This window comes from Rhinoderma darwinii, chromosome 2 (assembly GCF_050947455.1).
Source record: "Rhinoderma darwinii isolate aRhiDar2 chromosome 2, aRhiDar2.hap1, whole genome shotgun sequence".
Classification (NCBI taxonomy): Eukaryota; Metazoa; Chordata; class Amphibia; order Anura; family Rhinodermatidae; genus Rhinoderma; species Rhinoderma darwinii.
Window position 1 is genome coordinate 76,637,160 of NC_134688.1, and position 72,089 is coordinate 76,709,248.

Genomic DNA, 72,089 nt, shown 5'->3' on the forward strand with positions numbered 1-72,089 from the left:
GGTGGGGGGTGTTAGAGGCACTCCTACACTGGTGGGAGGTGTTAGAGGTGCTCCTACACTGGTGGGAGGTGGTAGAGGCGCTCCTACACTGGTGGGAGGTGTTAGAGGCGCTCTGTAGTGACCGGGGGGTAGGGAAACTGACAAGTGAGCCCTAATCTACCCGCCACTCTGTCCCTGCCTACTTGCAACGACCCGCACTAGGCGACGGGGTACAACTGGGCGGCGGTCCCTGCACTCAGTAAGTGCACGACAAACACGACAAACATACAAGGGAATACAAGCAAGGGAAAGGGGCAGTTGCCCACGGCCACACCGTGAGCAACCAGAGTGGTGAACGAGCCGAGTCAAGCCAGGAGAGTGCGAGGTACCAAACGAAGAGCAGAAGAGTAGTCAGTAAGCCAGGGTCTGTATGGAGCAGGAACAAAATAGAAGGAGCTGTAGCTGGGCCAGGAAACCACACGAAAAAGAATAACAAGGAAGGAGGAACAGGAAATGCAGGTATAAATAGACAGAGGGCGGGAGCTAGCTGAGTCTGGCCAGGCTACGATAGGCTCTCCCACTCCTAAGCCTGCCAGCCTGAGTGGTGGAAGCTGGAGTCACTCAGGGATGTAGATTCAGGTGCTGACTGATTAATTAAGGGAGTTAACCCCGAAGCTGTGTCTGGCAGATCCTTTACAGTACCCCCCCCTTTTATGAGGGGCCACCGGACCCTTTCTAAGTGGACCTGGCTTACTGGGGAAACACAGGTGGAACCTCCTGACCAATACCCCAGCGTGAACATCCCGGGCGGGTACCCAAGTCCTCTCCTCGGGCCCGTAACCTCTCCAATGGACCAGGTACTGGAGGGAGCCTTGGACCATCTTGCTGTCCACAATCCTGGCCACCTCGAATTCCACCCCCTCAGGGGTGAGGACGGGAACAGGAGGTTTCCTCGAGGGAGCCAAGGACGGGGAGCAGCGTTTAAGGAGGGAGGCATGAAACACGTCGTGTATACGAAAAGACGGGGGTAACTCCAGCCGGAAGGAGACAGGATTGAGGACCTCAATGACCTTATATGGCCCAATAAACCGGGGAGCAAACTTCTTGGACGGAACCTTGAGACGCAAGTTCCTAGACGACAACCACACCAGATCCCCGACCATAAACAGGGGGTTAGCAGAACGTTTTCTATCAGCCTGAGTTTTTTGTACGCTCTGGGACGCCTCTAGGTTCTTCTGAACCTGGGCCCAGACTGTGCACAGTTCCCGATGAACGACCTCTACCTCGGGATTGTTGGAACTACCAGGTGAAACGGAGGAGAACCGTGGATTAAACCCAAAATTACAGAAAAAGGGGGAGACCCCTGACGAGTTACTGACCCGGTTATTAAGGGAAAATTCGGCGAGGGGAATGAATGAGACCCAATCATATTGACAGTCAGAGACAAAACACCTTAAGTATTGTTCTAGAGATTGATTAGTCCTCTCCGTTTGACCATTGGTTTCAGGATGGAAGGCAGAGGAGAAGGACAGATTAATACCCAACTTCATACAGAAGGCTCTCCAAAACAATGAAACAAATTGTACCCCTCTGTCAGAAACAATATTGACAGGGACCCCATGGAGACGCAGGATGTGTTTGACAAACAAGGTAGCCAACGTCTTGGCATTGGGTAGTTTCTTGAGGGGCACAAAGTGGCACATCTTACTGAAGCGGTCTACCACCACCCACACCACCGACTTGCCTTGGGATGGAGGCAAATCGGTGATAAAATCCATGGAGATATGTGTCCAAGGTCTCTGGGGAATGGGCAACGAATGCAGTAAGCCCGCTGGTCGGGACCTGGGAGTCTTGGATCTAGCACAAACCTCACAAGCGGCGACGTAGGCCTTAACGTCTTTAGGCAACCCAGGCCACCAATAATTTCTGGTAATGAGGTGTTTGGTACCCAGGATGCCTGGATGACCAGATAGTGCGGAGTCATGATTTTCCCTAAGTACCCTTAGCCGGAATTGCAGGGGAACAAACAGCTTGTTCTCAGGAAGGTTCCCGGGAGCTGAACCTTGATCAGCAGCAATTTCAGAGACTAAATCAGAATCGATCGAGGAAATGATTATACCTGGAGGCAAAATACAAGCAGGATCTTCCTCCGAAGGAGGGCTGGCCATGAAGCTACGCGACAGTGCATCAGCCTTAATATTTTTAGACCCAGCCCTATAGGTAACCAAAAAATTGAATCTGGTAAAAAATAACGCCCATCGAGCTTGTCTCGGGTTTAGCCTCCGGGCAGATTCTAGGAAAACCAGATTCTTGTGGTCGGTAAGGACCGTTACCTGGTGTCTAGCCCCCTCCAGGAAGTGGCGCCACTCTTCAAATGCCCATTTAATGGCTAAGAGTTTGCGGTTGCCAATATCATAGTTACTCTCAGTTGGCGAAAACTTCCTGGAGAAGTAGGCACAGGGGCGGAGATCGGTGAGGGACCTGGTACCCTGGGACAAGACAGCCCCCACTCCCACCTCAGATGCGTCAACTTCCACGATAAATGGCTCCTTTTGGTTGGGCTGAACCAGCACCGGGGCCGAGATAAAGCACTTCTTAAGGACCTCAAAAGCCTGGACAGCCTCAGGAGGCCAGTGGAGGAGATCAGCACCTTTGCGAGTGAGGTCCGTAAGAGGCTTAGCGATGACCGAGAAGTTAGCAATAAATCTCCTGTAGCGAACCCCAAAAAACACTAACGCCTTCAGGGAGGCAGGTTGGACCCATTCCGCCACAGCCTGAACCTTGGCGGGGTCCATGCAGAATTCATGAGGAGTGAGGATTTGACCCAAAAATGGTATCTCCTGTACCCCAAACACACATTTTTCGGTTTTGGCAAACAGTTTGTTTTCCCGAAGGACCTGGAGCACCTTCCTGACATGCTCAATGTGGGAGGACCAGTCCTTGGAAAACACCAGTATGTCATCAAGGTACACTACAAGAAATATCCCCAGGTAATTTCTCAAAATCTCATTTATGAAATTCTGGAAGACCGCAGGGGCATTACACAACCCAAAGGGCATGACGAGGTATTCGAAATGGCCTTCGGGTGTGTTAAACGCAGTCTTCCACTCATCCCCCTCTTTGATGCGAATAAGGTTATACGCCCCCCGTAGATCGAATTTAGAGAACCATTGGGCCCCCTGAACCTGATTAAAGAGATCAGGAATCAAAGGAAGGGGATACTGGTTCCTTACCGTGACCTTATTCAGGCTACGGTAGTCAATGCATGGCCTAAGACCACCATCCTTCTTCCCCACGAAGAAGAAGCCAGCACCTACCGGAGAAGAAGAGGGACGAATGTAACCCTTGGCCAGGGATTCCTGGATATACTCTCTCATGGCTTCACGTTCGGGACAAGAAAGATTAAATATCCTACCCTTAGGAAGCTTAGCTCCTGGTACCAATTCGATAGCGCAATCGTATTCTCTATGAGGAGGTAACACTTCGGAGGCCTCCCTAGAGAAAACATCAGCGAAGTCCTGAACAAACTCGGGTAGCGTATTCGCCTCCTCAGGGGGAGAAATAGAATTAACAGAAAAACATGACGTACAACATTCATTACCCCATTTGGTTAGCTCCCCAGTATTCCAGTCAAACGTGGGATTATGCAACTGCAACCAGGGAAGGCCTAGAACCAAATCGTACGATAATCCCTGCATCAAAAGTACAGAGCATTGTTCCAAATGCATGGAGCCAACAAGGAGTTCAAAAACAGGGGTATGCTGTGTAAAATAACCATTAGCAAGAGGAGTGGAGTCGATACCCACTACCGGGACAAGTTTAGGCAAATCAATCAGAGGCATAGCAAGAGACATAGCAAATTCCACAGACATAATATTAGTAGAGGACCCTGAATCCACGAAGGCACTGCAGGTAGCAGACCTACCACCAAAAGAGACCTGAAAGGGAAGCAAGATCTTAGTACGTTTCCTATTTACTGGAAATACCTGTGCGCCCAAGTGACCTCCCCGATGATCACTTAGGCGCGGAAGTTCTCTGGCTGCATTCTTACGCTTAGGACAGTTGTTCACTTGATGCTTGTCATCCCCACAGTAGAAGCAGAGACCATTCTTCCTGCGGAATTCTCTACGTTGTTGGGGGGACACGGAGGCCCCGAGTTGCATAGGTATCTCTGAGTCTTTCCTGGAGGAACGAAGCAACGGAACTTCGGGAGGCATCATGGGGGAGTCAGAGGAGAAAACACATAAACGTTCATGTTGTCGTTCCCTGAGACGTCGGTCAAGTCGTACCGCTAAAGCCATAGCCTGGTCTAGGGAGTCAGAAGAGGGATAGCTAACTAGCAGGTCTTTCAGGGCATTCGACAGACCCAACCTAAACTGGCACCTTAAGGCAGGGTCATTCCACCGAGAAGCTACGCACCACTTCCTAAAGTCAGAGCAATACTCCTCAACAGGTCTCTTACCCTGACGTAAGGTCACCAGCTGACTCTCGGCAAAGGCAGTCCTGTCAGTCTCGTCATAAATAAGTCCGAGAGCGGAAAAGAAACAATCAACGGAGGAAAGTTCAGGGGCGTCAGGAGCCAAGGAGAAGGCCCACTCTTGGGGCCCTTCCTGGAGCCGGGACATAATTATACCCACCCGCTGGCTCTCAGAACCTGAGGAATGAGGCTTTAAACGAAAGTAAAGCCTACAACTCTCCCGAAAGGAGAGAAAAGCCCTGAGAACCGGTCGGGCAACTTGAGGTGGGGTTCAAGAGGTGCGGTGAGGGGAACTACCAAGGTAGCATCAGGCTGGTTGACCCCCTGAGCCAGGGCCTGGACCTGCAGGGAGAGACCCTGCATTTGCTGAGCCAGGGTCTCACGGGGGTCCATAGTGGTGTCAGGGACCAGGGTAGACTAGGTATGGGCTTGTTATTATGTAGTGACCGGGGGGTAGGGAAACGGACAAGTGAGCCCTAATCTACCCGCCACTCTGTCCCTGCCTACTTGCAACGACCCGCCCTAGGCGACGGGGTACAACTGGGCGGCGGTCCCTGCACTCAGTAAGTGCACGACAAACACGACAAACATACAAGGGAATACAAGCAAGGGAAAGGGGCAGTTGCCCACGGCCACACCGTGAGCAACCAGAGTGATGAACGAGCCGAGTCAAGCCAGGAGAGTGCGAGGTACCAAACGAAGAGCAGAAGAGTAGTCAGTAAGCCAGGGTCTGTATGGAGCAGGAACAAAATAGAAGGAGCTGTAGCTGGGCCAGGAAACCACACGAAAAAGAATAACAAGCAAGGAGGAACAGGAAATGCAGGTATAAATAGACAGAGGGCGGGAGCTAGCTGAGTCTGGCCAGGCTACGATAGGCTCTCCCACTCCTAAGCCTGCCAGCCTGAGTGGTGGAAGCTGGAGTCAGTCTCAGGGATGTAGATTCAGGTGCTGACTGATTAATTAAGGGAGTTAACCCCGAAGCTGTGTCTGGTAGATCCTTTACACGCTCCTACACTGGTGGGAGGTGGTAGAGGTGCTCCTACACTGGTGGGGGTGTTAGAGGCGCTCCTACACTGGTGGGAGGTGTTAGAGGCGCTCCTACACTGGTGGGAGGTGGTAGAGGCGCTCCTACACTGGTGGGAGAGGTGTTAGAGGTGCTCCTACACTTGTGGGAGGTGTTAGAGGTGCCCCTACACTGGTGGGAGGTGGTAGAAGCGCTCCTACACTGGTGGGAGAGGTGTTAGAGGTGCTCCTACACTGGTGGGAGGTGGTAGAGGCGCTCCTACACTGGTGGGAGGTGGTAGAGGCGCTCCTACACTGGTGGGAGAGGTGTTAGAGGTGCTCCTACACTTGTGGGAGGTGTTAGAGGTGCCCCTACACTGGTGGGAGGTGGTAGAAGCGCTCCTACACTGGTGGGAGAGGTGTTAGAGGCGCTCCTACACTGGTGGGAGGTGGTAGAGGCGCTCCTACACTGGTGGGAGGTGGTAGAGGCGCTCCTACACTGGTGGGAGAGGTGTTAGAGGTGCCCCTACACTGGTGGGAGGTGGTAGAGGCGCTCCTACACTGGTGGGAGGTGGTAGAGGCGCTCCTACACTGGTGGGAGAGGTGTTAGAGGCGCTCCTACACTGGTGGGAGGTGGTAGAGGCGCTCCTACACTGGTGGGAGAGGTGGTAGAGGCGCTCCTAAACTGGTGGGAGGTGGTAGAGGTGCTCCTACACTGGTGGGAGGTGGTAGAGGTGCTCCTACACTGGTGGGTGACAGAGGAACTGGCGTTCTTGTCCCGCTTGTCTCCATAGGCAGGTTGGACAGCGGTGCGTTTGCATATGACACTGTTCGCCGCAGAATGGGAAGACATGGAGACAAAGTCAAACCTGTATCCCTAGTTCTTCTTCTAAAAGAATAAAGTAAAAAAAAATTCTTGGTAGAAGTACCTGCCTCCTACAACTAAATAGATCAGTGTCTGTGGGCAGGGTATAGCCCATAGGAGGAGTCACTTTTTTTATTTCATAGTGTCAAGCCTCCTATTGGCAACAGCATATATCCACAGTCTGTGTCCCCCAATGTAGTGAACAAGAAATGAGTATTACTCATAGTGAAGTGGAAGCTTTTATCTTTTTGAGAGTGACATTAATAATAATTATTTTTTTTTTAGCTTACGGCAAATAACCAAAATAAACTTCTAAAATATTAGGCTTTGTTCACATTTGCATCTTGGTTTCCGTTGATTTCAGAAGCCATGACGCTTTGCCAGATCTGTCATATATGGGATCCAAATTGCACCCGATGGACCTCATTGTCTTATCATGGGGTCCATTGCACTGGCTTATGCTCCATAAAAAGAAATGGAGTTTTCGTTGTAATGTAATTGACTACAGTGTAAGCAGCAGCGAATGCTGTGTCTCACCGGTCACCTGCTAGTCACACACAACCGCCTCTACCATAAACACTGGGGTTACCCAAATGGGCGGGTCAAAGCCTACATCTTGAAAAGGGGCGTGTCTTTAACGCCTACTAAACTCTGGAGGTTCTTTAGTACCACGTGATAAATAACGTCACAAAGGAACGCCGCTTGAACCCATAACTAGTATTGGGGTTTTTTTTTTGTTCCTAAAAAACTTTATTAAACGTTTACAGTAAACATGACTCAGCCAATAAACCTACAACAGTGTAAGAAAATAATAGATTATAGTAAAGCTTTATTATAAATATAGGATCGGCCATGTGTATCGTCCGGTGCGGACCACCGTGAACACGGCTAACCACGACCTGAGGCACAAAGAATGTGTCCAGCAATTGGCTGTTGTCAGTCTCACTGAGCTCTGCTTCCTTCCTAGTGACTGTCCCGCCACTCACCCTTCTTCTCAGGCAAGGCCACGCCTTTCGCCTTCCCCCAGAGTGACGTCTGCGCCCCACCCCCCCCCCCATTCCCTCCTCCTCGAAGCGAGTGCGCGCAGGGCGGGGGAGTGCGGCTGGCGCGGTCGTTGTGGTGTCGCAGCCGGTAACGGAAAGAAACTGAAAGAGCCGCGATGGCGGAGAGCGCCGGCCTGGAGAACCACCGGATCAAAAGCTTCAAGAACAAGGGCAGAGATGTAGAGGTCAGTGTGGCGAGCCGCCGTCTTGCCCCTTTCATAACGGGGCCCCTGTGATAGCGCTGCCAGTCTCCAACATGGTGGCCTCCGGGATCCGAATGCTCTTAACGGGGATCGCAGTGATCTGCCGGTGATACGAGTCTTGTTCTTAGGCAGAGGCTGGATGTAATGATTGTATCAGGAAGGAATGTCGTCAGCCGGACCATAGTCGGGTGTGAGGACGGTGATCGTGGCTCGGGCAGGGATGAGAGCGGCGTACAGGCGGAGATCGATGTCTAGGACCAGGTGTTAGTGCAGGATGGAGCGGAGTTAGCGGCGGCAGGCCGGGATAAAGTGGCTGCTCGGAGGGATTAGTCCTGTGCTGCTGCTCGGATGGATTATAGGGCGCAGGAGGTGACCTGCGGTTTACTGAGGTGCTGGCCGGGTGTATTGCCGCGGGCGGTGTTCCGCTCCTGGGTACTACCTGTGCGGTCCCGGCCTCTATGAGGTGGAAGCCGGCTGCTGATGGCGTGCTACATAAGATCGGTGTCATGGTGACAAGAGCGGCGGGGCAGCAGGGTGACTGTGTGTGTGTGCACGCATCGTTCTATGTACGTGTGACCGGCTCCGTGCACCGTCTATGGGGGGGGTGATGTGCCGGGAGCCTCCACGCAGCGATCACTGCTCTGCATTGCAGGCCCCTCACACCATAGAGGCTGAAGGTGGATTTCCGGAAGTGCCCATGAATCCATCTTCCCTTAGATGGCAGCACTGTGGGGAATGCAGCCCCTCCACCTGATCCTGGCCGCCCCTGTCACACGGGCCCCTGCTGGAAAGGTGACACGGCTCAGACTGGAGGACTCCCGGAGCTGTCAGTGTGTAGTGCGGGCACAGGTGCTCCCTCTATACAGCCATGTAACGTCTCCTGTCTTATGCCGAGAGCGGATTTATTGTATATACACTATACTTTCAAGAACTCTGCTTGATGTCAATGAGTAGCAAGATTCTTGTTTACATCCAGTGTAGACCAACCACAGTGTGCTCTCAGAGGAGAAATCTTTTATCTCTAAATAGTTCCGGTTTTTTCAGCCTCTGGATGTAAACAATCTTCCCATTCACGGATGACAAGCAGAGGTCTTGAAAATGGGGTGGAATTGAAAAATAGTATTTATAAAGTTTTGTAAACACCTTTCACTGAATAAGTGTTTGTACGTTGATGGCACCTGCAAAGCCTTACAACTTAAAGAGGCTCTGTCACCACATTATAAGTGCCCTGTCTCCTATATAATGAGACCGGCGCTGTAATGTAGGTGACAGTAATGCTTTTTATTTAGAAAAACGATCTATTTTAAACTACTTTATTAGTGATTTTTAGCTTTATGCTAATGAGTTTCTTAATGCCCAAGTGGGCGTTGTACAGAGGAATGTATGACGCTGACCAATCAGCATCATACACTTCTCTCCATTCATTTACACAGCAGCATCACGTTCTTACTAGAACACGATGTGCAGCCACATACACAGACATTAACGTTAATCAAGTGTCCTGATAATGAATGTACATTACCTCCAGCCTGGACATCATGTGTACTCAGAATCCTGACACGTCTGAATCTTTTCTGTGAGATCCCCGCAAGCCACGCGTAATCTCGTGAGATTACGAGGTAAACGAGATTTCGTTTCCCTTGCTAGAAATCTCACAGAAAACATTCAGAAGTGTCAGGATTCTGAATACACATCACGTCCTGGCTGGAGGTCGTGTGTATTCATTATCCGGACACTTGATTAACGTTAATGTCTGTGTATGTGGCTGCACATCGTGTTCTAGTAAGAACGTGATACTGCTGTGTAAATGAATGGAGAGGAGTGCATGATGCTGATTGGTCAGTGTCATATACTCCTCTGTACAACGCCCACTTGGTCGAAAGTAAAAACACGCCCACTTGGTCATTAAGAAACTCATTAGCATAAAGCTAAAAATCGTTAATAAAACGTTCTATTTTAAACCACTTAAATAAAAAGCGTCACTGTGACCTACATTATAGCGCCATCTCCTTATATACGAGATGCGGCACTTATAATGTGGTGACAGAGTCTCTTTAACCATGAGACATTCTCGAGGAGGACCTATAAATGTCATGTGCCAGTGTGAGATGTAGAGCCATGGTATGTGTTGGCAAGCTGTCACAGGAGGCAAAATCACTTTAGTTGTGGTGGTTGTTGATTCTCGTTGTCCTGAAATTGATTTACTGGGCACCCATAACCTGCCTGTACTATCTGTTATTTAATGGGCAGTGCGAGGGGCTTAGATGCTTCAGTGAGGGCACCTGCCAATAACGGGCATGGGGCAGGAGCAATCCAGACCACCTTTCATTGACTTTGTTCGATTTGTGTCTCTGTGTAAAAGTTGAGGTTAACTGCCACATATGCCAGCCTTCCAGTAGCATTATGTCGCAGACGCTGTGCCAACCAATGCAGTAGACAGGGATTTCAGCTGCCAAGAATTCTCCCGGTTTATTCAAGTCTAAACTGAAAGTACAGCTTTTGCGGCAGTTTGTGATCTATTGTTCTCTGTTATCAACTATTTGGGATTGGGGACAGGCTGCCTGTAGTTTTCGTCAGACAGTGCAGAAAAATTCCTACCCTCATGATCACTACTTAGTCTCATGTCCCTTATTCCATTAGGAGCCACGATCACCGATCCAATCAAAAACGCTGGACAAAATAGCGAAGCGTGCTGCGCTATTTTGTCCAGTAAATCAACGGATACCATGACGGAAATCCAGACGGAACCCATTAAAGTCAATGGGCTCTGTTGTGTGCCGGTAGTGTCCAGCATGCAACGGGTTCAATGCTTCCGGTATTTTTGTTGCTCTGCTCTTATGATGGAGCAGAGCAATGGAAATATCGAGCGCAGATGTGAACGAGGCCTAACCTTCAAAAAAACGTTTACATACGTATGTGAATGTTCTTATCCGGTCGCTGTATAAGGCTCTCTTCACACTAACGGTCATGAGGATATAATGGGTCTGCTGTGTAAACGGTGACTGATAAGCGGCCTGTGCAGCGATCGCCGATCAACGAGACATCGTCGTTTGCTCCAGTCACATGGAGCTATGGATGGGGACGAGCGGACGTTACTCAGATCGCTCGTCCTCATCCATTATTATCATGTCGACAGTGCGTCTCTCTGTTTACACAGGGAGATGTGCTGCCGACAATGATAATCTTTCACTTTTTTAAAACGATACGACCAGCAGATGATCGAGTGTTTGCTCGTTCATCTGCTGATCGTTCCCCTGTTTACACAGGGCAATTATCGTCAACGAGCGTTATATGAACGCTCGTCTGCCTGACCATCGTCCAGTGTAAAAACCCCTTAATGGACCCCATTGACTCTTCTGATGCGTCCATTGAGGTTTTCTTTATTTGCATACTGCGCTATTTTTGCTGTCAAGTGACGGCACTGTAGGCGAAAATGTGAAAAGAACCTAAGGCTGGGTTCACACTGAGTTTTTTGCAGGCAGAAAATTCAGTTTGGAATTTTGAGGCAGATTTTGCTCTGCCTGCACGCCGATTTTCGCTGCGTTTTTGGCCCGCGGCCATTGAGCGCCGCATGGGCAAAAAAGCCACATAATACGCTTTCTCTGCCTCCCATTGATGTCAATGGGAGGTCCGAGACTTAAGCGACCGAAGATAGGGCATGTCTCTTCTATTTTCCGCTCGCAAGAAAAAACCGCCTCCACCTCCCTTTGAACTCAATGGGAGGCATTGTCGGACGTTTTTTGACGCGGTTTTCGCGTCAAAAAGTGTAATCTCTGTGTGAACTGGCCCTAAGGGTCTGTGTACGCACTTGTCTGTTCATTTCTATCTGTTTGTTTCTATTTCTTTTTGACTATTTTATCAAGTAATTAAAATGGAAATCTGATAGATGGATCGTAATAGCTCTGTCATATCCATCCCACCCATCCCCATATTAGGTAAATGGTTTTTTTGGTGCCTGCCTAAAGACCCCTCGATCTCAGAATGGGAAAAAACCAAGCTCTAACCCGGAATTAATAACTAAGAAATTTCTTCGTTAACATTTTTTTTTTTAATTTGTGTAAAGCGACTCTGTAGCTACTCTTTAATAGAATTTGTTACCATGCCTATGGGTAATGCCATATCTGCTATTTAGTTTTTCTAGTAGCCGCTTATCTACCTTTTAGCTCTGCTGCCTAAAAGGGATTGTCCAGTCGCTAAAATTGATGGCCTATCCTCGGGATAGGCATCAATATCTGATTGGTCGGGGTTCGACTGCCGGGGCCCCTGCAGATCAGCTGTTTTGAAGGGGCAGCAGATGGTACGAGCGCTGCTTCCCCTTCATTCTGGTCACTGCTGGTATTGTGAATCGCCGGTGCAGCAGTAGTGGCTGTATATAAATCACATCATTTATGCCTATAAAACCATCGTTGCCGGCAGCACATCCCCCTGTGTGAACGGGATGTGCTGCCAATAATAATAAAAACTGATGGGGACCGAACTCTTATTAAATGTATAGGGACAAATGATTAACGGTGTAGCATTGGCCCGTGTAGAGTGCTCTGTTAATGAACGCTCATCCACCTTTTTATATTGTCGATTGGCGCTCATTATGGACAGAAATCTGACCCTGTAAACCCAATTTTAGGCCGCATAAATAATGGCGTGGAAGCAGCCTAGAAATCTGCATATGTTACATGTGGATTTCGATGCTGGTTTAGCCGTTGATTTCACCCATTGCTGTGGATGAAATCTGAGGCAGAAATCCACAACTGATAGGCTAATCTGCGGATTTTATAATCTGGAAATCTGCTGCAGATTTTATATGCTGTAAGTAAATTGGGTTACTTAAAACCCCCATTCCCTTGTATCGTACTGCACTTTGTTGCGGAATATTGATGATAATATTGATTGAAATTCCTCAACAAATAGGAAATTTGTGAACCCTGCATTGGATAAACCATCATTGTCTCATATTAGATGGAGGTAGTCTGACCTCCACCTGCTACGTCATCTCAGGCTGCCGCTCTGTCTGCTTTACACTGCAGCACTGCTTGTTCGTTTTGGTTGATTTTGTTTTATAAACGCAAGCTCGCCAGGAAGGCACGTTGAGATGGTTAGACTAGATAAGCGTGAGAAAAGATCATCATTGCACATAGACAGAAACACGTTCATTTGATGTAACCTCATTTATTATGGGAGTAGGTAACCTTCCCCAAATAACAATAGTAATGTGAGCTTAACGCACTTATGCATTGATGTTTGCATCCAATGCATGGAATAAAACTGCCCAAAGCGCACCATGATATTGTCTGGAAGCATGATACAGCATCCAATGGTACGTGCCACAATCCGTGAGCGGAAATCCTCCACATGGCTCTGTATAAAATCACAGCCACACGGAATTACAGTATGGGCACATAGCAGAATATTATGGCGGGGACCGTGGGCCATACAGCGATCGCTATGAAGTCTACCATAACCAGGCACACTTGAATGGGCTGAGCGTGCACGTTTTATTTAAATGGGGAGAGGGGAATACGCTGCTGCCAGACACCCCTTTCTTTTGTGAGGCCCACGTACAAATTAGATTGTTTCAGCTGACATTTATCAAATGTGTGTTGCCATCTAAGGTGTGCCAGACCCGATGATTATCGTCGTCAGCCACGTGGGGCAGTTTTATAAGTTGGTACCAGAGGAGTAAGTGACCGCGTGATATGCCGCAATCCTCCCTACAGCCTATTAATCTTACGGCGTGTGGTGTTTGTTCCTATGTGTTACTTTTTGTGTCGTTTTTTCGTTGTTGCTGTATTATTGAACTAACAGGAAGTGCTTCCTTTATGAACGTCAGTTCTTTATACTATTTGTCTAGTGTCAGACGCTTCACGCATGTGATTATTTATCTTCTTGAAGGCAGGCTTGAGGAGCACCGCTTACAGCATTGAGGCGGCTATTACTATTGGGATACAGATAAATAGTTTCGCTGTTTCATTACCCAATATTCGCTTCTTTTCCCAGAATCTCTGGATTATGGTTTGTTGCCGTTGTGGTGAGCGCTATATTAATTGTATTGAGTTTTGAGTTGTGGTATATTCACACGCTCTAGACTTTCTGTGAGATCGTTTTGACTGGATTTTATCGGTTAAAGTGGAGTTTGTTAATGAACTCCACTTTATTTATGCCAATATGATGCACAAAAGTGTGTTAGAGCCAAGTCTCGGATATTTTTGTAGGCCTTGACCAGTTTTTAAAAAAGTTCTTTCATGGTCACACAACATTGAAGGTAGTTACTAATGCAATGCTTGTCTCAATATAGCATGCGGATAACGCTTTCTAATACCCATGTAAACAGTGCGGCCTAGGGTGTTGTAATCCGCTGTTGGCATTAGTCATTGAGACAATAAATGGATTAGGAATTGGCTTCTATGGATATTGTGTTTGTGGCAAAATGTCTTTAAAAATAAACTGGCCAAACTATTTTAGCCATGCCCCCTGTTAGGCTTCGTTCACATCTGCGCCAGGGTCCCGTTCCATCTAAGCTTTTCGTCGGAACGGGACCCTGACTGACACGAATGGAAACCAAAGGCTTCCGTTTCCATCACCATTGATTTTAATGGTGACTGATCCCGTGCCAATGGTTTCCGTTTGTCTCCGTTGTGCAAGGGTTCCGTCGTTTTGACGGAATAAATAGCGTAATCGACCACAGTATTGATTCAGTCATAATGACGGAACCCTTGCACAACGGAGACAAACGCCCGGCTCCCTGCAGTGTGTTCTGTCTGGGATTAGCGGCCAAAATATGTTCCGTCCATTACGGACGTAATGTGCTCGTGTGAACCCAGCCTAAGTATGAGCGGACCACCTGCATTTTTATTTTACTACAGTGGCCAAATGTCAGTTAAGGTCCCATCCACACGATTGTAGATTTCGTCCGTAATTACGGACCCATTAATTTTTATGGCCGACGGACACCTTCCCGTACATTTACGTGCAATCTGAATAGGGTTTGTGAATAGATTTTTACATGTTGCCGAATAAAACCCATTCAGGTGGGTGGAAGGGATTTTCATTCAGAGAAATTTCTGCTCCAAATCTGTGTTGTGTGAACACAGGCTTACTGGTTATGCTTCAGCAGCTCTCAACCCCACCGCTAAGTATGAACAGAACCTAACTCAGTTTGAGATCTAGTTTGACCATGGTTATCAAACCTCAATTAGGCTTTATTCAGACGAACGGGAAATACGCGCGTGCAACGCACGTGATTTTCACGCGCGTTGCACGGACTTATATTAGTCTATGGGGCCGTGCAGACATGTGCGTGAGTTTTGCGCTGCGTTGGTCCGTTGCAAAAAACTCACGACATGTCCGTTGATTCAGCGTTTTCAACGCATCACGCACCCATTGAAGTCAATGGGTGCGTGAAAACCACGCTTGCCGCACGGAAGCACTTCCGTGCGAACTGCGTGATTCGCGCAACAGCTGTCAAAAGGATGAATGTAAACAGAAAAGCACCACGTGCTTTTCTGTTTCCAAACATCCAAACGGAGTGTCTTTGAGAAGAGCGAACCCGGACAACCGAACCGAACTTCACCGGGTTCGGCCGAACTAGTTTTGGCCGAACCCGGCAAAAAAATATCAGGTACGCGACGTCAGGAGATAGTCACTGTCCAGGGTGCTGAAAGAGTTAGTGTCGATCAGTTAGCTCTTTCAGCACCTTGGACAGTAACGGGTGTTGGCTAGCCTCATCTCTATGATGGCGGCTGCGCGAAAATCACGCAGCCGCGCATCATACACGGATGACACACGGAGCTGGCAAGTGATTTTTGCGTCCGCAAAAACGCCACGTTCGTGTGAATCCAGCCTTATGCACAGACAGCCTCCTTGCTGCAAGCTCACTCATAGGCCATGTTCACACAGAGCGGATACGCTGCATAAAAGTACACAGCATATCTGCCTTGGAACCCGTAGGGAAAAACTGCACCAAATTGTGGTGCGGATTGTCCGCGGTGTTTACACAACGTGTGAACATACCCATAGACTTGTTCTTACCAGCATGTGTTTGTGTCCTGTGGATATGTATTCATACTGCGTTAGTCATGGAGCATTTTAAGCAGCTGAAGTCTTTTCAGCAGGTATGTGCTTTGAATGAATACTCACAATAACATTCAGGTTTTAGTATCCATTCCTTTCCTTGTAAAGTATTGTAGCACTAATATGAGGTGGCCCGTACGATTCTAATATTCTGGATCCTTCCAGGGGATCTGTTACCACGGTCTTATTTTTACATTATTCTTTGCTCTTTAGGACCTCTAGGCTTCTTAGGTTTGATAGACAAACAACCTGCAGTTCCCCATAACACCATTAGAGGAGATGTTTTGTGAAAACAACTACTTTTTAAAAGCCCTAATAGGCATATGGACACTATCGAGGGCCTCGGAGGCAGAATGGAGATCCACTATGTTAGAGAACTGCCTCAGCCATTCATTTAGATGTCTGCCGTCTTATACTTTGCGGCTTCCCCCAGAAATAATAGCTGATTATGGGGGGATTAGAGAAACCGTACCCTGCTTCTGCTTAAAAAAGTGGTATTGCTTCTGGTCCTACTTCTCTATCCCCTGGAGATTATCTTCTGACCAGATATTTACCCTGCTGCAGTCGAAGCATGGGAAATATACAACGACATGGTGACCATTCAGATGAATTTACATCCATGTTCTGTATAGACTGGCTGTGTCCACCAGAACGGCTCTCCATTTACATGGGAAGTCCTGATCGGGGGTCCCCCCTCTGACATCCACGTGCCTTTAATAGGTCATATGGACAGGGGTTGTCTTCATTATACCCACTCTTCTGGAATATAAAGGGCTGGTTACTGACTAAATATTAGGCTGAGTTCACACAGAGTTTTTTGCAGGAGGAAAATTCCTCCTTCAAAAACTGCTCCAGTAGGTTTTTGCACAGTGGTTCGACAAAAACTCGTCAAAACACTCGTCGAGGTTTTTTTTTCCTCTTTCTGACTCATTGAAATGGGGTTTTGGAGGCGGAAACCGCCTCAAGATGGGTCATGTTGCTTCTTTTTACCACGACGAGTTTTTTTTACTCGTGGTAAAAAAACTCGTCTGCCTCCCATTGAAATCAATGGGAGGCATTTTCGGGCGGTTTTTGAGGAGTTTTTTGGCGCGGTTTCTGCCCCAAAAAACTCGTCAAAAAACTCGGTGTGAACAGGGATAGAGGTCCCTACTTTCAAATATGAAAGGTGTTATTACGCCACACTGAGGGCAGTATTACAGTGACATGTGCGCTGATTTCGGCGGTCTGTCACTTATCTGCTTATGTGAAGCTGTTTCTGAGGAACTTACCTAAGGAGTCCTGAGTATTATAACCTGCTAGCTCCGCCCACTCTCCTAGCTATTACTGTGTATAGGGAGACATCTGTCAATCTGTGGGGAGTGGGCGGTTCTAGCGGCTGCTCATGAATACACCGATCTCATCTCTGCCGCCACTGCCCGGGCTCTTCTGGTAAGTTCTTAGAAACTGCTTAATTTATCCCCTTAATGACCAGCCTATTTTAAACCTTAATGACCAAGCCATTTTTTACGTTTTTCCATCATCTCATTCCAAGAGCTATAACTTTTTTTATTTTTGCGTCAACATAGCTGTATAAGGTCTTGTTTTTTGCGGGACAAGTTGTATCTTTTAATAGCACCATTTTGGGGTACATATAACTTATTGATTAACTTTTATTAACTTTTTTTGGGGGGGCAATAGAAAAAAAGCAGAAATTTCGCCACTCTTTTTTGCTTCCTAAATCTACGCCGTTTACCGTGTGGTATAAATAACACAATAACTTTACTCAGCGGGTTGTTACGATTGCAACGATACCAGATTTGTATAGATTTTTTGTTTTACTACTTTTACACAGTAAAATTATTTGTTTTTGTGTCTCCATATTTGAAGGGGCGTAACTTCTTTTTTTTTTTTTTATTCCGCCAATGCAGCTGTATGAGGGCTTTTTTTTCCCGGGATGACTTGTAGTTTTTATTGGTACCATCGGCTGCCATAGGAGACACAGACACTCGGTGATCTTATCGCCGGGTGTAGGTGGGAGAGAGAGGGAGCTCCCTCCCTCTCCAAAACAACTCAGATGCGGCGGTGAAATAAGCGTGTCCGTCACTACATTATGCTGCCCTCATTGAGCGCAGCATAATGTAGTGACCGGTTCTCTTTAAAAGCAAAAAGGGTCTGTTACTGATATTACTGAGTCGCATGGCTCTTACCAGTGATGTCGTGCTGACCCTAGTGCCAGTAAAGTTGCTTTTACACAGTCTGATTCCTGGCCAGAAAACGAGTGCCGATCAACGCTGCAGCATGATGATGGGTGATTATCTCCTTTCACAAGGAGCAACGATTGGATGGACAAACTATAGTTTATACATTTGTCCCCATGCGTGTCGGCGGTCCCTTTTTACACAGCATAAAAGATTGATCAAGGCGGCATATGAGCGTTTGCTTGTTCAATGTCTGATCATTGCCCTGTTTACACAGGCTAATGATTGGGAACAAGTGTTTTTGTATGTACGATAATTGGACAGTGTAAAATAGCCTTAATACGTTCAGGTTGGGTTCATACGTCGCAGCCAAATTTTTGGCAAAAAACTAATTTTTACTGCGATGTGAAAACCCAGTCTCATAGTTTTTAGTAATTCTATTATAACCTTGGTTTTATGCATTTCAATAAATTAAACATTTGAAACACTGATTTTCCACTGCTGTCTTTTTTTTTTTTTTTTTCGACTTAGAGGTGCGCATTTAACCCATCAGTGATAGGACATATTATTTTATAGTAGAGGAGTTTACTCAACTTCCACCACTTGACTTTACTGACACGAGCATATTTCAGATTTACATAGACCATTAACTAATGTCCTGGATTACAATGCTTTCCTTGAAGAAGAAAATCTCATTTGCCCAGTGATCTAAGAGTTTCCATTTGCTAATGTGAATCAAGTCGATATGCTTTGTGAAGATTAATTTGACACCAATTTATAAAAAATTGTACACGAAGGTCAGGGCAGAGTCAACATGACTGCGCTCTGTCATCACATGAGTCACTGTGGTTATGATGATGGACATTATTTTTAGTGTTCGAACTCATTAGACCATTGAGAGATCCATGTGAAGACGCCTAAACTCTTATTGGACCTGGAGTAATCTGTCCTTTTTCACAAACGTACCACCGGTAAATACAAAACGCCATTTCAAAGGATGGCACCACCAAGATGGTTTCTTATGGCTTTGTAGAAGCGAGAGAAGTCGTACTACACAGAAAAGCATTATAAGATATTCTAAATTTCTAAGCTAAGCACCCCCTACTCAAATTATATCAAAGTATCCCCAAGGCTATGATCATACATGCTTGAATATAGTGTGACTACCCCATAGAGGCATAGCACCTACTTTGAGGGTACAGCTACCACAGGCTGAGCCCAGGTTCTATACAACACAAGCTCTGCCCCAAATCTGCCCTGTTAGAGAATGACGCACATGTATAAGACCATATCCTGATAAATGTCTCAGTCGAAAGAAATCTCTGCTGTTTGGTGATGATCAATGACAGTGATATACCTCATTGATAAATGTGCCGTTCTGTCTCATTAATGAGTTAAAGAGGCTCTGTCACCAGATTTTGCAGCCCCTATCTGCTATTGCAGCAGATCGGCGCTGCAATGTAGATTACAGTAACGTTTTTATTTTTAAAAAACGGGCATTTTTGGCCAAGTTATGACTATTTTTGTATTTATGCAAATGAGGCTCGCAAAAGTCCAACTGGGCGTGTTGAAAAGTAAAAGTACAACTGGGCGTGTATTATGTGCGTACATCGGGGCGTTTTTTCTTCTTTTACTAGCTGGGCGTTCTGACGAGAAGTATCATCCACTTCTCTTCAGAACGCCCAGCTTCTGGCAGTGCAGACACACAGCGTGTTCTCGAGAGATCACGCTGTGACGTCACTCACTTCCTGCCCCAGGTCCTGCATCGTGTCGGACGAGCGAGGCCACATCGGCACCAGAGGCTACAGATGATTCTGCAGCAGCATCGGCGTTTGCAGGTAAGTCGATGTAGCTACTTACAGTGATCTGCCAGAAGCTGGGCGTTCTGAAGAGAAGTGGATGATACTTCTCGTCAGAACGCCCAGCTAGTAAAAGAAGTAAAAACGCCCCGATGTACGCACATAATACACGCCCAGTTGTACTTTTACTTTTCAACACGCCCAGTTGTACTTTTGCAAGCCTCATTTGCATAAATACAAAAATGGTCATAACTTGGCCAAAAATGCTCGTTTTTAAAAAAATAAAAACGTTACTGTAATCTACATTGCAGCGCCGATCTGATGCAATAGCAGATAGGGGCTGCAAAATCTGGTGACAGAGCCTCTTTAAGCTCCTTTTACATGGCCTGATACAGCTCGTTGATCGGCGCTCGTTTGCTCCTTTCCCAAGAAGCAATGATCAGTTGTGTATGGGGACGAGCGATCATTACTACGATCGCTCGTCCCCATACATTTCTTTCATTTCGGCAGCGCGTCTTCATGTTTACACAGGTAGTTGTGCTGCCGACTAGCAACTGTTTTGTTGGCCGCATAAACAAGACAATCGTCCGATTATGGCTTCGTTCACATTGCGTCAGGCTCCATTCTGCCGGAACGGAGCCCTGACTGAAACAAACGTAAATCATATGTTTTCGTTTCCATCACTATTGATTTAAATGGTGACTAATCCGGTGCCAATGGTTTCCGTTTTTCCCCGTGTACAAGGGTTTTGACTAAATCAATAGTGTAGTCAACTTTTCCGTTTGTGTCAGTCAGGGTTCCGTTCCGACGGAAAGCTCCGACAGAACGTCGGAACGGAGCCCTGCCGCAGATGTGATCGAAGCCTAACAAAAGTTGTTTTTGTGTTTATCGGCTCATCGCTGCACGGTTTGTGGCAATTCAAGGTGCAACCTTCTTTGAAAAAAAATTAAAGAAATAAAATAGCGCATTTCAATTTCGTATAAGGCTATGTTCACAACTGCGCTGTGCTGTTACGTTCTGCTCCGTTAGAGGAGCAGAACAAGGGAATAACTGAACCAACTATTCCGTCACGCAACGGACACTGCAGTTTGCCGACGGAACCCATTGACTTTAATAGGCTCCATCGGGGTGTCCATGATTTTATCGGACACAATAGCTCGGCATGCTGCGCTATTGTCTCCAGTAAACCCTGCCGGATATATGACGGAGGCTCCTAATCGAGCCTCCAACGCAGATGTGAACAGACTCTTACGCTGAGGGAGATTTAACAAAAAAAGTGGTGCAAAGAAAGTGCTGTAATTGCTTATAGCAACCAAAGGTCCATTTGAAAACGAAAGAGGCAATCTAATTGGTTGCTATGGACAACTAGTCTTGATAAACACCTCCCTCCCCGATTTGTTTTAACAAAATTCATGGGTTTTTAATATAACCCTTGTACACATTCGATTTTATGTGACCCTTCCCTCCTATACAACTACATTAGATGCAATATCGCTGTGTGATCTAACACAATTGCGTTAGTGTCATAATAGCGTACAATCTATCACTCTGGAGCCCGAACTGGGTATTTCAGCTACACCCTTTTCTAATGTGTTTTTATTTGGTGGTTTTCATATTCTCCATTCATTTCAGTGCAACCACCTCCCTATTCATGCAGGCTATTGTAGTGTTGAAGGGGGAGGGGGTGTCATCGGCACTCCATATTGGAAGTCCCTGACTTCATATATTTAACATGCATCTATGGATGGGAGGTTTGGGTGGGTGCCCACACGCGTGGCCATGTCGTGTATTTCGGGCATCGAAATGCTTCCAGTTTATTGGGACAAGATAAATCCAAGCTGTTTGAATCTTGCCATAGAGGAACTTATTATTTAGCCCTGATCTCACTGCGATCCTTTGGCCAATGTCTGTGTAAGTCATTAGTAACGTCTTTAAATTTATGATGTTAGTTCATACAGGGAAATTGATATGGATAGCTATTTAAAGACCAGCCTGTGATCTGTGCCATCCTAATTTTGGAATGCGTCCTATTAGTACTAGGTGTGAACATGACCAAATGCTTCCTCTCTTCAGCTATACTTGTGCCCCTCCATATGTGTTATCAGAAATCTCCGGGCGAGAAGCTTCTAGTGGATTAATTTATTAGCAAGATGTACTCTAGGGGATCAAAGTTTCATTTTTTTTTTTTTTGGTGTATGTGACCTCAAAGGGCTATTACAGGCCCCATGCCAAAACAAAACTATAACTCATGTGTGTGCGTGCGCTCTGCCACGGCTTCTTGGACATTGCAGGCTCTAAAAGCGCTGTTCATCCTAATCCTCCTTGTTCTTGAATATAATGCCATCACTACTATAGTCTAGGGAACGGCATAACCATGAACAAATATGTATGAACAAAAGTATTAGGACACCTACACATTAAACCTTCCGGAAACTTTTTTGACATCCCATTCTAAATGGTTAGGTATTAATATGGAATTGGACCTCCTCTCTTCCACTGGGAAGGCTTTCTCCAAGATTTTGAAGACTGTCTGTGGGAATTTGGGTGACAGGGCCTGGCTCTCAATCACCATTTGTAGTTCTTCCCAAAGGTGCTGGATGGGGTTGAGGTCAGGGTTCTGTGCAGGGCAGTCAAGTGCTTCCACACTAAACTCCCCCCCCCCCCCCCCCATACCTTTATGGCCATTGCTTTGTACACTGGGGCGCAGTCATTCTGGAACAGATAAGGGTCTTCCCCCAAACTGTTCCCACAAAGTTGGAATCTACAATTGTCCAAAATGTCTTGGTATGCTGAAGCATTAAGATTTCCCTTCACTGGGACTAGGCCAAGCCCTGAAATACAACCCCATGGCTTTATCCTTCCTCCACCAAACTTTACAGTTGGCGCCATGCAGTCAGGCTGGTTATGTTCTCCTGGCATTCACCAAACCCAGACTCATCCATCAGACTGCCAGATAGAGAATTGTGATTCATCACTCAACAGAACACATTTCCACTGCTCCAGAGTCCAGTGGCGGCGTGCTTTACACCACTTCGTCCGATGCTTGGTGATATAAGGCTGGCATGCGGCTGCACGGCCGTGGAAACCCATGTCCTGAAGCTCCCGGGGCACAGTTTTTGTGCGGATGTTAATGCCAGAGGAGGTTTGGGACTCTGCAAATATTGAACCAGCAGAGCGACTGCATGGCGAGGTGCTGGATTTTATAGTGTGACAATGGCATTGAATGAAACGCCTGAATTCAATGATTAAGCTGTGTGTCCCGATACTTTTGTCCATATAGTATGTTCAGGAAACCTGTGGGACAAATCCTATGGACACTGTAACCCCTTAGTGGTTGTCCCATTTGGAAACTTAGTGCTGAGATTATGGTAAGATATAACATTCTAATTCTTCACACAAGAAGATATTTCTTGATCTTTTTTCCCTTGTATTTTTTTTAATCTCTGCTGTATGGTAGTCTCATAGTCACTTATCCGTGAATTAATATTCTGGGGAAGGCAATCCGACACTTAGGTACGATCCCCACATGACCGCACACGTGTACCCTGATAAGCTAGTATTCAATATTTAGGATTTCCATTCACTAGAATGACGGTATCTGTCAGACATAGCCCGGGAGAAAACGGCTATAAAATATGTAGGTAATGTGTGTTTTTATAAAATTTTATTATAGCTGTTTAATAGGCAGAGCTCTAAAATAATGTTGACTAAATAAGGCCCTGTTCACATGTTTAGGTTTCAGTCAGGATTTAGCCACGGACAATACAGGGGTAAAAAAAAAAAGAAGAAAAAAGACGACATACAAATATGCATTGGTAGGAATTTATTAGCACTTGAGTAAGATGCGCCAAATTTTTTAAAAGTTGCACACCTCTTAATAAGTTTGGGTTATCTTTACCTGTCTGTGCACCACAAAATCAAATTTACAACTGCTATGAGCATGCATAGATTTGCGCTATAATTGACATTAATTTCTGGCATAAATTATAGTAAAGCTGTCGGTCTGCGCAGGCCACACCTCTCCCACTAAACCCCTCCCCTTTTTACTTTGAAAAGTGGCCATAGAGCTAAAAAAAAAAAAGCAAAAAGTCACTAATTCTTGTGCAAATATGGCGGGTGCCATAATTGGGATTTTTTTAACGTCACAAAAGTGACGTAGAGCCTTTAATAAGTTCCCCCTTGTGTTTTGCGGACTTCCTGATCTATTGACCGCCAGCAAACATCTGGGCGCTGTGTATTTTTTTTATAACTATGAAAGCACCGAGAATTACCTCAAACATCACTTAAAGGGGATATGTGGGGACCAAAAATGATTAGCAGTGTGCTCACTGCAGTCTGGGAGTATACGCGCTAATATACATTATGGTCCACAGTCACGCCGATTATGACATTTTAATAGATTTTTATAGCGCTGGCGGAGGACCAGAAGTCAAGTTGCACAGTCTTCCTTTATGACGACGTGATTCTTCGGAAAATTGGAGCAACATAAACTATCTTCAAGTGTTTTCCGCTTCAAATACCCCATTGAAATCAATGGGAGATGGAAAAAGGTGTTTTTTGGCAAAAAAAAAAAAGTTCGTTTTTTTTCTTTTACTGTTGAAGAAAGAAGTGAAAAAAAAAACCGCGGCAAATAACACCTGTGGTGCAAAACCACTTAAAAAAAAACCTGGAGCGGATTTTTCCAGGCAGAATTTTCTGCCTGCAAAAAACTGTGTGAACAGGGCCTAAGGGTCAGTTCACTCAGTTTTTTTGGTGCTGATTTTGATGAGGAAACCTGAAGGAATTCTGAGGCAGATTTTTTTTCTGCTTGCAAAAAAAAACCCAGTGTGAACTTATTCAAATAACCAGAAATTTTCAGTTGCAGAAATTTCAGCAACAATCTGCCGTGTGACTGCCCCCAGTGGTAGAATCTGGAAGTTCTGTGTCCCCTTAACACCCCCCTTCTTTCCTTCCTGTGTCAGTATTAATCCAGACTGGAATGTTTCCTTAAAAAACGTTGGCATCTTGGATTATTCTGTGCAGCAGCGTGAATGTCAGACTCTCAGCCTCCAAAGTGAACAAATGCTCCGTACATTCCATGCATGCTTCTGGCTTTACACAGGGACTGAAGCGATCCAGTCCCTGTAAGTTTGTAGTTGAATGGTAATGTGGAGCTGTGACATATATCAGTAGCTTCTTAGATGGTGTTTATGATCTGGAGTGAGGAGGAGATACATCATAGTGCTTTAACTTTTCAACAAAACTAAGGCCTCATTCACACGGCAGGGAGTTTCCCGGCCAGGTGCCGGCCGTTCATAAATCGGCCGGCACCCGGCTGCATTAGGAATAATAGACCCCTAATGGGGCTATTCACACGACCGATTTTTTGACGGCCGGGAAAACCGCCCGTCAAAAAATAGGACATGCTCTATTTTCGCCCGGGTACCCGGCCGCCCGGCTCCCATAGAAGTCTATGGGGCCGGGTAATACCCGGCCATCACCGGGATGTGTCCCGAGTGACGGCCGGGTTTTCCGGCTCTTGCGCTCTATCTCCTCCTCCTCACAGCGCAGAGTGCATGTGAGGAGGAGGAGGAGTTGATGCCATTCTGACGAATAGCATCGCTGTACACGGTGTGGCAGGGCCGGGGTGTACAGCAGGTGGAAGGGAGCACTGCGCTGGCTCCCTTCCCCTGCTTGTTTTAAAAGCGCCCTGGCCCGGCGACACCTTTGATGGCGCCGCTAGCAGCTGCTGCTGCTACTACTGTAGCGACGCCACTATAGCAGAGCAGGGAGCTATCTCCCTGCCCTGCTATGTGCTAGCCGCACTTTAGCTCCTTGAAGGAGCGGAATCCCCGTGTGTTCGGGGATTCCGCTCCTGGACAGAGCGCTTGATGTCTCTGTCCATATCTGGGCAGTGACATCAGGGGAAACTCCTGAAGCAGAATCCCCCAACACATGGGGATTCCCCTTCAGGAGTTGCCGCTGATGTCACTGTCCGGATCTGCCCGGCCCGGCACGGATGCATAACTTTATGCAAACCGGCCGGGCAGAATGGCCGATTTTACCGGCCGGCACTCGGGCTCGGACGCGACCCGGTCGTGTGAATCCCGCCTTAAGGTCCCATGCACATGACCGTACTACGGTCCGTGGTTTTATGGACCCATTCGGTTCTATTGGCTGCGGACACCTTTCCGTAGCACTACGGATGGGTGTCCGTGCCAGGAATTATGGAGCATGTCCTAATTTTGTAATGTGGGCGGCTGTCAGCGGCTGGCCGTGCCCGAAATTGCGGGCTCTGTGCATGGGCCCTTAGGCTACATTCACACGAACGTGGCCCACCTCGGACATGAAAATCTGCCGTTTTCACGTCCGAGGAGCACCCGTGCGGGATACGTTATCATGCATCCCCCATAGACTAGAGTCCATGGTGGGATGCGTGAAGCGCAAAAAAATAGGACACATCCTATTTTTTCACGGACCCTTCGCGCTCCGTTGAAACAACATTTATGTGAACGGCCCCATTAAAGTAAACGAGTCCGTGTGACGGCCGTTGTTATAAAGGACGTGATACACGCTCGTCTGAATGAGCCCTAAGGCTACGTTCAGACGAGCGTGTCTGATTTGCGCGAGTAAAATATGCAGCGTTTCTTCTTCATTTCATATCAGTGTGCTTTGCATTTGGCATGCATGTTTAATTTTTGCGCAAGCACTTTTTTTTTCTTCCATTTCTGTTATTGATGCATGAAACATTGACCCCACACACACACGGATGTGCGTTTGTGTGTTTTTCTTGGTTTTCACGCATCTATAAACTTCAACAGGCGACTAACTCACGCATGTCTGAATGGCCCCATTGATATCAATTATTTAAACGCACAACACACGGATGAGAATCACGCTCGTCTGAATGAGCCCTAAAGGACTGTGACCAACTCTTGAGTCTGTGTACTTTGGTCTGTAGCCTTAAAGGATACTCACATTAAGGCCTTATTCACACGAACGTGTTTAACGTCCGTGATACGTGCGTGAAAATCACGCGTGTCGCACGGACCTATGTTAGTCAATGGGGCCGTACAGATTTTCACGACATGTCCTATACTTGGGTGTTTTTCACGCATCACGCACCCACTGCAGTCAATGGGTGCGTGAAAATCACGCGCAGCACGCGGAAGCACTTCCGTGTGTCGCGCGTGATTCGCGCAACAGTAGATAAAGAAATTAAGGAAAAAATAAAAGCACTTCCGTCATTTCTTTTTCTAAACATCAAAACCGCGTGTCATAAGGATGGTATATGCGTGAAAATCACGCAGCACATACTGATGACACGCGGAACTGCAACGCGCATTAAAAACGCACATGTTCGTGTGAATAAGGCCTAAGCGTACGAACACACATTTCTTAAATGCTGCAGATGTTCCGCAATGGATTAATTGTGGGAAATACGCAGCGTATTACAGTGGCAGCAGTGTGGGTGAGATCTCAACAAATGTCGTCCCTGCACCGCGGAAAAATGCTTCAAAAAAAAAAACGCACATAAATTAACCCTGCTGTGCGGTTTCTTCAACCGTAGCATGTCAATTAATGCTGCGGAATCACTGGAATTCAATGGGGTGCTTAAACCCGCAACAAAGTGCCGTGTGTTACGATATTTGCCGTAGAATCACAGCGATTCCACCTCCCAAATCGCAAGTAAGAAAAAAAAAATATAAAGTTATACTTACCCAGAGTACCCTGCTTCTCCTCCAGTCCGGCCTCCCTGGATGACGTGGCAGGTTTTCAATGGGGTGCTTAAAACTGCAACAAAGTGGTGTTGTTGCCTCTAATCTGTCCTATTTTCAGGGCAGAGGTATACCATGCTGCCCATCCTGTCCCCTGTAGAATGGTAAACTTTATAATATACTTGCCAATAAAAAGACAACCGTATATCTTACAGGAACAGTGCGTTGGACATTTTAATTTAAAGGTTGACTAAACTTTTAAAAACTTTTGACTTTTCATAGTGATGTGTAAGAAGCTTTGATTGGTGGTGGTCCGAGCACTGAGACTCCCATCGATCGCTAAAATTAGGTGTCAGAAGCGCTCGGGTGAGCGCTTTGCCGCTTCGTTTCTGATCCGCTTTCCTCGGAAAGCCGAATCAGCGGTGTACGGACTCTTAGACTTTATATTGAGCCTGTACACCACTCATAGGAAAGCTGATTAGAAACGAATCCGCTCACGCGAGCACTTCTGCCGCTTCATTTTTAGCAATCCGTGCGGGGTTTTCGTGCTCGGACCCCCGCCGATCAAAACTTCTGACAGGTCACTGTGACATGTTAAGCGTTTTTTAAAAGTTTAGCTGCTCTTTATCATGCCTGATCTTTGGACCGTTTGGAGGCCTTCATTCCCAAATGTCAGCCGATCCTGCTGACATTGAGGGGTCCGGCCGACATTTATCTCTGTATGGCAAGAGTTACTTTTGGTGAAGATATCAAGAAATATTGTTTTCACTAGTCAGCTTGCGGCTATTTGACCTGCTGCAAGATCTTGTAAGGGTCCTTGGGCTACCAAACCGTGTCAATTGTACAGCAAAGGTTCATTTGTATTTCAACTTCGCTGTCATGTCATTTTACTTTAGGAACATGTATATGACCCGGTACAGTCGGCATAAGGCGCTGCGTTCGTTCTGGGAACCACTGCTATTCTTGTTCCTTTAAATGTCAGGCATATCTTAGAGGAAATGTACATGGATTGCACAGTCACCGTATAGAAGGGCTGCCGGCGAGAGTATCATGTAATGTTGAATGAATATTGTGCTTTTGTAAAACTTGTGCTATAGTGTCTGATGTGTGAGTCCTATTCAATTGCTGGTGAGTCCATATCCAGCTCTGGCACCTCCTGCTCATAAGACTGGTGGCATCGCACCTACCTCCGCTTTTAGTTTGGTGATCTCACTCGCTACGTGGAGGTTGCAGTAGAAAACAATAAAAGCGATTGTATCCTGTATGCTTTGTGAATAAGAACTGCAGTGTGGAATTCCATTGTAGTCCAACATGGAACAATAGTGTCAAGGTCCATGTTAATTCAGAGTGGCTGGTAGTCCCGGAATGAGTGTGGATTGCATGGATGATATATGACTTGCTTTGGTCTTCCATGAGGTTAGTGGCCCCGGCTAGTTTGATATCAGACGATTATAGAAGAAGTCAACTAGGATAAAGTGTACACCCGGGTGCAGTCTCCTGCCTGACTCTTACATTGGACGGGGGGGGGGGGGGGGAGATGCTGCTGCAAGCTGGGCAGTGCAGTTGCTGTGGCCACCGTACAACGCCCAGAGTATCGTGCACTGGTCCGATTAATTAGGGCGGGAGATTGCAACTGGAAGCATACTGTCAATTATTACTGGCGTTCTTGGTTGGTGGTTGTTTGTTTGTGTTTTATGGGAAATCTATCAATGGCCTTTTTCATTTTTATTCAATTAACCTTTGTAATATAATCTTTCTTTTTAGACTATGAGAAGACACAGAAATGAAGTGACCATAGAGCTACGAAAGGTAATTAAAAGTATATCATTTTATTCATCAATTAATGATGCCGTCTTAAGCGAAGCTCATGCTGCGTCCAGAGGAATATACCGTACGTGATTATATCCATTACCTGTGATAGACCAGACATGTGCAACATACATTTCAACTGTATCGGACAGCATAGTTGTCTACACTTTTCAATACAAGGATATTGTGGAAACTGTGCCACATACATGTTGTTGTGTTTTATTTTAACCTGTAAATGGCAGATATATGCATGTGTTGCTTATGTCTGGTGTTTGTCGGGTATGAACAGAGACTAAGGTTGGTCATTCACATTATGAAAGCTGTGTTGGCCGAATGCTTGTACAACCGGCCGTGCATTCATGTATTCTGAAAGCGTAGTCCGCCGCTGCCAGACACATTTGGCAGCGGCTTCTCTCCCCTGAGAACAAAAGGATCGGGTAGGTTGAAATCCGACTGCCGATCTTTCTCTCCCCTGACATCAGCTATCAGGGGAGAGTTGGAAGGCCCCCGTACACATTAGGTGGTCAGCCGATTACTGCCGAGATTTAGTTACCTCGATCTAATGTTTGGCTACCTTTATTAGTTTTTGGGACTTTTTCGTGTTATGGCTATCGATGGTGCAGTATGGCAAGCTTTAGGACAGTTTGTAGATTTCTTGTACTGTTGACCTCGCACAAGACTTTCACTTCTGCAGTCAACTTGATTTGGTAAACTCATCGGCCCTTTTTATGGTATCTTCTGGCCTGTTTCAAAAAAGGAATGTCCCGGGTTCTGGAAAAAAAAACCTGTTTAAAAAAAGACCTGTTTGTGAGGATTTTTCTTTACAGCACTAAAGGCCACAATAACATTGCTTAAAGGGGTTGTCTGCTTTGTACAATCCTGTTTTGTTCGAAAAGTTCACTTATCATAAGCTGATCATAGGGTGTTCTGCTAATCGCCCTCCATCAATCGGTTGTAATCTGGGAAACCTGACAGCAGGTGTCCATGTCCCCTGCAGCGCCACCACAGGAGAAACAAAGCATTACTGTACATAACGCTCAATAAAATCAATGGCTTATCCATGTAATGCGTATACTGGCTGGGCCCTATGGAGACACTCTCCATAAATGATGGACTCTCTTCTATTGAATTTGTAAACCAGACGACCCCTTTTAAATAAACTGGTTTACGCTGCATAGTAGCAATCATTGTGTGCGCCCTTACACTAATAATCCATGTCCGTAATTAAGCTGGTCATATATTGCACTGTGAGCGTCTAATAATCTGTCGAAATTTCAGCCTCTTTTCATCAGTAAGTCAATTTATTTTATAACCAAATGTGATTATAAACGTGTGCACTCTAATATTACATACATGCAACGTCGATACCCGTACTAAAAAGCATAAGAAACTTTTGGTAGTTGTTGAACTCCATGGGACTGGCCAAAAGCTGATTTATATTTTTTTGCCTAGAGTTTAATATTAACACCTTAAAGGGGTTTTCCAGTCCCATAAAATTGATCAATATGTGATCGTTCAGTGTTTGACTCCCAGCACCCCCGGCGATCTGCTGTTATGAAGGGACCACAGCACTCGTACGAGGTGCTGCTTCCCTTTTTGTTTCTACTGCTCACACTGTGAATCGCTGACGCACTTGTAGCGGCTGTTCGCAGTATTAGAGCCTTCTCCTATTGAAGTGAATGGGAGAAGGCTGTAGTACTGTGAACCGCTGCCACAAGTGTGTCAACGGTTCACAGTACCAGCAGTAGAAATGAAGGGGAAGCAGCACGAGCGCGGAGGCCCCTTCAGAACAGCTGATTAACATGGGTGCTGGAAGTTAGACCCCGACCGATCACATATTGATGGGTCTATCCTGAGGATAGGCCATCCATTTTATGGGACTGGAAAGTATCTTTAACAGGACCTATGTTCTCTGTGAGGGCAGGGAAAGCCGCTTCTCCCATCAGCACACAATTATGGGAGGTGTAATGACGGCAACACTTTGCCCAAGCAATTGAGATCACTTCTGGTATTGTGGGGGGTGGAGCTGCATACTGTCAATTGTTCCTCCTCCGTTTACCCCCAACAGCAAGTTCCATAGCCCCTTCGTTCTGTTGATCATACATTTATGGGCTATCCTAAGAGAGGGTATACATGTCATCATGGAAACCCCCTCAAAATGACAGCAATAAAGATCTTTTATTCAAAGGGGTTGTTCAAGATTAGAAATAAAGTGTCTGCGTTTTGTCCCCAGAAACAGCGCACTCTTTTTTGTCCTTGGGTTATGTTTGATACTGCAACTCACCCCTATTCAAGTGAATACAACAGAGATTTTATTTATTTTTTTCCCCAATCCCGGACAACACCGTTGTCTTGTCATTTTAGCCCTGAGCAAAAAAATCTGAGCACCCTGAAACAAAACTGCTTGCTAGAAATGTTTTTATTATACACCTTTCTGTAAAAAAAAGAACTAAATTTAGTCTTTTAATTATATGTAACTATCCACCTAAAGATAAAAATCTTCAAATATTAGTTTTCACACTGGCCACTAGGGCAGTCACAAACAGCGGACACTTCCTGTTCTCTGTTGCTCACTTGTCAGCTTTTCTGTATATATAGACACATGATGAGGAGAATCCTCGTTCTCAGAGGGGCAGGCAAGTAAATGACAGCTCTATATTACTGGAAGCCTAGATACGGCAGGATATTCACACTATATGCTATACACCCACAGTTCATCTCCCCATGTCTCTGCGGGAGGAGCTGTACCCCAGGTGCATAGACCCTGCTGTACTGACTACGCAGGAAGTACAGGAAGGAAATGTGGGCCTCTATTATGGCCGCCCCCTGGGAAGGTTTGACAAATGAAAAAATGTATAACTACACCATACAAAAACAAAAAACAGCAAACCACTTATTTATCATTTATTGTATACATCGAAATCTAACTAATGAAACAAAAATTAAATACATGACACATTCCCTTTAAGGTTGGAGCTATATAAACTTATTGCGTGACAGGTCCAGTTTCTACGGACATGCGTCTTCTACACCATAGCTTTATTAGTGATTGTTTAATGTCTGTGGAATTTGTGTGAACAGGGCCTAACTGTTGCAGAGTCTTTTTGTAGGTTTTGCACCACGCCCGTTTTTTGCTGCGATTTTTTTTTTTCTTTATTTTATTTTTTTTTTTAAAGCTATTTCTTCAACAGAGGGAGTAACCGCGAGCGTTGTTTGCCGAAAAACGTAAAAATGCGCCTAAAAACGCGTTTATTTCCGTCTCCCATTGATTTCAATGGTGTTTTTGAGGCGGAAAACGCCTCAAGATAGGGCACGTCGCTTCTTTTTCCCGCAAGCATTTATTTTTTTTATTTTTTTTTGCTCATTGGAAAAAACTCCTCCCATTGAATTCAATAGGAGGCAATTTTGACCGTTTTAACTCCGTGTGAACAGGGCCTTAAGGTGCAGGCACACGCGGCATATTTTGTTGCAGATGTTTCTGAGACTCCAAATCGGTTTCATTCATCTGAATGGAACTGATTTCTGAAACTGTCGGCCACCCGTGACTGCACCCTAAGGCCCTGTTCACACGGAGTTTTTTGCAGGAGGAAAATTCCTCCTGTAAAAACTGACCCTGGAGGTTTTCATGTTTGATGTGGTTTTTGACGCGGTTTTCCAGGCGGTTTTTCAGGCTGTTTTTGCCGAGGTTTTCACACGCATGAGGCTGGGTTCACACAACCATGTTACGTCCATAATGTACGGAACGTATTTCGGCCGGAAGACCCGGACCGAAGACCGTGCAGGGAGCCGGGCTCCTAGCATCATAGTGATGTACGACGCTAGGAGTCCCTGCCTCTGCGTGGAACTACTGTCCCGTACTGTAATCATGATTACAGTACGGGACAGTTGTCCTGCAGCGAGGCAGGGACTCCTAGCGTCATACATCACTATGATGCTAGGAGCCCGGCTCCCTGCACTGTCTTCGGTCCGGGTCTTCCGGCTGAAATACGTTCCGTACATTACGGACTTAACATGGTCGTGTGAACCCAGCCTGACATCCTTCTGTCAACGGATCTGTCACCATTGAAATGAATGGTGATGCAAACGGAACTTACTTCACACTTGCCTTTCCGTTGAGGGGTTCCCCTGACTGAAAGCACCGACGGAACCCCTCAGCAGAAACCACGCTGATGTGAACAGGCCCACATTAAAAAAAACATTGTTTTCTGTTTGCATCATCATTGACTTCAATGCTGATGGATCCGTTGCTAATGGGATTCCCTACACTGCGGTATTGGTTCCGTCAAAACGACAGAACCCTTTGCACAACGGGGACAAACAGAAACCATTAGCAACGGATCTGTCACCACTTCACACTTGCCTTTCCGTTGAGGGGTTCCCCTGACTGAAAGCACCGACGGAACCCCTCAACGGAAACCACGCTGATGTGAACAGGCCCACATTAAAAAAAAAAAAAAGTATACTTACTTCTTGAATCAATTTCCCAACATCAATGTCCATTCGGTGGTATACCTCTGCTGTCGTCATTTCTGTTCCTGAAATGTTAAATAAAAAAGAGATGACATACATGAACAACTGCATAACAAAATTAAAAATAAAAAAATAAAAAAAAAAAAAAAAATGCACAGCTCCATACATGTATAGCATGTATGGATAGGAGCAATTGCACTTACTTGTATTCGATTTGGATGCAGGACTTCGGTTTTCTGTATCCCTGAGTTCTGTCCACGATGTTTTTCAGGCTCCACGAGCAGACAGGAAATGACAGCCCCTTGCTGGGCTGGACTAGCAGCAGGAGACGACTCCTGCAAGAAACTCCTCCAAAACACTCGGCAATATACTCGTCAGAAAACACCTCACTAGTTTGAGGTGTTTTTTGACGTGTCCCCATTGCTTTCAATGCGGTTTTGGACGCGGAAACCGCATCAAGAAGGGTCATGTCCCTTCTTTTTGCCGCGAGGCGTTTTTTTTACTCGCGGTAAAAAAACGCCTCCGTCTCCCATTGAAATCAATGGGAGTCATTTTGGGTCGTTTTTGGCGCGTTTTCCGACGCGTTTTCCGCGTCAAAAAACTCTGTGTGAACAGGGCCTAAAGAAATTCCACCAGGATTCTCAGTGCAGAATTTCTGCAGCGTTTTCACAACATGACATATAGTTTTTTTTTGCTCTTATAAATATTATGTTGTCGCTTTGCTGCTTGCACCTGTTGGGCTGTGACTTGTGTCCACACAGCATTACATGATCTACGCCATTTTCAGGTTCTCGTTTTGCTTTCAGAACAAAAGGGACGAGCATCTCCTGAAAAAAAGAAATGTTCCCCAAGAAGAAAGTTTAGAAGATTCTGATGTAGATGGAGACTTTAAATCGGTATGTGTAATATCCAGTTTGGTATCGGTTAGAAAGTGACTGCAATTAGGCTAAATGTAGGTTAAAGGACTATTCCCACTATCGACATTTCTGGCGTATCCAAAGGATACACCAGAAATGTCTGATTGATGGGTGTCCTCTAGGACCCCCACCTATTGCAAGTATGGGGGTCCCCTGACCCTGTTTTCACCAGGTGAGATGGTTGCCGCATCCGGGGTGAGCTTGAATGGAGAGGTGGGTATCTACTGAAGTCTATGGGAGTTATGTAAACGGGCAGAATTTTGTCTGTTCTTTGCAACACCTGTAAACATGTATGTAGTCCTCTCAATTCAACCTCCACCTTGGGTAAAGTGGCCAGGTGCTGCTTCACCTGGCCAAAAGAGCGTCCAATGAACTCCATTCTTCCGATAGTTTATTGCATGTCCTGTGGATTTGGTGGGAAAACCCCATTAAAGGGGTATTCCTATCTTAGACATTTATGGGATATCCACAGGATAGATGCGGGTCCTAGCTCTGGGATCCCACATCTAAATTGAGAGCGCGTGTCGCTTGGTACGGCAGCCGCTGTCCAGGCGTGGACTAGCGGAGAGAGGACTGCACATGTGCGTGGCTGTCTCCGGTCTGTTTAATGGGAGTTTCGGAAACAGCCGCTGAGCTCTTTCCGTAACTCCTATGCCACAGATTTGTAGACACGCTCGCATGCACGGCCGCCTCCTCCACTAGTCCCCACCTGGAATCCGTTGCGGCCCCGACACCAGACGACCCCTTTTCTCGATGTAGGTGTGGGTCCCAGAGCTGGAACCTGCATCTATCAGACATTTATGGCATATCCTGTGGATATGCCAAGAATGTCTAATTGGGAATACCCCTTTAACCGCAACCTTGTTTGCCAACCATGTCTACACCTACATTGATCATAGCACATGACCAATAACAATTCCTGTGCCATCATATTCTCTGTTTTTCTGGGCATTCCCAATCTGTTTTGCCATCAATCAGACAAGTAGATTTCTTGATGAACCCCTTCACGCACCATGGCGTTACTGTACAATAGCTAGCTTTGTGCTACAGCTGACACCTCGCAATAACTGCCAGGATCAGAGAACTCTGATCCTGCCTTTTCAACTACTTGGATGTCACAGTCAATAGCGAACGCGGGCTCTAAGCCGTTAGAAAGGGGGAGAGCCAATCACACTGCTACGTCAACAGAAAGATAAAGTTATGGCGACACAAAATAATTTGTTTTTCTTTTGTCAAAGTTGTTCAACATAAAATATATATATAGATTTAGTATTGCTGTGACAATATTGCCCCTGCAGATTAACGTTAACATGCCATTTTTATCGCGTGGTGAATGCTGAAAAAGCAAAACCTGAAAAAAAATATTTTTCAGAACATTGTAATTTACAATAAATGGTGCCATTAAAAACGACAACTCGTCCTGCAATAAAAAACAAGCCCTCGTACGGCTATGTCAATGGAAATAAAAAAAAATGTATGGCCCTTGGAAAGCGAAGAGGAAAAAAATGAAGGGTTAATGAATGTATTCTCATGCTAATAAATATATTCACTTAGCCTTCAGTTTACATTAAATATGGGTTTGCCACCTAGAGGAACTACACATGGAATTGGTAGAAGTGTAAAGTGGGACCCATAATAGTGCTAGAGGATGTACGGCGCGGCTCTGCCACGAATATCTTATCATTGTGGGTTATTGCTCACTAGTAAAGGATTAGGGGATTACGGTGATGCTCAAATTTAAAAAGCCTTTTATAGTGACCGGTACCAAGTAAAAACATTTAAAATAAAAAATAAAAAAAGTTTTCAAACTTTTCCTGTCAGTATGCAATTTATTTCAAGGCATTAGATCGAATTAATAAAATCTACTGCACTGATTGTGATTGTACAAAATGCTAATTATGTGCACACGCTAACGCAACTTTGTTTCCATTGCAGCAAAATGTAACACTAGAAGCAATACTACAGGTATGTTTGTTTGTGATTCTATGTGCTTAAGGTCTTGGGCCTAGTCCATCATCTAACTTTCCTTGACCTCTAAGGAAGGGTATGTTCACACGTGGCGGATTTGTTGCAGAAATTTCTGTGACTATTCCTAACATTATATGTATGGACCGAATCTTCATTTTTGCAATAAATCTTACACGTCAACATCCCCTAATAGTGGTATTTTTCTTCTCAGCCCTTTGTGGGATCCTAGGTACCATTGTTCTGTTGTTCAGAGGGCCCACAAGAGGTGATTCCAAATATGACACAATTTCTGTGACTTGCAAGAGCAACATTAAATATATATATTTTTTTTACCCCTTTTTGTTACTTTGTAGGTTATATGTGTATAGTATATATGTTTGCATAATCGTAGTATGTAAAGCTTTATAAAATCCAAATAAATATAAGGTGAAGAACATGTTAGGCCTTAGGCCTCATTCACACGACAGGGTTTCCCAGCCGGGTGCCGGCCGTTCATAAATCTGCCGGCACCCGGCTGCATTAGGATTAATAGACCCCTAATGGGGATATTCACACGACCGATTTTTTGACGGCCGGGAAAACCGGCCGTCAAAAAATGAGACATGCTCTATTTTGGCCGGGTGCCCGGCCGCCCGGCTCCCATAGAAGTCTATGGGGCCGGGTAATACACGGCCATCACCGGGATGTGTCCCGAGTGATGGCCGTGTTTTCCGTCGCTTGCGCTCAATCTCCACCTCACAGCGCAGAATGCATGTGAGGAGGAGTTTATGCCAGTCGGACGACTGGCTGTACACTGTGTGGCAGGGCCGGGGTGTACAGCAGGTGGAGGGAGCACTGCGCTGGCTCCCTTCCCCTGCTTGTTTTAAAAGCGCCCTGGCCCGGCGACACCTTCCATGGCGCCGCTAGCAGCTGCTGCGGCTGCTACTACTGTAGCGACGCCACTATAGCAGAGCAGGGAGGTATCTCCCCGCTCTATGTGCTAGCCCCACTTTAGCTCCTTGAAGGAGCGGAATCCCCGTGTTTTCGGGGATTCCGCTCCTGGACAGAGCGCTTGATGTCTCTGTCCATATCTGGGCAGTGACATCAGGGGAAACTCCTGAAGCGGAATCCCCGAACACATGGGGATTCCCCTTCAGGAGTTTCCCCTGATGTCACTGCCCAGATCTGCCCGGCCCGAAACGGATACAAAACTTTATGCAAACCGGCCGGGCAAAATGGCCGATTTTACCGGCCGACGCTCGGGCGGGACCCTGTCGTGTGAACCCAGCCTTATTCACACGACAGGGTCCGAGTGTCGCATCCATTTTTGCATCCATTCCGGGCAGTGTTGCCGTTTTTAACAGCCGATTTTGACCCGTTTTGCATCTGTTTTTTTCCCTATCCGTTTTAAAATCGGATGAATTTCATTTAAATTTGTTGCCACACACAGCCCTCTGTAGATAATGCCACAGCCCCCCTGGCAGGTAATGCCACCCAGCCCCCTTCCAGGAAAAGTCACTGACTTCAATGTCCATTTATGGACAGTGTAATCACTGACTTCTCCTGGAGAGGAATCCCTGGCCACAGGGTCGGAGATTCCGCTTCAGAAGTGAGTGACGTCGCTGTGTCCATATATGGACCGTGTGGTCACTCACTTCTTCTGTAGAGGAACCCCTGGCCACAGGGTCGGGGATTCCGCTTCAGAAGTGAGTGACGTCGCTGTGTCCATATATGGACAGTGTAGTCACTCACTTCTCCTGTAGCGGAATCCCCAATGCCCAGCAGGGGATTGGGGATTCCTACTCCTACAGGTAGCAAAAAAAGACCCTCCTCCTCCTCACATGCACTTTGCACTGTGAGGAGAAGGAGAGAGCGCGCGAGCGACGGAAGACACAGCCATCACTCGGGACACATTCCGGTGATGGCCGTGTATTACCCAGCCCCATAGACTTCTATAGGAGCCGGGCGGCCTGGTAAACGGCCGAAAATAGGGCATATCCCATTTTTTGACGGCCAGGTTTCCCGGGCCGTCAAAAAATCGGTCGTGTGAATAGCCCCATTAGCCGTGTTCCCCAGCCGGGAAACCCGGTTGTGTGAATAATGGCTTAGATAGTATCGACAATGCGTGCTTGTATTTATAACTTCATGAAGAGATTTTATGGGTAAAATGTACAGAGATGTTTTTTTATGTAGAATTGGATCAGTATCTGGCACTATGTAGTAGATTATTAAGGGCTATTATTATTATTATTATTATACCGGTCTGCACGGTTTCACTTGACTCTTTCTGCATTGATTTTAGAATGCTACCAGTGATAATCCAACAACTCAACTGAGTGCTGTACAGGCTGCAAGGTAAAGTCAATGTATTGCGTCTTTTACGTATAGAACGTGGCTGGTGAAAATGACCGGTGTCCCGATTCCTGACATAGTGGTAAGTCATTTTCTCTGCAGTGATAGTCCATGTGCTATTTCTATTTTCAGAAAGTTGCTTTCAAGTGACCGAAATCCACCAATTGACGATCTCATCAAATCTGGGATTCTGCCCATACTGGTGAAATGTTTAGAGGCGGATGATAAGTAAGTGTTGCTTTTTTTTAATTTTTTTTATTTTAATTATTTATTTTCACCTCCTTAATTTTACAACCAGACCTTGGCTAAAGCTTTATGGGTAATAAAACAATAATCCTATTGTTCTTTGAGATAAATCCGTATAATTTAAAAAAAAAATGTGTGTGTATATATATATATATATTTTATTTTGCAGTCCTTCTTTACAATTTGAGGCTGCCTGGGCATTAACCAATATTGCATCAGGAACATCTGCGCAAACCCAAGCAGTGGTCCAGTCCAGTGAGTACTACGCTGCAAACTTTTGTTGTTACTGTTATGATACTGAAGTTTTTTAGGTTTTAAGTTTCTGTGCTGAAGTTATATCATATCTTTATATCTCTAATCATTTACTTTCCTTAACAGTCACAAAGTTAATTGATAAAATTGTAGCTGGCTAGAATAATTAACCTCTTCACGACAGCCATATACGTTACAACTGCCGATGCCCTATACAGTTGTCACGTATATAAATGTTGGCATACTGGAACAGGGGCTTAATGAGTGCAGTGCTGCTTCAGTGTAAGCGCTGCACTCTCATGTCTGCTGTAATACACAACCCCCCTGTAGATAGCCTAAACCTGCCTGTATATAGCGCCACCTAAGCTCCTAGGAACAGAATCCCCAGTCAGTGTTCTAGCTTGGGCTTCTGCTCCTAGAGGAAGCCCCCGACGTTGCGCCACCCCCCCCCCCCCCCCCCCCCGGAGGTAGCCACCTAAGCTCCATCTAAGAGCGGAAACTCAGACAGATCAGAGCGCTCTGGCTGGGGATTCCTCTCCTAGAGGGTGCCCCTGACAACTCTGTACATATATGGATAGTAATGTTAGGGGCTCACCCTAGGAGTGGCGTGTGTGTGCGTGCGAGAGGGTGGGGGGTAATATATCCCAAAAAGTGCTGGCTGTTTGTTTTTTATTTTTAGTGATTTGTCTGCTCATAATAAAAATAAAACACATGGAATTTATTTATCTAATCTAGAAAATTAAAGCCTCAAAAGTCTTGTAAAAAATAGTTGTAATATTCAAAGTGGTTGCAAAGAGATTATCGTTTAAAGACGTGCATATCAGAAATAGAAAATTTGACTTGGATACAGGGCATCAATGACTTGTCATAAAAAGGGTTAAATAGGACCTGTCACTTCTCCTGACGTGACTGTTGTAGTAAATACTTGTATTCCTCATGAAATAATAATTCTGGAGCATCTTTTCTTAGAACTCTTTTTGTTGTACTGTTCTCCTATTTTTCCTAGAAATTTATGAACAAATTGACAACTGGGTGTTACCGGTTGGGGTGTGTCCTTACACAGATTGATATTGTCAAGCAATTCGACCCAGGTAACTGACGGACAAATTAATAATAGTACCACATGCCCATAGGCAAAAGAAGCCCTTTTTCCAGTTACTCCAATCGTGTGAGTATATTGTCTGCTCATATAGCGGACTGCAGCCGCTCCATATATATTTATACTCTCACTTTTGGGGTAACTGGAAAAAAGGGTTTCTTTTGAGTAGGGGTGTGCGGTGCTAACTACACAGTGAGACACGCCTCTTTGACAAGGGGCGTAGTAACACCCAGTTGTCAATTTATTCATATGTTTGCAGGAGGAATAACAGGAACGGCTCAACAGTGTTCTTAGGAAATAATCTCAGTAATTGTTTACTAAAATAGACATGTCAGGAGAGGTGACAGGTCCTCTTTAAAGGGGGTTTTCTCATTAAGGACATACAGTTAGGCCCAGAATTATTTGGACAGTGACACAAGTTTTGGCATTTTAGCGGTTTACCAAAACATGTTGAATATATAGTTATATAAACAATATGGGCTTAAAGTGCAGACTCTCCACTTTAATTTTGGGGTATTCACATCCTAATTTGAGGAAGGGTTTAAGAATTACAGCTCTTTAATATGTAGCTGCCTCTTTTTCAAGGGACCAAAGGTAGTTGGACAATTATCTCAAAAGCTATTTAATGAGCTGCATGGGCTATTCCCTAATTAATCCATCAACAATTAAGCAGGTAAACGGTCTGGAGTTTATTCCAGGTGCAGTATTTGCATTTGGAAGCTGTTGCTGTGAACCCACAACATGAGGTCAGAGGAGCTCTCAATGCAAGTGAAACACCATCGTTAGGCTGAAAAAAATGAAGAACTCCATCAGAGAGATAGCACAAATGTTAGGAGTCGCCAAATCAACAGTTTGGTACATTCTTGAGAAGAAAAAAAAACTCACTGGTGTTCCAAAAGGCCTGGACGTCCACGGAAGACAACAGTGGTGGATGATCGCAGAATCCTTTCCCTGATGAAGAAAAACCCTTCACAACATCTACCCAAGTGAAGAACATTCTCCTTGAAGTAGGTGTATCAGTATCTAAGTCTACCATAAAGAGAAATGAAAGACATGCTTCATTAAAGCAAATACAGAGGTTTCACCACAAGGTGCAAACCATTAATCAGCCACAAAAATAGAAATACCAGATTAGACTTTGCCAAACAACATGTAAAGAAGCCGCCCAGTTCTGGAACATCATGAAACTAAGATCAACCTGTACCAGAATTATGGGAGGAAGAAAGTATGGAGAAGGCTTGGAACGGCTCATGATCCAAAGCCCACCACATCCTCTGTAAAACATGGTGGAGGCAGTGTGATGGCATGGGCATGCATGGCTGCCAAAGGCACTGGGTCACTAGTGTTTATTGATGTGACTGAAGACAGAAGCAGCGGATTAATTCTGAAGTGTTCAGGGATTTACTTTCTGCTCAGATTCAAATGCAGCAAGGTTCATTGGACGTCGCTTCACAGGACAGATGGACAATGACCCAAAACATACTGCGAAAGCAAAGCAGGAGTTTTTTAAGGCAAAGAAGTGGAATATTCTGCAATGGCCAAGTCAATCACCAGATCTCAACCCGATCGAGCTGCATTTCACTTGCTTAAGACAAAAAGACCCACAAACAAGCAACAACTGAAGACCGCTGCACATTTTATTTATGGTAATGTTAATTTGTCCAATTACTTTTGAGCCCCTGAAATGAGGCGGCAGTGGAGAAAAATGATTGCAATTCGTAAACGTTTCACAGGATATTTTTGTTCAACCCCTTGATTTAAACCTGAAAGTCTACACTTCAATTGCATCTCATCTGTTTCATTTCAAATCCAGTGTGGTGGCAGCAGAGCCCAAATCATGAAGATTGTGTCACTTTCCAAATAATTCTAGACCTAACTGTATATGACATATCCATAGGCTATGTCATAAATGTCAGATGCGTGTCCCACCTCTGGGACCCGCACCTATCTCTATAACGGGGCCCACTAATCTGAGCTTTTTGTGCTCCCGGCCACTTACTGATTACATGGTCGGGAGCTCCGGAAACAGCGTAACTCGCTGAGCTACGCTGTTTCCGTAACTCCCATAGAACTGAGTAGTTACGGAATCCGCATAGCTCGCATTCTACTCTGCTTCCGTAACTGCCATTCATAAGTATGAGAGTTACGGAAACCGCATAGCTCAGCGACTTACACTGTTTCTGTAACTCCCGACCATGCAATCAGAAAGTGGCCGGGAGGCAGCGTGAGCACAAAAAGCTAGAAGAGGGATTTGGGGGCCCCGTTCTAGAGATAGATGCGGGTCCTCTGGAACCCGCATCTATCTGACATTTATGACATATCCTGTGGATATGTCCTACATGTGAAAACCCCTTTTAAGTGTTGATCAAAAATGCATTTTTATGAGCTAATGGCCTAATATCAAAATTGTAGCTGCCTGCACTTACATTGTGCTGTTTCCGGCCCTCCCATTCACATTGTGCTCACCAGTTCTCCTACTGAGAACAAGGAATTGAGGCCGACTTGAGGATGACTTTTTTTTTTTAAATAATTTTTTGATACTTTATGAAGTTGCGTATGTTCCATTTAGAGACACCATTAAAAAAAAATATGGGACCCTATGTGCGAAGCATGCTGCTGTAAAGCTTATACAGAGGTATACACTGGGAAATACTTTCGACGTATACATCTGACTGAAGGCTCATAAGCTGTGTGAATATGGCCTAACAAACAGCATTGCCTTCTTTAAGGGTATATGTTAAGTTTACTTACACGAAATATGGACCGATTTAAACTAAATGCTCGGTGTACTTTTATATCGAAACTTCGGAGACGGGAAAAGAAAACGCGAACGGCCGCAGCGTTCTTTGACGCGTTTTATGGCAAAAAAAAACGCTCGTGGTTTTTTCCTTTGCCGGTTAAAGAAAGCGGTAAAAAAAACTGCGGCAACAAACGCCTGGGGTGAAAAACCACTTTAAAAAAATAAAAGGGGAGCTGATTTTTCCAGGCAGAATTTTCTGCCTGCAAAAAAAACTGTGTGAACAGGGCCTTACTGTCCTCATGGTTAGCACAGTAGAGGAAGCCGGTTGGCAGCCTCTAACACTGGACCTCCTAGTTAGTTATAAGGCCCCGAACACACACTGCATATTTGTTGCAAAATCCACTCCGAAAGTCCGATGATATATTCTAAAAGTCCAGCAGGCGGCATCTGGGACCCTCCACTGGTAAGAAGTATGAGCCTGGACTAGTTTTAGTATAAATGTGGCCATGTATGCACAATCGCTTGCTCAATTTTCAGGAGTGCAGTCAGTGGGCGGTTGTGTCGCTGCTGGAACATCGCTCTGCCGCTGTGATATTGCTGTCCTGATGGTTGATTTTTTTTTTGCTTTTGATCTCTGTAAATGTCATTCATTGATTTTCTTTCCTATGAACAGACGCTGTTCCCCTATTTCTGAGGCTGCTTCATTCCGTGCATCAAAATGTCTGTGAACAAGCAGTCTGGGCACTTGGAAATATAATTGGTAAGAATCTCATTGTGCATGGAATATGATGATAAAAACTGGTGCGCAGATAATTGTGCCTAAAGTTACTGTAATATAAATTTGGAATTTAGATAGTACGTCCTAGTTTGTTGCTGTTCTACCCCAGCCGTTGTGTACAGTATATGACAACTTAACCCCATTTTTTTAGGACATTTAGGGAATGATACTCATGGATACATTTCAAGATCACCCCTTTTTTATTTTTCTCCAATTACATTTTTAATGCAAAATTTGTTTGAAACCCTTTCATTTCTGTAGGTGATGGACCTCAGTGTAGAGATTATGTCATCTCACTTGGAGTTGTCAAACCGCTCTTGTCCTTCATCAACCCTTCCATCCCCATCACCTTCCTCCGGAACGTCACATGGGTCATTGTCAATCTGTGCAGGAATAAGGACCCTCCACCGCCAATGGAGACTGTGCAGGAGGTAATAAGAATGGAAAGCGATGATTTTAATCCTTTTATAAACCGGGTTCTGTATCCTAATGTTTTCCACAGTTATAGGCACTTCCAGTTTTAGCTTTTTGTATAATAAAAAGTGGTTCAATTTCCCAATATACCTTCTGTATCACCCAGAGGATAAAACTCGATGGTCATGTGATGGACACACAGGTGCCTGACTCGATACAAGACAGAGCTCCTGATACACATACTGTAAGGGGGTGTTCACACAACGTTTTTTTCCATGCATGCTTTTTTTTGTCTTTCTTCCTTTTTTTTTTTTTTTTTTTCTTGTGCCTTTTTTAATTTAATGCAAAAACCAAACGGCCAAAATGTACGCAGCAGGCTATATCTGCCTCCCATTGATTTCAAAGGGGCGGTCAGAGGCGGAAGCCGCTCGAAAGAGCATGCTGCTTTTTTTTCCATGGGCGGCCCAAAGCCGCCTTGGGGGAAAAAAGCCTCTGCCTCTCATTGAAATCAATAGGGAGTGATTTGGGGCGTTTCTTAGCACTGATTCTAACGTGGTTTCCGCCGTCTGAATTACTCCTAAACTGTAATCAGTCCTGTCCCTGTCTCCATCACATGACCATGAACTGATTTTTTTTTTTGTTTTCTGGAAGTAAACGTTCAAGGTTCTTTTTGAGTGACTGCAAGCAGAGATCTTAAAAACAAAAACTGAGAAATTGAAAGAGAATGTATATTAGAAAACGGACTTTCTTATAGAACTAACATTAATTTACTGAAATTAGAATACCCCTTTAATGAAGTAGTTGGACTCCTTGACAGAAGCTGTTGTATATGGATTTGTGTATAGCTTGTGAGTGCCCCTCTCCATAACATTTAAGATTGCCACCTCTGCTTGCAACTTCCATTTTTTTTGTTTTTTTTCCAACCCGATTTCAATCTGTACCTAATGTAGATTTGTTTTATTTCCTCTTGTAGATTTTGCCTGCCCTTTGTGTCCTAATATACCATACAGACATTAATGTAAGTATATTATTATTCACTTTAGCATGACGGTGTGTTTGTCGTAGTCGGTTTATAATCTGTTTTTACTGCTTGTTCCCAGCTGACGCCTTTATTAGGTTATAGATTTTGTTTCATTGCTTGTGCCATTTTGTCAATATAAGTTTTTCCCTTCTTTAGATTCTAGTGGATACGGTATGGGCTCTGTCTTACCTTACGGACGGTGGCAATGAACAAATACAGATGGTGATAGATTCCGGAGTTGTGCCGTATTTGGTACCACTTTTGAGTCATCAGGAAGTAAAAGTTCAGGTGAGAATTTGCACTGGTTATGTGATGTAGCGCTTTTATGTAACTGAAGTCTTGTCTTAATTGCGACTTGTATTGTGGATTTATATTAATGTGTTTTAACCCCTTAACGACCGGCGTATAGTGTGTTTACGTCGGCCGTTCAGGGTAGTTCTTCTGAAGTGTCGGCTTTTCACGTCGGCACTTCAGAAGAACTTTCCCCGCGTCGTGCGGGGTGCTGCTGAAAACCGGGCTGCTGGTAACAGCCTCGGGCTTCAGGGCAACGATCGGAGACCACTAGCAGTGGTCTCCAATCTTATTTAACCCCTCAGATGCGGCACTCAATAGCAAGTGCCGCATCTGAGTGGTTTGCGAGGGAGGGGGCCGCATCGGAGTGGTTTTCGCGGGGATCTCCTGAAGCCCGGGCTGTTAGTAACAGCCTTGGGCTTCAGGGCAACGATCGGAGACCACTAGCAGTGGTCTCTGATCAGTTTTAACCCCTCAGATGCGGCGCTCAATAGCAAGCGCCACATCTGAGTGGTTTGGGAGGGAGGGGGCCGCATCGGGTAATCTGCTTCTGAAGCTGATAGCAACAGCCTTGGCTTCAGAGTGATGATCGAAGACCAATAACAGTGGTCTCCGTTCATGTGATCACTGTGAGAACCAGAGCAAAATATGGGGTTAAAATCTACCAGCTCTGTGAGAGCGGTACAGGCTACACATCCGCCTAGAATTTATGAAGGCAAAGACCGTGATATTACCCACATTATTAACTCATTTACTTTCACACTGTTTTTGTAGGGAGAACCAAAAGGGAGGGTTGCTTATTGGATAATGTTTCACTGTAAAGATGCAGCAATACTGTATTTTCTGGAAAAACCTATTTTTTATTTCCACCTATTAAAAATACTCACTATACCCCTATAGAATATTAGCAGGACATTTATACGTGTCAAAATGACCTGCAGTACCACGGCAAATATAGCGTGGTTCCCTAAAATCCGCTCTAACGGGTCCATATAATAGACTAGACACACATATTCGGTATCGCCGTACACGGGAGAAATAGCAGAATGTGGAAAGGTGTCACTTTTACCAGTATGTCATATGGTGTTTAGAAATGGCTTAAGAAAAGTGACACTTTTGTAAAAAAAAAAAAAAGCAATTTACATTTTTTGGCCCAAGTTTGGACAAATTCTGTAAAAAGTGTGAAGGGTTAAAACGGAAATTGAACCGCTAGACATAGACTTTAGAGTGTCTAGTTTGTAGAACACAATGTGTTTTTACCATTATTTATTGGACTTCAAGTCCATTACCCATACATTAATACCATGGTGTAAAAAACGAAATTAAGACATTTTAGTGCGCAATTAAAAAAAGGGGCACTTGTGTTTTATACTATATTTCTGGTCAAAAAAAATAAACTACACCTCCAAGTCAGGTGTCCTTATGATCAGGATAAATGAAAAAATATATTTCAATACATTTTATATACATATATACCACAAAAAGGAAGCACAACATGTCCCAAGAAAACAGTGCAAAATTCAGATAGATACATAAAACACATACAGAGTTATACTGCGTTACATCTGTGAATAGCAAAACTGCCAAAATTGCTCTGGTCACTAAGGTTTAAAACACCTTTGGTATTAAGGGGTTAAGCTTCATTTAAGCTCCTGTAAGATTCCCATAAAGGGTTATATTAGTGGGTTCTCAGAGCTCTCACTATTCATCGCTGAGCTGTCGTGCTATATACTGTGCATCGCATCCAGCTGACATTGAGAGCCATAAATAGAAGTGAATGAAGCCGCACAGGTCGCGGTATATGGGATGGTGTTACGTCGTCCTATATCGGTATTGACTAATAAAAAATGTGGACCTTACTGGAGATGTGTGCAATTGTCCGAACACTGGTGGAGATATTAGCTGTATATTCGCTACTCTGAGCCAGTCAGCTGTGTTGAGAATACTCCTGTCGATGTTCATTGGCGGAGAACATCTTATTGACCGACTGACCGCTTACAATACGCCTCCAAAATGTCCTTTTCAGCTGGATGCCAGGAACAGCAATCGTCCTCCCAAACTCTGGTCCCGGGAAATTTCAAGTGGCAGCTCTTGAACGACCCTTCAGCATTGTCTCATTTTGTGATGGGTTTTATACATTTTGCTGCCACACCATGCACGCTGCACTTGGTTGTCAGATAACTAGATAACTGTTCCTGGCCGTTTAACTAGTTAAATGCCACGGTCAATAGCGAACCCGGCATTTATAGCGTTTTTTCCATGAAGAACTTTTATGACATATCCACAGGATATAAATGTCAGATGCAGGTCCCACCTCTGGGAGCTCCACCGATCTTACCCGTCTCCGCCGGCTTCCGGCTACTTCTTGGTAACACGCTGAGTTACGCAGTTTCTGTAACTCCCATAGAACTGAATAGTTACGGAAACAGCGTAGCTCGCATGCTACGCTGCTTCTCTAACTGGCATTCACTACTATGGGAGTTACGGAAAGCGTGTAGCTCAGCGAGTACCGCTGTTTTCGTAAATCATCCATGTATTGTACCAGCAAGCTAATGATCGCTGGTTCAAGTACCCTAGGGGAACCTAATGAAATGTGTAAAAAAAGAAGGAAAAAAAAAAAGTTAGATACATTTTCAGGAGTGTAAAAAATACGTTAATCATAAAAATAAAAAAATTTGTATCGCTGCGCCCGTAAAAGTCCAAAACTATTACAATATAGCATTATTTAACTCACACAGTGCACGGCATAAAAACAATACATTTAAAACTCCAGAATCGTTGTCTTTTGGGCACCATAGCGCTAAAAAGAATGCACTAAAAAGTGATCAAATAAATCGTATGTACCAAAAAAATGGTGCTAATAAAAACTACAGCTCGTCACGCAAAAAATAAGCCCTCAAACAATGAAAAATATAATTTATGGCTCTCAGAATGTGGTGAAACTGAACAAGTTTTTTTTTTTGTTTTTTTTTAACCAATATTTTTTTTCTTAGAAAAAATTCATATTTTACTACTTTTACAATTTTCTGTTGTCTAAAACTTGGTTGCGTCTTATAGTCTGAAAAATACGGTAAATAAAATTCAGGACCGCTGCATGCAGTGTAAGGCGAAGTTCACCTCTCGTTTTTACTGTATGTCTGACGTGCACGTTTTGACATGAAAAAAGTGTCAAAACTTGTACCACAACGTGTATATTGGTCTCTATGGTCAGGACGGATGCCCTAATAGTGTCGTTTGTGCATGTTTTGTGAGCTTACGTTCTATCTCTTTTTTTTTTTTTTCTCCAAGTCCTGAAAAGCATAGCCTTTTACGCTTTTCAGTACTCTCCCAAAACGTATACCACACAGAAACATTTTTATTTGTATTGAAGTCAATGGCGACATATGGTCGACGTATGCCGTCTTAAACCCAACGTTTTGCATACGTAAAACGTATTCGTTTTTGTCACCATATATGGGAAATCTTGACTTTACAAAGTTTGATTTAGCTCAAGAACAAAAAAAGTATAGGTTTTTGGAAGTAAGAACGGAGATAAACATATATAAATGTATACGACTTGTACAAAAAACAAAAGGATCTGTTACAAATGCATTCGTTTTGGTAACTTTAAAAAGTCTACGTCGCCGTATACCACAAACGTATGCACAAAACGAGATGTGCACTTAGCCTTAGTGGAAGAAAATCAGTGCCACATAGTGCAGAATATACTAATCATATGATTCTATATTGACTGGTTCAAGGACTTCGAAAAACTGCATTTTGGGGAGTCGCTCTATAAGGCCTTGTTCACACAGTGCAGATTTGATGCCGATTTTCGCATGCATTTTTTTAAGCTAAAACTAGGAACAGAACCAAAACAGAAGAATTATATAAAGGAAGACTTTAGAGTGTCTCCCCTCTTTCATGCAACATAAAGTCTTAAAAATTGCATGCAAAATCTGCATTGTGTAAACAAGGCCTAATATTGCAAACTTGGTATTTGTTGTGAAAAGCCCAGGATATCACTAAGGTTCTCATGCTCGTTATCTTAAAGAGGCTCTGTCACCAGATTATAAGTGTCCTATCTCCTACATTATCTGATTGTCGCTGTAATGTAGGTAACAGCAGTGGTTTTTATTTTTGAAAACGATCATTTTTGAGCAATTTTAGATTTATTCTAATTAGTTTCTTAATGACCAACTGGGCGTGTTTTTACTTTTTATCAAGTGGGCGTTGTACAGAGGAGTGTATGAGGCTGACCAATCAGTGACCAATCAGCGTTATACACTTCTCATTGTTCCAGCCCAGCATGATCCACAGCACAGTGTGATTGTGCAGTGAAAGACAATGGGCTGGAACAATGAGAAGTGTAGAACGCTGATTGGTCAGTGTCATTCACTCCTCTGTACAACGCCCACTTGGTCTAAAGTAAAAACACGCCCAGTTGGTCATTAAGAAACTCATTAGCATAAATCTAAAATTGCTCATAACTTGCTCAAAAATGATCGTTTTTCGAAATAATAACCACTGCTGTTATCTACATTCCAGCGCCGATCAGATTATGTAGGAGATAGGGCACTTATAATCTGGTGACTCTTTAACCGTTTTTCTTGATTATTCATGTTACGTATAAGTTGCTGCTTATGTGTTGATCTATTGACTGCAAGCACAATTCCTTATTTCTGTGTGTTTTTTGTTTTTAGACGGCAGCGTTAAGAGCTGTGGGTAATATAGTAACTGGCACAGATGAACAGACTCAAGTGGTGTTAAACTGTGACGTTCTTGCTCACTTTCAAAATCTACTGACCCATCCTAAAGAGAAAATTAACAAGGTATTACTTTCATTGTTAATGTTTAATATATTGATATACACTAAAGTCCTTGTTACATATATTCATAAAGAATGTACATAAAGTGAAAAACATATTTGAAAGTGAAATGAGCCGTTAAAGAGCTTTTCCCTCCACAAACATATATTATCTACAGGACATAACGGGGGGCTCCGATGCCAGGTTGCCATAAACAGCAGTCCATATTCTATAAACGTTCATCGGCTGACAGCTATTTAAAGTGTATGGCCAGCTTTAGATTCCCTTGAGCTGATTTATTACTGCAATGTAAAGACCAGAAGTCTGAAAGCTGATCACATAGGGTCCTCCTGCTGGGACCTCAGTGGTAACCGGTGATCTGAATATCTGGTAGTAAGTGTTGCATTTCCCTGCAGCACCACCACATGGATAATTAAGCATTACACAGTGCACTTACAGATTTATGTACTTTCTGTGTAATACAGGACAGGACAGGTCCTCCAGAGTGAGAGACTCTCTTTGTAATCACTTTGTACTCTGGCCAACAGATGAGGGTCCCGTACTGGTGACCACCTCTATTTACTCAGAATTTACCAAATCTGGTATATGAAAATGGATTTTCTAAACTGGACAACCCCTTAAATAGTCTGTACTTTCTTTCTTTTAGGAAGCAGTTTGGTTCCTATCCAATATCACAGCTGGGAATCAGCAACAGGTTCAAGCTGTTATTGATGCCGGACTAATCCCCATGATAATACACCAGCTAGCCAAGGTGAGTCTGCTATTGCAATGCAGCTGTGCATTAAAGTGACCGTAACGCCTCAATTCTGCAAATAAGTCGGAGACCTTCTCTAATTAGAACAAGTATTGGGACAATACTTCATTGTGCATATCCATCGTCATTGAATTTGTTCTCTTAGCTGGTATTGCTGCTGTCTTGATGTCTGCGGAATGTTTTTAGCCCCTTCCCAACATCCACTGCATATATACGGCAGCAGCCAGGAGGGAAAGTGTGAAGTTGGTCATAGGGCTTGGCCCTTTCCATAAGATGCACGTTTTGGCTGCACGTTACCGCCGACACTTCATTGCAACGTATGGGATCATAGATTATTACAATACCGCTTGTTAAACCCCTTAGATGCCACGTTCAATAGCAACCACGGCATCAGCCATTAGGAAGAGGGGGCAGCCCACTTAGACAGCCCAACCTCCCCCCCCCCCCCCCCCCATCCGAAGCGATTGTGTGGTGTCGATAGTTGTCATGTTAGTCTGGGGGCCTAATGACTGCCCCCAGGTCTGCCATCTTTGTGCTTCTATAATAGGAGCCGGGAAAAAAACAACATACTGCTATACATTAGTATTGCAGTATATTGTGCAAGTGATCCAACAATTGCTGGTTTACGTACCTTAGGGGGACTAATAAATAAAAAAAAGTAAATAAAAATAAACTTATCACTGCGTCCTTTAATGTCCAAACTATTACAATATAACATTTAACCAACACAATGAACGCTGTAATTAAAAAAAACGCTAGAATCGCAAATTTTTGGTCACCTAGTCTCCCACCAAAAATGGAATAAAAACTCGCATGTACCTCAAAATTGTACCAATAACAACTACAGCTCGTTCTGCAAAAAACAAGCCCTCACACCGCTCCATCGATGAAAAAATAAAGTTATGGGACTCAGAATATGGCGACCCAAAATAAATGTTATTTTTAACAATTAGTTTTTCTCTTGTAAAAGTAGTAAAACACAAAAATAAATTTATCACCGTAATTGTATTGACCTGTAGAATTAAGTTTAAAATGTTTACCGCACGTTGAACGCTGTAAAAACAAAACCCAAAAAACAATAGAGGAGTCCGTTTTTGTTGCAGTTTCACAGTACTTTATATGGTACAGTAAATGGTGCCATAAAAACGACAACTCGTCCTGCAAAAAACAAACCCTCGTATGTAGGGAAGGCGATTATGATAGAGATCACGATTAATTGAACATGTAACGTTGATTACGATTAATGAACAATTTAGGTCACACCCCTCTTGCATGCCACACCCCCTATTTGCATGCTTCGCCATTAAATTAATATTTATTCCCTGTGCCTGCTGTGCTGTATACTACTGTATATAATATACCCCCTGACTCTGCCCCCCATAGTGCTCCCCACACTGTACAATTCCCCGTAGCTGCTCCTACACATCATAGTGCCCCCATAGCTGCCCCCCGCAGTATGATGCCTCCACACAGTATAATGTCCTTTAAAGCTGCCCTCCACACAGTATAATTCCCCGTAGCTGCCCTCCACAGAGTATGTTGCCCCCCCAGACCTGCCCTCCACACATTATAATGGCCCACATAACTGCCCCCACATCCCCAATAGTGCCTGATTAAAAATAGACAGACATACTCACCTAACCCCGTTCCAACAACAAGTGGAGGAGATCCTTCTGGTCTCGGCGGCACGGCACAGACCGGCACGATGACGTCACTGCGTCGCTTCCAAATGGTAGAGCAGGGAGCTTACAGTCCGGAAGATGTAGATTAAACCGAGAAAAAATAATTGATTAATAACGAGATTCGCAAGATGTCGTCGATTAATGGCGCTGAATTTTGGTTTCGTTTTTTTTCGATTGATTCCGGCTAGATTGACGGTAGGTCGGGAGGAAAAAGCGAAAATGAAAATAAAAAAATGGCTGTGGAGTGAAGGGTTTAAGCCCCAGTTAAAAGCAGTGTTTGCACTATTTTGCCTTCATGTCATCCGCCACTTACAATTATCTTATAACCGAAGAGTATGTTCAGCAATTCCATAAAATACTTATTGCCAAAATGTTCAGTAGCTAACAGAATCCTTCTGGAATTGGTGTCAGGAATTGCTTGTGAAATGTGTTGATCCAAATTGGGGCTGGACTTTAGGAAATGACTTGTTTTATTCTGCTGTAGTTATGTTGCTTACTGGGTTGTTGTATATTTCTCTTGGATAAAGCTCTGCAATATTCTTTTATAGAAATGTGAGACTGCTTGGACTTTTCATATAACTTTTTGTCTGTGCTGCAGGGAGACTTCGGAACTCAAAAAGAAGCAGCATGGGCGATCAGCAACCTAACAATAAGTGGCCGGAAGGACCAGGTATGTCTAGGTTTTATCATTTGGATGAGGCCATAGGGCATTTTTTTTATTTTCTGGATATAGCTGAAATAGCAGTACTACACTGCCGACGTCATTGTCCATATATGGCAAAAGTACTTGAGTCCCGGAGCACAGCATCAGCTGATGCACTGCTTGGGGAGCTCCAGTACTGCTGCCGACATCATTGTCCATATATGGACAGTGACCATGACGTGGGCAGAAGTTGTGGAGTCCCCAGGCAGAGCATCAGCTAGTGCTGTGCTCAGGGAATTCAGCAATCGCAAGCTCCTGAATTGATGAAATATGATCAGTGTTGGAGTCCTGAGCAAAGCGCTAGCTGAGGCTCTGCTCAGGACTCAAGCAATAGGCAATGTGACAGCCCCTTGCGGTCATGTTCACGAACAGCATATGAAGCAAGAGCTTAGTCACGTGGTGCCGTGTCGGAGCGTCATCACTTTTAGAAAAGCTCCAGCACTTCCTGAATAATTCATGAGGTTTGTACTGCACCATTTAGTACAGAATTTTTAATTAACGTTTATTAAGTTACTTAGTTTCTCATAAATATATTATTGCAATGCAATTTTTGGTCCCCTTTAATAGAAGCCTGTAAAAATGACAATATACTGCAATACATTAGTATTGCAGTGTATTGTACCAGCCATCTGACGATCGCTGGTTCAAGTCCCCTAGAGACTAATAAAATGTGTAAAATAAAAAATTAAAATAAAGTGTTATTAGTGGGGGGGGGGGGGACCTTTTTAAAGTAATGTAAAAAAGTAAACAGAATTGGTATAGCTGCGTCCGTAAAAGTCCGAACTGCTACAATATACAATTATTTAACCCACACGTTGAAAGCCGTAAAAAATGTAAACCTCCAAAACCGCTGTTTTTTGGTCAACTTGGCTCTCAAAAAAAAATGTAATAAGTGATCAAAAAGTTGTATTTACCAAATAGTTTCAATAAAAACTGCAGCTCGTCCTGCAAAAAATAAGCCCCCACACCGCTCATACCACGGGAAAATAAAGTTATGGCGGTGAAACACAACTTTTTTTTTTTTTTTTTTTGGATTAAAGTAGTAAAATATTTTTAAAAAAAACGAAATTTGGTTTCACCGTAATCTTTTTGAGTCACAGAATAAAGTTAAGTTGTCGTTTTTAGTCCACAGTGAAAGCTGTAAAAACTAAAGCAATGGAGGAATCGCAGTATTTTTAGCCCAGAAACTACAACTCCTCCCGCATAAAAATAATCCCGCACCACGCGATTGACAGAAAAATAAAAAATTTATGGCTCTTGGCAGTGGAAAATGTTTTTTTTTTCTTTTTTTCTTTATATAAATGGTTGTGTCCTTAAGGGGTTAAATAACATTTAATAGATGAGAATCCACTTAATCCAGTAAATTGACTGATGTTTCTCTGGTTTTGAGGTTACATTGGGGATCTGCGTTGTGAAATTCCCTAATATTTATCTGTAGTTGACCAGATATGGACATGTGCGCGTTTAAGCTAAAATGACGCTTTTATATTGCTCATATCTCCAGTAGATTACATTGCGTAATAAACGAGGCCCCTAGAAGGGCTGTGATACTGTTTGGCCTTTGGATGGGCTGTGTTCTGTGTAAATGTCACTTTGTACTTGTTCTGTACAGGTGGAGTACCTGGTGCAGCAGAATGTCATCCCACCGTTTTGCAACTTACTGGCCGTGAAAGACTCGCAAGTTGTCCAGGTGGTCTTGGACGGCTTGAAAAATATTCTTATAATGGCAGGAGAAGAAGCGAGCACAATTGCTGAGATCATTGAAGAGTGCGGAGGTAAGAAACTCATTTGTGAATATTGTAGTAAATCTGAACATCCTGAGCACCGGGACATGTAGGTGATGCAGAGGTTGCCCTTACACCAGGGCCCAGTGCCAGATGGGTATTAATTGTTTGAATACCCACATAGGTGAACGCTAGTACTATAAATGGCTGGTACAGGTTTTGAGGCCCCAGAGCTTCAAGTTACACCTCTGCATGGAGAAAGTCTGCAACCCAAGTATTGACTAAAATAGACATGTCAGGAAAGCTGATCGGTTCTCTTTAGCACATCAATGAAACAGCATAGTCACCGTAAAAACAAATTCCAAAAAACAGTAGTGGAATTGCATTTTTTTCACCCCCCCCCCCCTCCAATTTAATAAAAAAAATAACGTTATTTAATACATTTTATGTACCCCAAATTGCTGCCATTAAAAAAAACAAATGAAGCCCTCATACAGCTAATTCAATAGAAAAATAGGTTATGGCTTTCGGAAAAAAATTGGTGGAGATCCTCCTTAACGTTGGCCTTTTGCATAGTCTAGTCACACCCACAAAGGCAGATTCTGAAGATCTCTCTATATGTAACATACGTATATACGTGTGCTACTTACTAATCAGCTTTTTATGTTCTTTATTGCGTGGCTAGCCATGTTGCTCATTAGGGGATACAGATGAATCATTTTACGTTTTCACAATGTTTTTTATAATCTCATACTTGCTTACTAATGGCTTTGTTGTCTTCCAGGCCTGGAGAAAATAGAAGCGCTGCAGCAGCATGAGAATGAAGAAATTTACAAATTAGCATTTGAAATTATAGATCAGTATTTCTCTGGTGATGATGTAAGTCTCTTTCATGATCTTGTATTTTAACCTCTTCCTAAAGAATTTTCCCCCACCTAAACATAAAATTGACACTGTGGGATCTCAACTATGATGTAGTTTAGACCATCTTGTTCAAGTGCCCCCACAGCCTTTCTCTGAACACAGCTGATGCAATGGTCACTTTAAGGCTGGGTCATAGCACTTTTGGATGTTGCTGCTGTACAATACCCATTTTGGATTATTTAAAGCTGCTACAGTATGGTGAAGGATCCTAAGCGCTTGTCTTCATCAGTTCTTTTATGTCACTTGGTGATGACGACCTGTGCAGACTGATTGAAATCTGTCATCCGTTTTCCGGTGTAAACCTAGCCTTTGTTGCAATTAATCAACCAATTTTTTTCTTTATCATCTTTATGGAGGTTTCCCCCCAGTATTGTTATTTATATAGAACCATCATCTTCTGTACATTGAAGAACGTTTACAGAAAATTATAACACACACAAGCAATCCACCATTCAATTTATAGTATGAGATTGCTAGTAAACACGCTGAAAACGTAATACATCAAGAGGGAGCTCTGCCCATACAAGCCTACAACCTATAAGGCCGGGTTCCCAGGGGTCGGATACGGTGCGTAAAAAATGTGCAGCGTATCAAACCTGGAACCCCCGCAGCACCTTCCCTACCAAAAACCGCACACGTTGTGGTGCGGGTTTTCATACAGCGTTTTCGTTGCGGAAGGCAGCGCTCGGGAAAAAAAAAAAAAGTTCATACTTACTCCCTCCCAGTCTTCTGCACGTAGTCCGGCCTCCTAAGATGATGATGCAGGCCATGTGACGCTGCAGCCTGTGATTGGCTGCAGCAGCCACCTGGGATGCAACGTCATCCCAGGAGGCCGGCCTGCAACAAGGAGAGTGCTGGGTAAGTGATTTTATATTTTTTGTCCCCCGAGTTGTGACTTTTTGGGCAGAATCACAGCGATTCCGATGCAAAAATCGCAACATTTGGCTTTGTTACGTTTTTTTGCATCCCCACTGAATTCAATGGGGAAAACTCACAATAGAAAATCAATGAAAACGCAGCATAAATTGACATGCGGCAGATTTAAATTCCGCACCTCAGGTCAATTTATTAACTTTTACGCTGCAGGTTTTTTTTCCCGCTGCGTGGGCATGAGATTTTCTAAATCTCATCCACTTTGCTGCTCCTGTAAATGCTGCAGAATCTCCGCACAGGATTCGTTTCCGGAACATTCCGCAGCGTTTACGCTATGTGGGAGCTTGGCCTAAGGAGCAGATACCGGAAATAGTGGAAGGGAATAAGGAGCAGATATGAGAATTAGTGGAAGGGAATAAATTGTGTTCATTTGTTAGGAGGCATGAAAAAAAACCCGGTCTGTATGCCCTATTAGTGCATATAGAGGTCATAGAGTGGGCTCCTTGCTCGGAAAGGGCCCCAACCCCATGAGCCGGAGGGGAGAACTGATCTATAAAAGCAGATCCGGTATGCAGGGAAATGTATAGCCAGACGCGGCTCCCCCAGTGATAATCCATAAAAATCTGTTTGAAGAGGTCCTGCCAGCTCTCCCGACATGTCTGTATTGGTAAATTATTGTATTCCCCATCAAATAACGATTCTGGGACATCTTTTCTTAGAACTCTCCGTTGTCGTTTTTGTTATTCCTCCTAGGAATTTATGAATAAATTGAAAATGGGAATGGCAACACCCAGTTGTCAGAGGCGTGTCCCTACAGTCTGACATTATCCAATCAGTATTCAGTCTCCGATTGTACCGCCCTGTTGTCAATATCTTCATAAATTTGTAGGAGGATTAACAGAGGAATGGCACAACACAGTTCTATGACAAAAATGCTTCAAAGTCTTTATTTCATAGGGAATAGCGGTAATTAATCAAATAGACCTATCCGGAGTGCTGACAGATCGTCTTAAAGAATGGGTTTCCATCATGAGAAAAGCCCTTTAACAATGTAATTGGTAAGTGCTCTACCGAACAGTAAACTTTCCTCCTCCATCTGCTTTTCGTATGTCTCCATAATAAGACTATCAACCCTTTTTATAGGTTTTAATTGAATTTATTTTGTTTTCTGAGCAGATTGATGAAGATCAAAGCCTCATTCCTGAAGCCACCCAGGGAGGTACCTACAACTTTGAGCCGTCATCTAACCTTCAGGCAAAAGAATTTAACTTCTAAGTGTGTTGCAGTGCAGCTTTTCTCTATCCCTCAACTTCTAGCGCCACCGGACATCCACCAATGGAAGACAAACCCCTAAAGCTTCAACACACAAACGCCTCTTCATTTTGATGCTTCTAAAGCGAACCATGTATCTTTCTCTTGCAGTTGCCAAATGTCACTCACACGGACTGTAATTGCATATGCATGAGCTCGGTTTTCTTTGAAATTCTAACAGACCCAGCTGTATTTTTTACCTTCTCCATTTGGCACTGTGTGCTGACTGCCACAACATTCAGCCTTTTTTTATTTTTGTTGTTAAGATCATTTCATAGTGATGGCATATCCGCTTCCTGTGGAAAAAAAAAGTAGCTTTTCTTGAATCTGGTGCACTGTACATCAAAACTTTGCTATATTGCATACATTGTGGAAGACTCTGCGAGAGTTAGTCTACTCCGAGCCTTCATCTTCCTTCATAGACATTTTTCATATTTTGAGGAACTATAAATTTAATGGATACAAAACATGCAAGCCAAAAGATTTCATTCATAAACCTGAATAAAAGTTAACTTGGGTGAATTGTTGGTAAAAAAAAAAAAAATTCTATTGGAGAAAACTAGAAATATGTCTCTTGCTTGGTATTTCCCAAGTCAAGATTGGAAAAATGGAACTGACCGAAAAGCGAATCGCTTTGTGTTTTACTTAACATCAAGCCCTGTCCGACCACTTCGACCTGTTTCCTGCTGAATTCAAGTAACCAAATGCTGTGCATGGAGTTCCCCCCCCCCCCCCCCCCCGAGCTATAGAACATGTCAAACTTGATAAAAAGCTGAAAGCAAGCGTCCCTAAAATTAAAATTGCGGTAACAGATCTAAATTGTGGGTTGGGAAAAGAAACCTTGCTTTCAACTTTAGTAGACATGGTATGTTATGTATAGGTGGTTGGGGTTTTTTTTTTTTATTGGGCTTTTCACGTTTACTGTAAATTCTCAAATCTATTTCTACGTTGTATCCAGTGCTTTTCAGAATGCGGTTGAAAAACTGAATATCTAGAAAGGAGTTGGCTGTTATTTTCTTGAATTTGGAGTTCTAGTTCAACAGCTGTTCAAATTAAATTTTTTGAATTCTCCTTAAAAAAAAATAAAAAATATTTGGATGACCTATTCAGGGACATGGGTTCTATAGGAAATGGTGTAGACAAGGAAATGTCACACTCTATCGCCCCCTCCCCCCCTTCATTTAGTAGAGGATACAATTTTGCAATGGATGAGGCTTCCTTTTCTACATCCGATAAGATGGTCATGTGCAGGTAAATCAAGAGATTAAGGCCTCGTGCACGCAGCCATATTACGGCTTCATGCAAACTATAGGGCCATACTGCACTTCTTTATGCCTCTTGTTTTCATACAAACATATTTTTATTTATTTTTCTGTGTAATTCACCTTTCAGAGAAAAAAAATGGAGCCATGTTCCATTGGATGCCATATTATGGAGGTACTTAACAATAGGCTGCCATACAGAAACAACATACAGCGGCATACGTAGGGACTGGCTCCACAGTACAGAGCCATAGGGACTGTGTGGCGTACTGTACAGTCCAGCTGTTTGGCACATCTGACCATCTAGTCTCATGCCAATAGGAATTGTTTGTGATCAAACGTTTTCCCCAGCCAAGTGATCCTCTCGCCAATCTTCATGTGTATGGACACTTTTTACCCATAGAACAGTTGTCTTAACTGTTCATCATAATACAATATGTTGGTAAAACTAGGGTTGCGTTATATGCCTGGCGAAAGAGGCAGTATTGCATCTCTGCCCACTAGGCAGTACCGTTCTAGGTTTCTGTGGGGTACTGGCATTTTTCCCTCCCTCGCCCTTCCTTCTGTACAGTCTTCTTTTAATAACCCACTTTAGCAGGCAAGTTCGAATTATTTAATTTGTTTAACCAGGTTCATGCCAATGGTATTTTTCCGAATCTGGACATACAACAATATGGTGTTCTATTTTGTTTCAGATATTCATATATGTAAAAGGATTTAGTTTTTTTGCAGTGGGAGCTACAATCCGGAATTAGGAACATTTTGTAACCAGTAAATAAGGGTGCAGTTTATTGCATATCTTGTTTCCTGATGTGAAGGGATAGTTAAATTTAATTATTTTTTTTTCTTCTTAAGTTAGCAGACTTGGGTTGTGTTTACTGTGATAATGAAAAGAGTTGCCATCTAAAATTTGTGGAGCCGCTTTCCTTTAAATTGTTCAATCTATGACAACACAGCAGGTGTGCGTTCATTACAATAATATATATATATATATATATATATCTGCCAAGGTGGAGCCACTTTAAAGAGAGGGGGTGGGGTTTGTCTTGTATCGCGAGATTGATACAAGCGTATGTTTAAACTGCAAGATTTTTACTTGCTAAAAGAATCTGTTTTAATATAGCAGTCTGGCCTCTGGTTATTTATACGTTTTATAAATTTTAGGTTCAATTTCTCTTTAAGGTGGCTCAAAACTTTTTCAACTCTTGTGCACATAAAAAAGAAAAAATGAGTTGAAGTTCATTGTGCCTTTTTTTCTTCCTCCTTCCCATCTATCATCCTGAGAGATTTAGAGCTGGCTTCATATCATAGCTGCATCCCATTCACACAAAAGTAGTCTAACGTGTGGTGTTTTACTTAAGGTAGACCGATTTATAGCAGAACTTGATATGGTCACAATATTCAAAAAAAAATGACAAAAAAACTCCAACCTGTTTTGTTAAACATTTTTATTCCATGGTTTAACACTTTTCCTTTTTAACCTGTACAAATGTTACATTACATAAATATACATGTACATATATATATATATAAATATAAGCTGCAATTGGCCGCATTGGTTTTTCCTAGGGTTTCCAGAAGTAACTTCTTTGTATTTGCGGAAACACTTTATAGGCCTCCAACGGAGAGGAATAAAGAAATCAGTGTGTAAATAAATGCTTTAAATTAGAATTGCCATCTGAGGTCCGTTCTCTAGTGATTGGTGACCACACAGAGAGCCACGTGACTCTGTGTATGTGACCAGGTCTTCGAGAACCAGTGGGCTAAGCGTTCTTCTTAAAAATGGCAGCCATCATAGAGCCAATGACAAGTTCCCTTTGTAAAGCCCTAGCAAGCTGGGTAGCTTTATTTGTGACCTTATTAAGTTTTGATAGGGATTGCATAATGTGATAGTGACAGAAACAAAGAATATTACTGCACTTTTTGTTTTCAGAACAGTGTTTGGAAAAAGCATATTCTTTCTTTTTTTTTTCTTTTTTTTTTTTTTTAACTGTTTAGACTAAAATGTTCTTTCAAAAGAGGCATCAAAATGTGTTCCTAATTTTGTATATGGGCTTAGGTTTTGTAACCAATAAAAAGCTGCTATCAAATACTATATACTATGCCCTTGTGTGTGGTTTTTATTTCTAGTTTTGTTTTCTTGTATCTTTCGTTTTAAATAATGAATGAAGCCGGTTTGTTCCTGGAAAAGACAAACATTGTTCATTATAGGGGTTTTCCCACAAAACACATGTATCCCATGACCACAGGATAGGGGATGCATGTGTGATTGTTGGGGGTCTGACTACTGGGACCCACAGCGATGAGGAGAGCCGGGGAACTGAAAGTCCCCCAAAGTGCTTCATGAGAACGGAGCGCTGGTGCAGTTTTTTTGTATCTTTTTATCATCTCTATCCGCTTAAAAGTTCATCTCCATTTATCTGATACTTTTACATTGAATACACCCTTTCAGGATATGAATATTGAAGAATTAAAACATAAATACCATCCGTTCACTGCTTCACCATTTTCAATCACCATCTCCTAATTCTTGAATCTTAGTTGGAGCATGAATGTCACCTGAAGCTACTCCTGAGAACTGACTAGATGTCACCTTCATTAGTACATGACTAGTAGCAGCTGATATTTGGCCAATGTGTGGCCTGAAACCGCATGCGGTTTTGCAATTCACATTTTTTGTGCGTGAAACATGTTAAACACCTTCAAGATCTTCATGGCCAAAGCCGCACAGATGTGCAATAAAAATGCTGCTGTTGCGGTTTCTGCTGTATAGATGGACAAGTATTCAGTTATTTTATTTTTTTAACCATCTAATTTTTATTGTTTGTAATCTGCTGGTTATACTTTTTGTTTTGACTTTATTATAAAGCATCTCCAACAGCCGTGTGGAGTATCACAAAGCGTGATAAAATAAACAGGCATTGGCAGATATTCTGATTGCATCTCTGTCCTATTTCCAATCTTAAGAAATACAGTAAATGAAACTACTTCGGAAACATCTAGTATAATGTGAATAGAGAAATCAAGAGACTGAACCTCAAAGTCGTCTGTGAACCACAAAGAATCCTTATGAGTGTGATGTAGCCAATTAGTGCATTTAGCAGTCAACACTACAGCACCATAGTTCTAATCGCAAAAAACAAACGTATATAAAAAAGAAACAGAAGGAAAAGACAAGACTACGAAGAGAAAAAAAAAAAGGGGAAGGAGGAAAGTGAGTCGGGCATGAGGGAAATAGGGGCGGGTGAGTACTTGCGACGTGTCCTATACCGTATCTTTAACAACAGCGACAGTACAATGTATTGCAACACTGACTATTGCAGTAGTTGTGCAAATTCAAGGCGCTTCTTGAAATCGGACCATGGGAGTCAAACAAGTAGGGTCGGATCAGTGCTTTCTGCGGTCAAACACTCCATTCGTTCTAAATTATCCATCTCAAAGATCCATTCACTCAAAGGTGGACAGGTAGGAGATTTCCAATATCTTGGAATGACAGATCTGGTTGCAGTCAAAAAGTGACAAAGCAGACCCTCCTTTATCATGGCGAGAGGGCCCGAAATCAACGAGAGCAATGCCAACTTAGGAGTAGGTGTAACATCTATATTAGTAACCTGCTGGTATATGTAAAATGGTCTGCCAAAATGGCTGGAGTACAGGGCAACTCCACCAAATATGAAGCATATTGCAGACCTCTGACTCGCATCGCCACATAGATTAGATACTATAGGGTAGGCTTTATGGAGGATCTCTGGGCAGCGATACGATCTGGTCATGATTTAAAAATTCTCCTGGGCGTGACATGTCGTGGGCATCTTATGAGTCAGAAGAAAGATTTTCGACTGTTCCGCCTCGGACAAACATTCACCTTATTCCCTCTCCCAGGAACGCACATAAGCCAGCGGCGGGTCAGGTAGGCCTTCCAGGAGAATGCGATAGAGGATGGAAAAGACCCGTGTTGGAGCAGGGGATTGCAAGAGGCGCTTCTCTAAAGGAGTAGCACTAAAATGAGGTAACCCTTCTGGCCATCAAGTGTGAAGTGAGGTGCGAAGATGTGTATTCAAACCAGCTAGTAGTTTGACCAGAGAAGGAAGCCGTGAGGACTCTGACATCACCTGAACCAGTCTGTTATCTATGGCTCTCCATCCCAGGAAGTTCTCCCTATGCAACGCCGGGGGGAAAATCAGATCGTCAGAGTGGTGTCATGACCCCTGGGCGATGTGACAGGCCTGATTTAACCATTCTATCCCAAAGCGTGATCTGCTGAGTCAAGAAAGGGAAATCTGTCAAGGGAGGACGGTCCCCTGGTGTCACCCATAGTAATGATCTAAAGGAGCAAGAGATCACTGAAGGGTCACCCACTGCTTACAACACCTGTTGTGGAACCAGTCGACTACACGAAGGAGAACAACAGCCCTATGGTACAGGGCAAAGTCAGGAAGACCTGCCCCCACGCCCGTATCTTTAGCCCTAGTGAGAACCGATCGATTGAGTGGTGGCCGGATAGTACCCCATATGAATCGCCCCTTGCAAGCTTTTGCAAAAAGAACCAGGGACTAAGATTGGGATGGTTTGGAAAAGGTATAAGAACCTTGGGAGAATATCCATTTTTACTGCGTTGATGCAACCAAACCAAGACAGCTGTGGACGGTCATAGTGTTTTTAAATCCTGAAGCTTACGCTACAGTAGAGTGAGATCATTCAAGTTATACAGATCGGGTAGGTGTCTTGAAATATGGGCTCCTAAATATGTGAGAACGTCTGCCTTAGATGTGTAACTTGGGTTAGAGGAAGGGAAATGTTGAGCGCCTCTGTTTTAGAATAACTTTAAAGTTACTGACTTGTCCAAAAAAATCAAATTCCCTAAGCAAGGTCGGGAAAGTAATCATAGGATTAGAAACCTATAGCAATAAATCGTCTAGCGATAACCTATAATAGAGGGGGCAACCCTGCCATGTACCATTCCTTATGGATAAGGAGGATAGCAAACCATTGACACGCACCCTTGCGTTAGGGCAGCTATAAAGTGAGATGATACGGTTTAGCATAGTAGAGACCATTCCCAATTGGGTCAATGCGGAACGTAGAAACGTCCAATGGACTCGATCAAGCACTTTCTTGGCATCGACCGAAACCAAGCCCCTGGGACGCAATAGCTACGCATGTGTTATATCAACAATATTGTCTTGTTTGTGTTGTCCCGTGCTTCTTGCCTTTGAACAAATCCAACTTGATCCGCATTGATCAAATCAGGCATCAGAGGGGCCAATCTATTAGCCATCATCTTGGGAGAACAATTTGATGTCGATATTGATAAGTGATATAGAGCGATAATTAAGGCGAGATTCACACGAATGTGTGCGTTTTCCCCGCGCAAAAGACGCAGGGTTTTGCGTGCGTTGCAGTTCCATGTGGCATCGGTGTTTGGTGGGTGGCTGCATGTTTTTTTGCGCGTATGGCCTCGTTATGACACGTGGTTTTAATGTTTAGCAACAAATGAGGGAAGTAGTTTTATTATTTTCTTAATTTCGTCAACAACTGTAGCGCAAATCACGTGCAACACACAGAAGTGCGTCTGTGTGCGGTGCGTGATGCGTGAAAAACGCTCAAGTATAGGACATGTGAGTTTTACGCAGCAGACGCTGCATGAAAAACATGGAATGTCTGAACGGCTCCTTTGACTTACATAGGTCCGTGCGACTCGCGTGATTTTCACGTGCGTATTACGGACGTAAAATATGCTCGTGTAAATAAGGCCTTAGGCATAGAGTCAGGTTCTTTCCTGGTGTGGGTATTAGGGTATGTTCACATGATGTGTTTTCAGACGTAATTTGGGCCGTTTACGCCTGAAAAAACTGCACCATTACGCTTCCAAACATCTGCCCACTGCTTGCAATGGGATTTATGGTGTTCTGTTCCCACGAGGCATAATTTTACGCGTCGCTTTCAAAATACGGCGCGTAAAAAGAAGTGCGGGTAATTTCTTGGGACGTTTTTGGAGCGGTTTTTCATTGACTCCATTGAAATACAGCTCCAAAAACGGCCGTAAAATACGCAGCGAAAAACGCGAGTTGCTACAAAAACGTCTGAAAATCAAGAGCTGTTTTCACTTGAAAACCGCGCCGTATTTTCAGACTTATTTTGCTAAGCCGTGTGAACATACCCTAACCGTCACAGTCGCCGACATAGTCTGGGGAGTGAAAGGGGAGATTCTGACACTGCGTTAAAAACCCGGGTCATAAACGGAGAGGTGAGGAGAGTAGCACTTATAGAAACGGGCGTAAAACCCATCGGGTCCAGGGCTTTTGCCTCCAGGAGAGGACCCGATAGCTTCTGTTAACTCAGATTCCGTAAATGGTTCCTCTATGGATGCTATATTCTCTTCAGAGGGAGTATGAATTCATATTCGTCGACCCGATGCTTAAAGTCAGTCTGTGCCATGTCTACAAGTGGGCCTCTCCGGTCATAAAGGGACCTATAATATTCCTTGAAAGCTTCTACAATCTCCTCCGATCTATGCTTGGGGGGCCCGGCCGTGGTTAAATAGCTGGAACGAAATTATTCAGATTGCGAGGGTGAACAAAGTTATCTAGGGCACTACCGCTCTTGTTAGCGAACGCAAAAAAAATCTTCAGGCACGTTCCCTGATTCGTTGTAACTATGGAACTATGTTCCCTGATTCGTTCATGAGCTTGGTCCAACGGTTTACGAAGGTCAGTTCTGGCTACTCAAAGATCTGCTGAGGTGTGGCGGTCATGGTTCTGTTTTGTGAGATATTTCAAGAGTATGAATTTGAGAAAGGAGGTTGGTGATAGCAAACGATCTTTTTTTTTTAAGGCGGGAGCCTTGCTGAATAAAAACTCCTCGTAACACGCTTTTCACTGTTTCCCATTGAACGGGTAGGGACGTGGTGTCTTGAGTGTGATTGGAAAGAAACTCTGAAATAGCTCCCACTACCGCAGACCGACCCACAGAGTCCTTCAAAAGGTTAGGATTCAGTATCCAGCTCCATTCACGTGGGATGGTGTCAGGGCAGGAACACTGGAGCATGGTCAGACCATATCATTGGGCCTATTCTGGAGGTGGGAAACCAGGATAGAAGTTGATGACTAAGAAGAAAAAAGTCAATACGGCTATATACATTGTGAACTGAGGAGTAATGGGTATAATCTTTCACCCTAGCGTTTAAAATACGCCAAACATCCACTAAGTGGAGATTAAAGAGTGTGGATTTAAGCTCTGCTATTTGAGAGGGAGAGAAGGGTTATCTGCCTGAGGAGGAGTCCTCTGCACAGTTTAAAGTGACATTTAAGTCCCCCGCAGCAATGACGGAGCCCTCAGCAAAACCCCTCAAAGACCGTAGATATGAGATATGATTTTCTGACCCGTAGCTGGCTCTGATTGGGGAGATTAAAATTTGCCACAGTGAATAGTCTGTCCGAAATGCGTAGTGTTACAAAGATAAAACGCCCGTGAGGGTCAATATGAGTCACAACTACAGAGGCCGGCAAGGATTTGTGGATTGCGATGCTGACCCCTCTTGATCTAGCTTCAGGGTTGGTACTATGGTACCACCTTGTGTAGTGTTTGTGGGACATAGAGGGGATATGTCCTGATTTAAAGTGAGTTTCCTGTAATAACAATGTGAACTCTGTTTATGCATATGATGGAGAACTTGTGCTGCTTTTCAGGTGTATTGAACCCCCTAATATTTAATGAGCAACATTGAAGGGACGTCATGATGAGGGAACAAGGTGGAATGGAGGGGAGGGAGAGAGGGGAAAAAAAAAAGGAGGAAGAAAAGACTAGAAAATCAAATAAACAAGAGACAACGTCCAAGAAACATGCTAAGACCCTGACAGCTAAATGCATGGTGAAGAAGTTAATTATTATCTAGTTCAATAGAACACACCCTAACTGTGAGTTTGACTGATCTACGGTAAGTTCTGTACCAGTCAAACCCCGAGCCAAGATATTCAATCCTGCGAATATAGCAACGGAGGTAAGTATATGAAGGAAAAGAAACCTTGCCTGGAGGAAAGTTATAACTTGTCCGATGAGATGGATAAGTCGTTAAGGACCACACATTCATATATAGAACGATATGGGAGAGGGTTAGACATCATGTAGACAAAGCAAGTTGTACAGCGTGTCTTTAGGTTAAACATACAGCGCATATTGTAGTCCCTCTAACCGAATCAAAACGAGAACAGCATAAGAGAGTGGACCTGGAGGGGGGGCACGAGGGAGACACACTGCAAGACGCAAAAGTCCATTAAATCTACCAACAAGACGATGGAGTGGGACATCTACTATGGGACTCTCGGCTGGGTATCGGGACTCCCCAACTAGGAAGTCCAAGCTAAAAGTTGAATACGTCCTCCCTCCACCCACCAGGATGATATGTTGTATATCCATCTAGCAAAGAGCCATGGGACCCAATTTTCTAGGGTATCATGTCTCCCTCATCACCGCCAACACCACAAGTGATACACAGACAATCTCAGACCCCAGATCCATGTATCAACTGCCCCATAGGATATGAGTCCGATAAGAAACTAATAAACAGTAAACAGATACGCAAGGGGTCTTCGCAGCAAAGAGAAATCACATAATGCAACCTCCTTAGTGAAAGTCAAATAAGAATAGTTGTATGGTAAAGGTGGAGAGAGGGGGAGGTGGAGTAAGAAGTAGTGGAAAGGAGAGGGAAAGGGGAAAAAAGGGAAGGGCAGGACGGGGAAAGAGGAACAGGGACAAGGAAAATATCCAGATACACATATAAGTAAGTTAAGAGATCAAACAATCCAGCATAAAATAGGGTAGGGTAGAAAGCATACTCGAGACTAGGACTTCTCAAACCCTAGGTATGGTAAGTGACTGCTCTACAGACAGAGTCAGGCACCACGACTTATCAAGCAATAACTGGATATATAAAAGATCTATGGGTGGGCAAACAGTAAACGCATGTATCTTCTAGAACTCAGACTCCAGGCACACGTGTCGCCCGCCTAGCGGGCTATGAGCGAGATCCAGAGCCCAACAGGCAGCAAAGAGATGCGCATAGAGTCTAAGAGTAAGCCATTACTTGTACAATGTAACCCCTGCATTTGAGGTCAAATGAAGATAGCTATGTGGGGTGGGGGGGAGGACATAGAGGCACATAAGTATATACGTGGGTCAAACATATTAAACAATCTAGCGTGTAACATAGTAGGAAATCGCCTTAAAAGATGCAGTTCAGAGTGTAATCAAACAAAGCTTGTCTATCAAGTCTTTAGACCATAAATACCACATTGTAGAGCTGAAAATAGCCAGTAGACAGCACACATTAAAGGCTTCTGCGGGGAACTTCGAACGGCGACAGACCAGTCCAAATGATTTTACAGTGGAAAAAGGTTAGTGGTGTAGGGTAACGACCCTATGGTAGTTCGTTTATGGTTCCGCTGAGTTAGGATGCTGAGGGTGCTGCAACCGCTGACGTCTAGCGGCTGTGGGAGCTGCAAAATTCCGTCCGCATCAGGTTGATCTTTGAGGTAATGGGGGTAGTGAGGGCCAATCTTGGATTGCAGTCATAGGCAGGTCCAAGGCGGTGGTAAAGTCCTCCATGTCTGTGGGGATTCTTAATACGGTAAGCAGAGAACCTCTCCTCAGCTGTAACTGGAAGGGGAATCCCCAAGAGTAAGAGATCCTCCTCTCTTTGAGAATCTAGAGTAATGGCTTTAATGCCCTTCTTTTAGCTAGCGTCGCTCTGGACAGATCGGTTAGGTGTTGGAGCTTGACTCTACCAAAGTCCAGTGTCTCTCTGTTGCGCGCCTTGCGCATTATTTCTTCTTTAATTTGAAAAAAGTATTTCCGGCAGACGACTTATATAGGCCTTTCAGGATCCTGACACTTGGGCACCAAAGTGCGATAAGCACGGTAAATTTCTAATGGACTCTCCAGAGGTTTGCCAATGAGGGAATTAAATACACCCTGTAAAGTGGGGACTAAGTCCTCAGTACCTGTGGCTTCAGGTAGGCCCCATACCCGAATATTGTTCCTTCTGGTCCTATTTTATGCGAATGTTGGTCCAGCAGAGTCTGTTGGGGCGTCTGGTGCAAATTTAGTTCTTGGGTGGTAGTGTCTAGAGCTTGTACTTTTGCACGGAGGTGCAAGAAATCATCTCGGAGCACGCGTATTTCCATCTTACACACCTCCAGGTGGGTGATGTAACCTTCCATTTACACGAGCGTGTTCGTTTTTGCGCACACAAAAAATGCGGCGTTTTGCTTGCGCAAAAGGCACTTAACAGCTCCGTGTGTCATCATTATGACACTCTGTTTGGGTGTTTGTAAACAGAAAAGCATGTGGTCCTTTTCTGTTTCCAAACATACTTTTGACTGCTGTTGCGCGAATAACGCGCGTCCCACGGAAGTGCTTCCATGTGGTGCGCGTGATTTTCACGCACCCATTGACTTCAATGGGTGCGTGATGCGCGAAAAACGCAGAAATATATATGACCTCACCTCACGCTGCGCAAAAATCACGAACAGTCTGCACTGCCCCATAGACTTGCATAGGTCCGTGCGACACGTGTGAAAAACACGGACGGCACGGACGTATATCGCGTTCGTGTAAATCCGCCCTTAGGATGAGAGTTCGAAGCCAAGGACCGAAGGCTTGGAAGCCAAAGGTGAGAGGACCTCACGCAGTAATGCTGGCGGAAACTCTGGAGTCCACATAGGAGAGCGAGGCTCCCTCAATAATGGTGCATGTGATGAGGCGCGGTTAGTTGCCATGTTGGACTCTGTGTTTTGCGAATGGCAGGCTGAGAAACTTCGGCGAAATACCGGGTAATGCCGCTACGTGTGTGACCGACAGGAACTCTAGCAGGTGTCTGGGGTCGTAGCTTGCTTTTCCTCCGCATGAGAGCAGGATTCAACGCTATCAGAAGCTGTTTTATAGGCTCAGGGCCCGCTGGGGATCAGGATCTCTCACAAAGCACGTCTGTGCAGCGCTATAGCCAGACAACGCCCCCGACAAGTTCATTTTTATGTGTTTGTTTTATTTTAACAACTTTGATGGCTTGATTTAGAAAAGAAAAAACATCCTTGCTCTGAAATGTCTTTTAGCTTTTGTACCTACCATTGTTTTTCTCTGTAAATGTAGCGCATTCGGTTTGAGTACTATGCGCTGAATGTACTTAGGTGAAGAGGATTATTGGATAAGAAGCATAACAGAATATCGACAGTCACTGACATCAACCATTAGAACCTGAAGTCTGACCCCGACAGTTCACCATTTATACTATTCCTGCTGGAGACTTCGGGACAACGTTCACTTCCATAGGACTATACAAAAATCCCATCTCCTGAACAATGCTGATCTTTGTTCTTACAGACATGATTACATTTGAAGGTCTTCTCTAGGTGTTTCACTATAGCTCTACAAAGTCCAAGTCTGCTTCATATTTCTTGACCTCTGGATCCTTTCTTGTCAATAATTGATCCAAGCTTTCATCTAATAAATAGAACATATTGTCACTAAGTCCGGCTTCTCTAACGTCCAGCAATCAGCTTTTTAGAGAGGGTTGCTACGTGTGGCTTCTCATTTAGTCTGCAAATGAATAGGTGAACATGTAATACACACAGGGATTCCGCTCCTTCAGGGAGCTACAGTGGCGCTATGTATACTGGAAGGGGGGGTTGCTATCTACAGGGGGGCTGTGGGCTGTGTGGCACTACCTACAAAGGACAACTGTGCTGGGAAAGCTGGGCATTTTGTGTGCTCCTGCACAGTTGTCCTTTTTTGAATGTCTATTGACCGCCAGCTATCAGGGTAATTTCTTAGTCCTTGCACTACCTACAAGGGGGCTGTGGGCAGTGTGGCACTACCTACCAGGGTGCTGTGGGCTGTGGGGCACTACCAACCAGGGGGCTGTGTGGCACTACCATCCAGGGAGCTGTTGTCTGTGTGGCACTACCAACCAGGGGGCTGTGTTGCACTACCTACCAGGGGGCTGTGGGCTGTGTGGCTCTACCAACCAGTGGGCTGTGTGGCACTACCAACCAGGGGGCAGTGGGCTGTGTGGCACTAGCTACCAGGGGGCTGTGGGCTGTGTGGCACTACCAACCAGGGGGCTTTGGGGCACTACTAACCAGGGGGCTTTGGGGCACTACCAACCAGGGGGCTTTGGGGCACTACCAACCAGGGGGCTTTGGGTCACTGCCAACCAGGGGGCTGTGGGGCACTACCAACCAGGGAGCTGTGGGGCGCTACCAACCAGGGGGTGGTGGGGCGCTACCAACCAGGGCGCTATGGGGCGCTACCAACCAGGGGGCTATGGGGTGCTACCAACCAGGGGGCTGTGTGGCAGTCCCTACCAGGGGGCTGTGGACTGTGTGGCACTCCCTACCAGGGGTCTTTG

General features: G+C 44.2%; 1 protein-coding gene across 1 annotated transcript; it reads left to right on the forward strand.

The window, feature by feature from the left end:
* Window positions 1-7,357: 7,357 nt before the first annotated feature.
* Window positions 7,358-58,799, forward strand: KPNA3 (karyopherin subunit alpha 3). The gene is made up of 17 exons (XM_075851783.1): window positions 7,358-7,551; window positions 29,074-29,118; window positions 34,395-34,484; window positions 36,441-36,470; window positions 38,755-38,807; window positions 38,937-39,032; window positions 39,220-39,305; window positions 43,815-43,901; window positions 44,181-44,350; window positions 45,307-45,351; window positions 45,511-45,642; window positions 50,328-50,456; window positions 51,100-51,204; window positions 53,488-53,559; window positions 55,205-55,367; window positions 56,101-56,195; window positions 58,290-58,799. The coding sequence occupies exons 1-17, from the start codon at window positions 7,483-7,485 to the stop codon at window positions 58,386-58,388; spliced, it is 1,566 nt and encodes a 521-aa protein (XP_075707898.1). The 5' UTR covers window positions 7,358-7,482; the 3' UTR covers window positions 58,389-58,799.
* Window positions 58,800-72,089: the final 13,290 nt, after the last annotated feature.

Coding starts and splice junctions, on each gene's coding strand:
- KPNA3 (XM_075851783.1), top strand. CDS start 7,483: ATGGCGGAGAGCGCCGGCCTGGAGAACCACCGGATCAAAAGCTTCAAG. Junction 38,808..38,936: donor AGTGCTGTACAGGCTGCAAG/GTAAAGTCAATG, acceptor TTCTATTTTCAG/AAAGTTGCTTTCAAGTGACC. Junction 45,643..50,327: donor ATCAGGAAGTAAAAGTTCAG/GTGAGAATTTGC, acceptor TTTTGTTTTTAG/ACGGCAGCGTTAAGAGCTGT.